Here is a 64692-nt window from a genome sequence, read left to right on the forward strand (position 1 = left end):
GACCTCACCACCAAGCCTCAAACGTTTGCGGAGCGTCAACACTCCCTAAGTAACAGTTAGTTAGTTAGTTAGTTAGTTAGTTAGTTAGTTAGTTAGTTAGTTAGTCAATCCTCACCAGAGGATATGTCATTGATTTTAAAGAGGAAGGGAGAAACATCGATGTGAGAAACATTAATGGGTTGCCTCCCTCCCGCCCGCGGCCTACTGGGTATGTACCCCAATCGGGAACAGAATCTGCAACCTTTTGGTAAAAAGAAAAGACATTCTAACCAAGTGAGCCACCTGACCAGGGAACAACCGTGCTTTTAAATCTCCAAACCTAATTAAGCCAGCGAAGTTTCATAAAAGGGACAAAAGATTTAAGAGAGATAGGGATGAACACGAGGAGGGCCTGGTAAGCCACAACGATTCTCCCACAGTGCGAACGAACTTTCAACCTCAGCGCCTCCACGGTTCTAGCTGCGGATGCCTGCCCGGGAGCTAGGTGAGGACGCAGCGGCGTGCGCGGCCCTGGGGGCGGGGCCCCGGGGTAACTGGGAAGCCACGCAGGACGTGCGTGCGTACGTGCTCGCTCACGGTGGCGGCGGCGGAGCGGAGAGGCAAGAGCCGAAGAACCAGCTGGGATCGGGCCCCGGGCGGGGGCGGTGCGAGCGGCGCCCAGCGGATCCTCGGGGCGGGGACGGAGCCGGGGCGGGCGGGACTGGAGCGGAGCCCGGGAACGAGGCGGGAGGTCCCAGGGTCTTGGGTTGGGGGTGGGTGAAGCCGCACTTCGTCGCCGCGGGGGTGCCGGGACTCCCGGCCGCAGTGCCGCCGCCATCACGGACTTCCTGTGGGACAAGCGCACGGGCCTCGCCGCCAGAACGGTGAGCGCGCGGGTCGGCGGGCCGCGCGTCCGCGCGGAAAGATGGCGACCGCTGGGCGGGGGGGTAGGCTTATATTGGGGGCAAGGGACCGGGGCTAGATTAGGAGAGGAAGAGGGTTGAGACCCGCGAAGCAGCAGAAGTGAGTAGAGAGGGTGGAAGATCAACTTGCCTTAGGTGATCTGGAAAGACCAATGGGAAACTTGGGAGGGACCAAAGTAGGGTGATGGAGTAGGGATAGCAGTGGTTCCAAAGATGAGAAAGAGCAGAATGTCAAAGTCGGACCAAGGCTGAAAAGAGGGAAGACACCACGGTGTCATTTAAAGGATACGGAAAGAGTTTGACTCCAGAAATTAGTTCTGGATATTCCGACTAAGAAAGTAAAATAAAGATTTAGCCCTGGCTGGTATGGCTCAGTGGGTTGAGTGCCAGCCTGCTAACCAAAGGGTGGCGGGTTAGAGTCCCAGTCAGGGGGCAACATGCCCGCGATGCGGGTCAGGTCTTCAGTGGGGGAGGGGGTTGTAAGAGGCAACCAGACATTGATGTTTCTCTCCCTGTCTTCCTCTCTTCTTCTCTCTAAAAATAAACAAAATCTTAAAAAATAATAAAGATTTAGAAGTTGAGAAAGGTTGTAGGCTGGAGATACTTTATAGGGGAAGTTCTCTGAGGAACTTTGGTGGCAGTGTCTGTGTGGTGAGTGAGATGACGACATTTAAATGGCTAAGCAATGTTGAATTACCTGGGAGAATCTGTGCTTGCATCTCTTTGGCTTCCTATAAGCCCTGTTAAGCCAGGACTGAATCAAATATCCCCCTTCTCAATTTGAGGACATTGGACAGAAGTAGCTCAGAGTGGGAGCCAAATTTTTGAGACATTGTCTTTTCCAGACCTAATCTTGCGCCCTACTGTGTCTTCTGTCCTTAGGCCTATTTCATTTCATTCTCCTATTCTTGTCTTCCTGGATTTTGACAGTGATTTCTCTCTGATCTTTTCCTTAAGGAAGAAAGATTTGTGCACCATGCCATTCCAATTACTGGAAGGAGGCTGGCTCTTATCCAAGTAGTGCTGATATTAATTAAAAACTAGTTGTTCTGTACTTCCTAAGCACAAAAGGGGAGGGGCCAGATGGAAAGCTGAGAACTTGGGACCCTCCCTCTGTTAAAATCTCTCAAGGGGTGTTTAACCAGAGATGTGAGAGATGATTAAGACAGTTGAAGGGGTCAGACCCAGACCCCTAGAATTTGTTTATATTTGGTATATACTGCTTATGTAGAAACCTGGTCGATGGGATTCATGCCCTCAGGACACAGTTGGTTTACTTGGGGAAATAAGACACTCTCAATAACTGTAAAACATTTCTCATAACAGTGTGTACTAATGCTTTATTTATTCTTTGAGTTGTGAGGAACTCAGCATGACACAGATCTTAGATCTCAGTGAAGGAAGAATTGCGGCATTCTCCATCAGTTACACCTTCTCACCTGTAATGAGCTGTGGTCCAGACCTGAAGGTCTTTATGAAGACATGTTTGAGGAAATCAGAGTAGAACAAAGTGCTGATGCTGAGTGGGGTGTAATTAAGGGATTAAGGGAGTTATGGGGAGACTTTCTAGTTTTCAGCCTGAATTACTAGGTGAATACTATATATACTCCGTTAAGGAGGAATTGTAAGCACAGAGGTGGTGAAAAGAAATAAAAGAAAGCAGCCTAGCACCTCTGGAGCAACCAGTCCTTGAAGGAGATGTCTAAAAACTCAGAGCTTTTCCCACCATTTCTGCTTTTTCTTCCCTTCTAGATGCCTCATCCCCGAAGGTACCACTCCTCAGAACGAGGCAGCCGGGGGAGTTATCTTGAACACTATCGAAGCCGAAAGCATAAGAGACGAAGAAGCCGCTCCTGGTCAAGTAGCAGTGACCGGACACGACGGCATCGACGGGAAGACAGCTACCATGTTCGTTCGCGGAGGTGAGGCCTCGTACCCAAGGTTACTTACTCATTTGTTCAACAAAGATTTGTTGGTTACATGCTAAGCACCTGGGTGAAGATGCTGTTTAAGATGGGTGACAAAACTGTGCTTTTGCGCTCTGGTGTGAAGAGTGTCATCATAGAGGAAGTAGGCAGTAAGGAGCTAAGGGCCTATCCAGTAGGTTTGGTTGGACTGGAATATGATGTGTGGTTTGAGGAAAATTTCCCAGGGAATCTGACATCTCAGCTTGTCTGAAATATAAGGGTGAAATATCCCAGGTGAAGGGAAAGCAAATGCAGAGGACTAGGGGCTGGCCCTGGCCAGGTAGCCCAGTTGGTTAGTGTCGTCCCGACACACCAAGGTCATGGGTTCAATCCTCAGTCAGGGCACATACACAGATTAACCACTGAATACATAAATAAAATGCAACAACAATTATTTTTCTTTCTCTAAAATCAGTCAATTAAAAAACTTTTAAGAAGACTAGAGGCTGGAGGTAGCTAATGAGCTAATAGACAAGACAGAGTTGGGTCTGCTGGGTTTTAATAACCTGGTGTATTCTGTGGGAAGGGTGGGTCAGGGATAGTTTAGAACAAAGCTGGATGTTAGGAAAGGCTAGAAAAAGAAATGGCTCTTTGTTCCATTAAATTACTGTCAAGGAGGAGATGTCCCCTGGAGGATGTCTTCCCAGAGGTCTTGGTGACATGCAGGTGGTGAGTCCTCTGTGCTTAGTTACTTCACTTCTCTGGTCCTTGGTCCTCTCAGAGACTTGATGGGTATCTGAGAGTCATTTTTCCAGCAGTACTCTTATCCTCACTGAAGGAGGACCTTGTCACATGATGTGGCAAGGAATGTGGCCTGAATAAATGCACCTAATGGGTGTTCATTGTCCAACAGCAGCTATGATGACCGTTCATCTGACCGGAGAGCATATGACCGGCGATACTGTGGCAGCTATAGACGCAATGACTATAGCCGGGATCGGGGAGATGCCTACTATGACACGGACTACCGGCATTCCTACGAATATCATCGGGAGAACACCAGTTACCGCAGCCAGCGCAGCAGCCGAAGGAAGCACAGACGGCGGAGGCGGCGCAGCCGGACTTTTAGCCGCTCATCTTCGGTGAGTGCCAACCCAGGCCCTTCCTCTTCCCTCTCCTCTTCAGCCTTCTGGGAGCCTGGTAAGTGAGAAGTATTCTTGTTCTCAGCTGAGCATTGGGGCATGAACACTGAGGTGGACACTGAGTCTGTCTCCTCTCTTGGAAGCTCTTCGACTTGTGGAGGGCCCCACAATCTGCTGTGGAGATGGATGGGCACAGAGCGTGAACCCAGTGCCCTCCCTGGCATGCTGCCCTTACTGTGTTGAGAGCAGCTCCTTCACCCCAGAGGCCTGCACTCTCTAATGGGCACTCTGTTTGTGAACTGCCTTTCTCCCCCAAGCCCTGGGCTCCATGGCCCCCTCAGCAGGTGGGCTTGGGTGGGGGAAAAGGGAGATGTGTGCCTGCCTAGAAGGGCATTGTGTAGAGCATGGGGTTGTGGGTGACACTGGCAACGACACCACTTCTCTGCCCATGCCTCTCCTTGTCCCTGTTTTGGGTTTGGGACTTGGGATTATGCGCCGCTCTCTCTTCTCACCCCGATCCTCCTTACTGCATCTGACGTGTTCCCTTCCACTGTCCCCCATCATCGTCTGTCCCCCCTGGCTGGGCGCCTGTGACCGGTGGCCCCTCCACCACCCACCCCGTCTCCCTCCGGCCCCCGCTCCGACACCTGGCTTGCTCCGACCCCCCCGCCCCCCGACAGCAGCACAGCAGCCGGAGAGCCAAGAGTGTAGAGGACGACGCTGAGGGCCACCTCATCTACCACGTCGGGGACTGGCTACAAGAGCGATGTACAAGCCAAATCGTAACAATCCTATAGCCTGTAATGGTCCTATAGCCATCCTAACGTCCCAAGCCAACCTAAGTCACAGCCTCTTTTGCCTTTTCTCAGTGGTGTTGTTTATCTGGGTGGTTTGAGTTGCTGTTGAGAATTGACCTCTGCTGTCCTCTCCCAGCTCTCATGGCCCCTGGGTTAAAGGTGGTGGGAATCACGCAGGGGTTTTCTTCCCCTGTGACCATCTGTATCTGTTCCCCCTTCCTTCATTTCACCCCAGGTTGCTGTACCCCTTTTACTTCCAACGCAGCTCATTCCCCATCTTCTCTCCCTCCCTCTCCCCGACCCTGGTCTTTTTCATTTCAGATGAAATTGTAAGCACCTTGGGAGAGGGGACCTTCGGCAGAGTTGTACAATGTGTGGACCATCGCAGGTAATTGTCAGCCACCATACCCCTGTACTTGCTAGGCATAAAGAGGTAGTGAGGGTTATCTGGGGTTTATTTGCTGATTAACCAAATGTAGAATTTCTTGATGCCTAGACAGCCCCATTCAATTTGAGAGTTCTCGAGAACCCAGCAAAAGCCTCTTCTGCCCACCTACAGGGGTGGGGCTCGAGTTGCCTTGAAGATTATTAAGAATGTGGAAAAGTATAAGGAAGCGGCTCGACTTGAAATCAATGTCCTAGAGAAAATCAATGAGAAGGACCCTGACAACAAGAAGTAAGCAAGCACCCGACTAGTGTGGCTCAGCTGGTTGGAACGTTGTCCTGTAACCAAATTGATTCCTGGTCAGGGCACTGACGTAGGTTTCGGGTTTGATCCCAGGACTGGGTGCACATGATCCCCAGTCTGGGAGCATACAGGGGACAAGCAGTGGGTATTTCTAACGTGGTCGTTTCTCTCTCTCCCTTCCTCTCTCCCTTTCTTTCTAAAAACAATTTTTTTAAATGTTTTCTGTTGAGGATTAAAAAGAGAAGTAAGCAAGCACAGGAGTATGTGAGGAGTCTTGAGAGCCTGCACCCCTACCCAGGAAAATCTTCTCAACCCGGCTTAGGCAGGCAGGAGAGTCTTCTCATTTATTCATTTTTTTATTCATTATCTTAGAGTAGTAGAACTTTAAAAGTAGGAAAGGAGGGTCTGTGGTGTCCTTTAATTCATTTTTCTTGTTTTTAAAGCAGTTAGATTGCTCTGTAGCTTGGCTCTAGCTCAGGGTGGCCTCTGGGGGATCTGCTGTGGAATAACCCTGAGACTGAGAATTACCACTTTTGTCAAAAAATTGAGCTTTTAATACCTAGAACTATGCTGACAAGGCCACAGACATTTATATGTAGTATTTTTCCATAAGCCAAATATATAACTGTTAAGCAAAGACATAAGATGACAATATAAACGTGGGCGCAGTGCTAGTCGATGTGAGTGAATTTCAGGAATGGGAGGTGGAGTAGGATTTAATAGTGATAGTTTGATGGTTCAGGGTCAACACTAGAGCCTGGGACTCAACAACTCTTCAGCAAATAGAAAGTTTAAGCATTTAAAAATTTGCAGGAAAATGCTTTGAATCTTTCCAGATAGTACCTCTCCTCAGGTCTGCCAGAAAGGCCATTTCCTAGCCGAACTGAATTTTATCAGTGATATTAGCAAGTATGTTTTTACACAGGTGTGCGGAATCAACAGCTATATAGTCCCCTCTTGTCCGAGGGGTGGGAGGCGGGAGGCAGACGGGAGTTCATCAGATAATCATTTCCCTTTCCCGTCTCTCTTCCCAGCCTCTGTGTCCAGATGTTTGACTGGTTTGACTACCATGGCCACATGTGTATCTCCTTTGAGCTTCTGGGCCTTAGCACCTTCGATTTCCTCAAAGACAACAACTACCTGCCCTACCCCATCCACCAAGTGCGCCACATGGCCTTCCAGCTGTGCCAGGCCGTCAAGTGTGAGTGGGGGCGCCGAGGTGGACTCTGGGGCAGTCCCTTTCTCCATTGGACCTCTCTGTCTCGGTTGGGCACTGGTGAAGCCCCTAAGCGGTCAACTTGAGTATCTGCACTTCCGTTATTCACTGTCATGTTGACATCTCTTCTGACATAACTCCTTGGCTGAAGTCCTCACCATCACTGATTGCTTGCACTTCACATCAAACCAAGGAGGAGCTGGAAGACAAAGCCTTTGAAATCAAAGCACTTTGACACCATTTTTTCCCTCATTCCCTTCCTTGGGAAATGTAAGTCAGGCAGCAAGCACAAAGAGACAAAAGGACGACTCAGGCTAGAGGTTGACGTGTCTAAGCTGAGATGCCCTTCATTCCCAGCAAAGCGGGTGGAAGCAGGGAGTAGCGCAGCCAAGGGGCCAGGTAGGGAATCCAGACTAGTAAATAGTTACTCTTGAGTGTCCATGACAATACAGTTTTGCAGTCGAATTCACACAATGTCAAATACACATGTATGTCAGGCAGTATAAAAGTCCAAGCCATAGCAAACTATCTATGCTTCAATTGAGAATTACATATATATCTTAAATGATTAAGGATAGAATGTCTTAGACCAGGCATTTCATTTGGATGTCAAGCAAAGAGCAGCGTAGTGATTCTGAACCTGCCTCCTCACCAGCCTAGAGCTAGGTGACCAAGTCTGGGGTCAGCTGGTGCCAGTTAGCTCTGGCTACCTGTACCAACCTTGACCTGGCCTTTTCCCCTGCAGTCCTCCATGATAACAAGCTTACACATACGGACCTCAAGCCTGAAAACATTCTGTTTGTGAATTCAGACTACGAGCTCACCTATAACCTAGAGAAGGTAAGATGGATGGGTTCTTCCCTTGGCCAGTGGGGGCGGCAGGTATGCTGCTTTGCCTGTCTCAGTCCTTTCTGGCCTCTTTTTACTTCTCTCTCCCACGTTTCTCCTGGTCTGGTTCTGACTGACTAAAACCAGAGTGCCAGAATAGATTGAAAGAGAGAGATTTAAGAAGACTTAAACTAGAAGGGAACGTGGAAAAAGGACCTCAGATAACTTTCTAATCTAGTGGAAATGCTTTTAAGCTTCTTGCTTTGGATTTCTCTTTTTATAAGGAAAGCTCAGCTTTCTGACTAGCAAAAAAGTTCATGGCGATCTCACCAAGGGAAGCTCTCCTTCCCTTTGCAACTTGTTACGTATATATTCTCACTCGGTCACTTGGGTGTAGTTTTCAGATGCACAGAAACTTACATGGTAGTCCATAATTATTTCTTAATCGTCTTCCTTTCGAACTCCTAAAGTGCTCTGCTGGCTATGCGGGAGGTGAGAGACTGGAGTATGTAGGGGCAGGTAGGCCAGTTAGAGTTGCTTTTTTAAGACTCAGGAGCAGATAGACAGACAGACAGATAGATAGATTAGATAGACTGACTCAGAAGCACTTCAGAGAATAGCGTCGGAACCTCCATCTGTGGTGCAGAGGGTCATTGTCTTCCTGCTTTGCTCCTAGAAGCGAGATGAGCGCAGCGTGAAGAGCACAGCTGTGCGGGTGGTAGACTTTGGCAGTGCCACCTTTGACCATGAACACCATAGTACCATTGTCTCCACTCGCCATTACCGAGCACCAGAGGTCATCCTGGGTAAGGGGGAAGGACAAGCCTGTCCAAATATGTAAGCGGGTATGGTGGTGAGGGTTGTACCCCCTAAACCTCATAACACTTTTTCCCTCCCGTCCTGCACAGAGTTGGGCTGGGCACAGCCTTGTGATGTGTGGAGCATAGGCTGCATCATCTTTGAGTACTATGTTGGCTTCACTCTCTTCCAAGTAAGTGGTTACATGACCACCTGACATTCTCATCCCAGATTTCTTTGTCTGCTGAGGACTTGCCTGCTTATTCCTCTGATTGTTTATCTTCCTGGCGGCGAGTCCTTGGCATCCCCTTCCTAGTCCTGTGCTTAGTTCTGGCTTTCTTTCCCAGACGCATGACAACAGAGAGCATCTAGCCATGATGGAAAGGATATTGGGTCCTATCCCTTCCCGGATGATCCGAAAAACCAGGTGAACTTCGAGTGGGAGGGACTTAACCCTTTTCCTTCTCTCTCTACAAATGGTCAATATCACATCATTTTCTTTTTTCTTTGACACCTCCCCTCCCCCAGCTACTCAGATGGGGGAATAAGGGAATTATCCCACAATAAGAGGAACCTCCTGATTCCTCAACCTCCCCTTCCCCTCTAGGAAGCAGAAATATTTTTATCGGGGTCGCCTGGATTGGGATGAGAATACATCAGCTGGGCGCTACGTTCGAGAAAACTGCAAACCACTGCGGGTGAGCCAGGCTGGGGATCGATAGTGCCCACCACCCAGAGGTCACTTCTTAAGGTGTCTTGCTTCTGGAATGTATTCCACAAGCACAGGGTTAGGAAAGAAGGGAAGCAATGCTGAAAGAAGACATTTTTGGTTAATAGAAAAAAGATAAGAGGGAGTGGTTTTGTGGAGGGAAGGAGATTAAGCAGCCATGTCCTTCTTGAGCCGATCAAAGATCAAAGCAGTGTTCTGGATTCATTAGGTCAGACAACAAAATAAACTACCTTTGAAGAGCTTAATGTCATGTGGAGCTAAAAAAAGATTCATGAAGTTGACAAAGATATACAAGTAGAAGGAACTTGCAGAGAATGAAGCAGTAATTGTGCTAGTGGGAAGGTAGGGTAAGGTGGAATATCAGAAATGGACACCGTGTAGCATTTGTAACTGTTGCAAGCAGAATCTTCGTCCTCCTAAATTAAAAGCTAGGGCCTTGAAGAAGGCGGTTTGTAAGGCATTGTGCCTCACCTTTTTCCTGCCCTCCACCACCAGCGGTATCTGACCTCAGAGGCAGAAGAACACCACCAGCTCTTCGATCTGATTGAAAGCATGCTAGAATATGAACCTGCTAAGCGTCTGACCTTGGGTGAAGCCCTTCAGCATCCTTTCTTCACCCGCCTTCGGGCTGAGCCACCCAATTCCAAGTTGTGGGACTCCAGTCGGGATATCAGTCGGTGACGATGAGACCCTGGACCCCCCTGCATCTCTAGCAGCAGTGGGTGTCCAATGCAGGACACTGGTGCTTTTTTATACAAGAGATCAGAGCCGGAGCCCGCTCCTCTTGGCTCCCTAGATTCCTGTGAATATGTGAAATAGTGTAAATATGAAAGAGCTTGTACCCTGCCTTGTACATAATGCTTTTCCATTCTACACTCTTCCCATCCTCAGTTGCCCCTTGTCAGTTGAGTTGGATAGGGGCAGGATGAGGTAACCAGGTGGCATCCATCCCATGTTTTATAAGGAATTTTGTATAGTCTTTGTGAAATAAAATGACGTGCTTCATCTGACCTCCATCCCCAGAGTTTGAGGTGTGGGAATGCTGGGGTGGAGGGATGAGGAGATTGGCAACCTTTCTGAGTTTGGGTATGAAGTGAGTCGCATCTTACCCTCTAAAATTAGTCAGTTTATCTAGTTTGTTTATCTAGGGGAGGGCAGTGGTGAGTGGGATAAGGTTTCTTGCAGGGTAGAATGGAAGGGTTATAAGGTGGCACTTTGATCAGGAATGATGAAGGTCGGGAAACAGGTCCGACTATTAGAGCCACCTGGACCTGGGCTGCACTCCAGGGTAGAACCAGGTATCCAGGTTTTAATTTTTTTTATTTTTTATCTTTTATTATTTTCGCGTAAATGGTGTAGTTTGAGGCAGTTGCTACAACCGGTGGGGAGATTCCCATCATGCATCTGGGGAGACTAGGATGGGCCACGGTGCTGACGCCAAGCCTTCTGGGAGGTGTAGTTCATTAGTGGAGGGGGTCACATGGGAAAGTGGGCGGTGTTTGCAAGGCGGACTGGGTTGGAGATGTCACGTGGGGTACTTCCCAGTTTGCCTTTACCCTGAACGCAGGCGCAACCCGGTACTGCTGCAGGAACTCTTGTGGCTCTTCCGGTTGGTGTAGCCAATCTGAGTGCAGAGAAGCGGGGCTGTCCGAGAGGAGTGGAGGGTTCACCTAGAGTCGCTGCCGCTGCTAGTGCTGCGGTAGGGGCACGTAGGGCAGGGGGCGGCCTAGGCCGCAGTTGCAACTATGGCTCAAAGCAGAAATGATGGAAACCCGTTCGCCGAGGGCGGTGAACTTGACAACCCTTTTCAGGTGACTTGCGCTGCTCTCCTTTGGGCAACTGGGTGGACTTCTCGGTTCTGGAGGATGGGGTTAACTCATATTCTTATTTGTGACATTTAATCCATGGAAGGGCCACCACGTGGGGGCGATGGTGACTCCAGACCAGTGAGCACCCTTGCGGGGGCGGGCTCTGTGCCTGCAAGGAACTGGTACTGGCAGTGTGGGGTGAAGGATTTGGAGCAAATGTTGGGACGAGAGTGTTAGAGCGTGACTCCCAAGGTGCAGTCCTTGGAGCCACAGGCAATTTAGAAGAGGCCCCTGTGAGTTCCTGTGAGGTGTCTGGTGCCTGCTGAGCCCCAGGTCTCTGCCCGCAGGACCCAGCTGTGATCCAGCACAGACCCAGCCAGCAGTATGCCACACTTGACGTCTACAACCCTTTTGAGGCCCAAGAGGTGAGATTCTGAAAAGCGCAAGAGAGCAGGGAAGGAGAGAGTATACCAATAAGCCCACTCTGTCTGGGTACAGCGTACTTTTCTACATGCAAAGGAAGGAAGAAAGAAACACCATGTTCTTAGCTTCCTGAGAGAGAGGCCAGTTGGCCATGGGATGCCTAATTCTTCTGGAGACACCAGGCCAACGACCCATCCAGTTGGAGCTCTAAATGCCTGGCCTGGTGGGACCTAGAACTCAACCAGGCCATAGCCAAGGTTCTCTGTCTGGGGAGGCTTGGAAGAAAATAGAGGATGCAGCTGGTAGGAGTGGAGGAGAAAACAGATTCTGCTTAGGTGTGCAATTAGAAGGCAGTTGATGAGAGGACTAGACACGTCTGTCTCAGTGGAGTAGGAAATTGAGTTTTAATAAGTTGGGGAAGTAATGTTTTGAGTCCTGGCTAAGGAATTTGATGTAAGAGGTGAACAGGGCTGCTGCAGGTTGTAAAGGAGTTGTCTGACATAAGAACTAGCTTTCTAACAACTGGGGTGGGGGATTCTGCATTAGGTAATGAATTCTAGGTCTGAAGGTATTCAGTCAGACTCTGGATTCCTGTGTTACAATGGGCTAGATGATCTGTAAGGTCTTTTTAAACCCAACAGCCACCACCAGCCTATGAGCCTCCTGCCCCTGCCCCTGCCCCGTTGCCTCCACCGTCAGCTCCCTCCCAGTCCTCCAGAAAGCTCAGCCCCACAGAACCCAAGAACTATGGCTCGTACAGCACCCAGGTAAACGGTGTGTGGGTGATGGTTGGGAAGTAAGGCCATCCCTGGGGCCCAGGACCCACATGTCTCTCCTCATACTGGGCAGGCTTCAGCTGCAGCAGCCAGAGCAGAGCTGCTAAAGAAACAGGAGGAGCTCAACAAGAAGGCAGAGGAGCTGGACCGAAGAGAGCGAGAGCTGCAGCATGCTGCCCTGGGGGGCACATCTAGTAAGTGGATCCATGACAGGGCAGAGAGGAAATCTCTGTTTCAAAGGAGTAGAAAAAAAACCTAAGAGCATGGGCACTGGAGCCAGATTGCTGAGTTGGAATTTGGGTGCTATCACTTACTAATAGTGAGCTCTTAGGTAAGTTACTTAATATTCAGTGCCTCAGTTTCCCCACTTTTAAATAAGGATAAGGTTTGTACCTGTTTGACAGGATTGCTGTGGAAGTTAAACAAGGTCACATATAGGAATTATTGTGTTTTGCTGTGTATAACATGCTCCCGTGTGTAATGCGCACCCATGTTTTTGGCCCAAACTTTCAGGAAAAAAATCTCATTTTACAAACTTCTTAATTCAACTTCTTACTTATTTATATTTAGAAACAAAACCTATTATTGTATCCCAGGGTATTCTTTTGTATATGGACATTGCTATTGCTTTCTGGAGTTATACTTTTTTTTTAACATAGAAGCATAAATAGAAGAATTAAAAACATTTATATTGCCCTGGCTGGTGCGGCTCAGTGAATTGAGTGCCAGCCTGCAAACCAAAGGGTCGCCAGCTCAATTACCAGTCAGGGCGTATTCCTGGGTTGCAGGCTAGGTCCCCAGTAGTGGGTGTGCAAGGGGCGACCACACACTGATGTCTCTCTCTCTTTCCTTTTCCCTTCCTCTCTCTCTAAAAATAAAGAAAATCTTTTTAAAAATATTTAGATAGATATGGAACTAGCACTACTTGTGTATAATGTGCATCCTTATTTTTCCCTAAAAATTTTGGGCGAAAAGGTGAGCATTATATATGACAAAATATGGTACTTGGCACAATGCTTAAAAGTTTTAAGTAATATCCCTGGCTGGTGTAGCTCAGTGGATTGAGCATGGGCCTGCGAACCAGACGATCGTGGTTCAATTCCCAGTCAGGGCACATTCGTGGGTTGCAGGCCAGTTCCCAGCAGGGGATGCACCAGAAGCAACCATACGTTGATATTTCTCTCCCACTGTCCTTCCCTTCCCCTCTAAAGATAAATAAATAAAATCTTTTTTAAAAGTTTTAAGTAAAAAAAACATTTTTTTCAAAGATTTTATTACCTGGTTGGTATAGCTCAGTAGGTTAGGCTCCGTCCCAGGGACCAAAAGGTCACTGGTTCCATTCTCAGTCAGAGCATATGCCTGGGTTGCAGTCCAGGTCCCCGTGTGCAGGCATGTGAGAGGTAACCAGTCGATGTTTTTCTCTCACATTGATGTTTGAGAGAAGGGAAGGGAGGGAGAAAGAGGGTAAGAAGTGTCAATGTGAGAGAAACATCAATCAGTTGCCTCTGCTATGAGCGCCATCAGGGGGCGGGGCCCATACCCCAGGCATGTGCTGTGACCCGGAATGGAACTGGCAACCTTTACTTTGTGGGACAATGCCCAACCAATTGAGCCACACCGGTCAGGGCTCAGTATTATTTCTATTCCTCTCCTTTATCTCCTTTGACCCAAAGTTGGAGACAGAAGAGAGGATCTAGGGTGGAAGGAGGGGGAAGTGATTCCTTCACTGTTCTCTGCCTCACTTCCTGCTCTTTTTTTGCCTTACAGCTCGACAGAACAATTGGCCCCCTCTGCCTTCTTTTTGCCCAGTTCAACCCTGCTTTTTCCAGGACATCTCCATGGAGATCCCACAAGAATTTCAGAAGACAGTGTCTACCATGTACTACCTCTGGATGTGTGAGTAGTGAAAGGCCTTTTTGGAGAAAGTACAGGTAGTAACTTGTACCCTTTCCTGCCCTGGAGCTCACACACCTAGAACTAAACACTTTACCTGTTTTTAATATTTGAGTTTAAGGTTAATCTTTTTAGGATTAATCTGTTTCTGGGTTACTCCTTTTATACAGTGTAGAACTTATTTTCTAGCCTTCTAGCATATGTGTGTTCTTGCTCTCTCCCCCTCCCTTGTCCTCATGCATAAACATTTTCTGAATCTTTTAAGTGCCTTTGCAAAGGGGGTTACACGTGATTGAGATTTGCTTGTTCTGTCTCCCTGGTGAATTGAGGAATCTATAAGGGCAGAAGGTATCTTCCTTTCCTTACACTACCACGTTTGGTGAGGGTTATCGGGTGGGCTTATATGGGAAAGAGCTTCCATTGCAGTCCAGAAGGAGCCATCATCTTGTCCCTCCATCTGTTAGGCAGCACTCTGGCTCTTCTCCTGAATTTCCTCGCCTGCCTTGCCAGCTTCTGTGTGGACTCCGGCAATGGCTCGGGCTTCGGGCTCTCTGTTCTCTGGGTCCTCCTTTTCACTCCCTGCTCCTTCGTCTGCTGGTACCGCCCCATGTATAAGGCCTTCCGGTAAGTTGGGGGGCCCAGGGTCATGGGGGGGTTTGAATGGACCCCCATAGTCCACTCCTCCATCCCTAATTCTCCCACTTGCCCCAACTTTTCTTTTTTGCAGGAGTGACAGTTCATTCAATTTCTTCGTTTTCTTCTTCATTTTCTTCGCTCAGGATGTGCTCTTTGTCCTCCAGGCCATTGGCATCCCAGGTTGGGGGTTCAGGTCCGTAAGGCTGCCGTCTCCTTTCATCCCTTCCTCCTGCTGCTCTAGACCAACTCATGGTCCCAGGGTGGGAGTTGTTCAGCAAAAGGAAATGTGTTTTTTATCCTTGGGAAGTGCTAGTTTCCTGAGAGAGGACATATTTCCAGGATAGAGCACCCAGACAGAACTCAAGACAGGCATAGATTGAGGGGAAGAAGGTCAGTCTGAGAAGGCTTACTGGAGGAGGTACATGTAATCATTGTTGAAGAGGAGAGGGGAATTTTCAACAAAAGGGTCTATATTTAGAGTGAAGGTATCTGGAAGAGAGCTTGGAAAGCTAGGAGCCAATGGTTCAAAAGCTGGGATTAAACTATGAAGAGAGTGGATGTAGTTTGGGATTCTGGTGCATGGAAAGCTGCCAGACTGCTAGAGGAGTGGCCCTCGATGGGAGGGGTGAGAACAGGGCGGGTGTGAGGCATAACCTGTGGAGAAGTTGGCAAGACGGAGACCCAGCTGTGAACAGTCCATCTTCACTGCCACGTGCTTGTCTCTTTCCAGTGGCTGGATCTCTGCTCTGGTGGTGCTGAAGGCCAACACGGTTGTAGCTGTGCTTATGCTGCTGGTCGCTCTGTTCTTCACTGGCATAGCAGTTCTGGGGATTGTGATGCTAAAGCGGGTGAGGGGCTGTGTTGAAGGTGGGGCTAGGAGAGTGAGATCCTGTGTCCCTGGGGCCCTGGGTAGAACATTTGGGAGGAACTGGGGAGGGCCAGGCTGATGGGTGGCTCTGAGCTAATGGCCCTCTGAGGTAGGAGGAGTGTTTGTGCGTGTGGGGGCGCGTGGGGGGGGGGGGGCTGGTGTTGGAGGGGAGTCCAGAAGGAAAACCTAGAGCAGCAGGCTGGAAAATGGTGGTGGTGGTGGTGGTGGGTTAGAGTGGATTGACAGTGGCTGGAACTCGCTGGGGTGATTTCTCTGCCCTCTACTTGCAGATCCACTCCTTGTACCGCCGCACAGGTGCCAGCTTTCAGAAAGCCCAGCAAGAATTTGCTGCGGGTGTTTTCTCTAACCCTGCGGTGCGAACCGCAGCTGCCAATGCAGCCGCTGGGGCTGCTGAAAATGCCTTCCGGGCCCCATGACCCCTGACTGGGATGCCCTTGCCCTGCCACTTGAGGGGACTGACCTAGCCCCCAACCCTGAGGTCTCTGGGACATGGTGAGACATTACTATTTGATGTCTCCTCTTTAGTGCTCCCCAACCCCACAGCTGTGACTGCTGAACCTGACTTAAAGGGGTGGGGAGCCCGCTGCTCCACCTACCCTCCTACTGCTCAGTCAGGCCACAATGCTGCCACCCGTCACACACCCCAACCAAGCTTTCTTCTGCTGTGCCAAGGCTGTTGCTTCGGTTATTTAAATAAAAAGAAAGTGGAACTGGAACTCATTCCTGTTTCTGGAATTTGTACTGGGAACTGGGCCTTATGAAAAAGAAAGTGTGACCGAGAATTGGAGTGGAAGCAGAGTGTGAATTCCAGAGGGAAGCTCAGGCCTGGCTTTAGGGTGAATTTTGAGCTGTCCAGGGTGGGGCAGCAGAGCCTGGTGAGACTGGGTGGCGGGCAAAGGAAGAAGAGGGGGCGGGAGTGCACCCTTGGGCATGGAGTCAGGGAGTACTGCTCCCCACTCCTTTAATGACCCGGTGAGAGCCGCTGCCTCTGCTGGGAACTCAATGGGACCAGGGTCCTCAGAGGCTGGGTGCAGCTCAAGTCAGAGCCCAAAGGGTGGTTGGCTCGGGCCTGGGTCCAGTTAAAGGTTGGGACTGGAAAAGGCCTTACCTTCTGGGCAGATCCGCCTGCCTGCCCTGTCGCCAGCTCCTGCCTCCCCCCTCCTTCAGGGTCTGTGGCCACGACTACAACTCCCAGAGTGCATCACGCAGCCACGCCCCTCACACCATCCCATTCCCATCCTCCCCCCTCCGAACGCGCTGCAGCGGGAGCTAGGGGAACTGAGGTGGTGGGGAGGGTGCGGGCGACTCAGGAGACAGCGCACTGTGGCCTCCCCACCAGCTGACCTCGGATCCCACTGGACATTCTGGGGGCACATCGATCGCCCCTCTAGAGTCACCCACGCCGATCCCTTACCTCTTCTCTAGACTTCTTTGCCATCCTCTCATTTTTACCCTCCCTACCCTTTCCTGGGTTCCCGACCTCCATCCTCTCCTCACTCCCGGACAGGCCCTTCTCGGTGCCCCTCTTCCCTAGGGAGATGCAATGAACCTGTGCCCCGGAGTCCTCATCGGCATCCTCATCGCCATCCCGGGCACGGTGCCCGTCCAGTGGCGGGCCCTCTGTGACATCCTTCCCTTGGCCCCCGCCCCAACTGGAGTCCCTGGGCCAGGGCCCAGGAGACCCAGCCAGGGGGTGGGCTCTAGAGCGAATTGGGTGGAGAGGAGGAAGGACGGGGCCTTGGGCACCTCTGACATGCTCCCAAGTGGCAGGGGGAGCAGAGTGCGGCGCAGGCAACCAGGAGGCAGGCATGATGCCCTCGCCTAGTGACTCCAGCCGCTCGCTTACCAGCCGGCCCAGTACCTGGGGCCTCACCCACCTCCGCCTCCACCGACCCTGGCTGCAGGCCCTGCTCACGCTGGGGCTGGCCCAGGTGCTCCTGGGCATCCTGGTGGTCACCTTCAGCATGATATCCTCCTCCGTCACCACCACCGAGAGCATCAAGAGGTCCTGCCCATCTTGGGCTGGATTCTCGGTGAGTTGGGTGCACAGTTGTTGGGTGGGGGAGGCTCCTTGGGCCCCACCTCTCCACGCCAGCTGCCAGTCCAAATCCTGGCCTTTCTTCCCTCTCCTGGTTCTCTCCCTCCTTATAGGGCTGGGTGTACCCTTTGGTGAGGGGCTCACTCAGGTGCCTCCCCTGCCAGGCTGAGCCTGTGCCCACTCTGTCCCCAGCTGGCGTTCTCCGGGGTGGTTGGCATTGTGTCCTGGAAGCGGCCATTTACTTTAGTGGTAGGTGCCAGGGTCTGGTGCCCACTGGGAGGCAGGTGCCCAGCACCTGAGGGATGCCCGTACACCCTCAAGAAGGGAACTGGCTCTCCAGTTCATGTCATCCAGCACGAACGTGCGTGAAGGAGGGTGGCTTCCTCCTTGGTGGTTTTCCACTCCTGAGGGTCCCAGCCCTGAATCTGCACCCTGTTTTTCCCAGATCTCCTTCTTCTCCCTGCTTTCGGTACTGTGTGTCATGCTCAGCATGGCTGGCTCTGTTCTCTCCTGTAAGAATGCTCAGCTGGCCCAAGACTTCCAAGACTGCTCTATGGTGAGATTTGAGGAGGGCGAGCCAGAGAGAACTGGTTGGGGGAGATGTGAGGGACATCTGGGTCTGTCCTGACTCGGTCTGCCTCACCCTCCCCACTCCCACTTAGGAAGGAAAGGTCTGTCTGTGCTGCCCCTCCGTCTCCCTCCTCCGGCCCTGTCCAGAGTTAGGGCAGGGACTAAAAGTTGCCCCTAACTCCACCTGTGATGAAGCCCGAGGGGTGCTTAAGGTGAGCATGCACCCCCACACATACCCGTTCTGGCTTCCTAGGGTCCTCAAAGGCCCAGAACATGTGGGATTTACCCCTTCCCAGTCCCCTCTTACACCCCTCTTTTTCTGTCTTTCCGATTCCAGAACCTGCTCTTCAGTGTCTGTGGGCTCACCATTTGTGCCTGCATAATCTGTAGCCTCTCAGCTATTATCTGCTGCATCCAAATCTTCTCCCTGGACCTTGTGCACTCGGTGAGAAGGGAGCTGGGGTCAAGGCCAAGCAGGTATAATGGGAGGGAGCAGGGGTGTGTGGGCTGGGACTGGGGCTCAGGGGGATGGTTGGTAAGTACAGCGCTGGCTTCTGAGCACCAGAGGTTGTGGATCACCTATGAGAAATGTCTGCTATTGTAGGGATGTGCCAAGAGGGTGAGGAGGGGAATGACTGGGAGTAAGAGAAGTATGTAATGCCAGTCTGGGCCCAGGAGAGGAGTCTTTAGAGAGTGGGACTAAAAGTTGGGTGGAGTCAAGAAGATCCTAGATGGGGGTGGGGATGAAGGGTTGATGTTCTGGTGAGGACAGAGAGCAGGTGGTGATTTTGGGTGCTGATGGGATCATAAAGAGGGGGAATTTTTAGACGGGCAGGGCCAGAGACGGTCCTGGGTGGGGGCAGGGTTAGAGAAGGAGCTGGTTTGGACTGAGGGAGGGACCAGAACCCAGCTGTTTTGAGGGGGCGGGGCCAAAAAAATGTACCTGAGCTGGGAGTGTGGGAGCCAGGGAACCGTCTTCCCAGAAACCAGGCTTGCTGACCTGCTTGCTCCCCAGCAGCTGGCCCCTGAGCACTCGGTCTCAGGTCCCCTGGGGCCTCTGGGCTGTACGTCCTCGCCCCCAGCCCCTCTCCTACACACCATGCTGGACTTGGAGGAATTTGTACCGCCTGTGCCCCCACCTCCCTACTATCCCCCAGAATACACCTGCAGCTCAGAAACAGACGCACAGAGGTGAGGCCTGGTGAAGTCCTGCTGGCAAAACTGAGGAAGGGGACGGGGGTTTCAGCTGCAGTTTGGGTTGGTGGGGGAGATCTTTGTGGAGGTTCCCCTCCAGGCTTTGACCATCTCCCTTTTCCCACCAGCATCACCTACAATGGCTCCATGGACAGCCCAGTCCCCTTGTACCCTACCGATTGCCCCCCTTCTTATGAGGCTGTCATGGGGCTACGAGGAGACAGTCAGGTGAGAGCAGGGCTTAGTTTGGGCCAGGGAACTGGGGCTAGAGCATGAAAAGCTGAGTGAGCTGCAGTCATTGGGTAAAGATAATATGTCTCATGATCATATAACATGATCACACCCACGGTCATGTTTGATCTTCCCTAGAGCATGGTGAGGCGGGTCGGGGAGGAAGCATTATGTCTATTTTACAGATCTGGAAACCAAGGCCCACATAAGTGACTTGTACAGAGGGACAAAGCTGGATAAGAATCTAGGTCTCCAGAGTTCTGTCCCGCACATGGGGGTGGCCATATCAGTGTGCAGGGCTGGACCCTTGACTCTGGTGTCTTCTGCAGGCCACTCTGTTTGACCCTCAGCTTCATGATGGCTCCTGCATCTGCGAGCGAGTGGCCTCCATTGTAGATGGTGAGCAGGAAGTGGGGAGGGTAGACAAAGGCTGGCCACCTGGGCCAGCAGAGAAGGGGGAGACAAAGCTGAGTTGATGGCTTGTAGGCCAGCAAGGGTGGTGGCTTCTTGGAATCCTGGACTTAACTGTCTCTTTTGAGATAAAACTGGAGACAGAGTGGCCCTCCAGAGGCTGGGCCTGAGAAAAGAGGAACTGCCTATGCCTTGTTGGGCTGGTGCTACCCAGCGCCCCCTGCTGCCCACAGTGTCCATGGACAGCGGGTCTTTGGTGCTGTCAGCCATTGGCGACCTCCCCGGGGGCTCCAGCCCGTCGGAGGACTCATGCCTGCTGGAGCTGCAGGGCTCCGTACGCTCCGTGGACTACGTGCTCTTCCGCTCCATTCAGCGTAGCCGCGCAGGCTACTGCCTCAGCCTGGACTGCGGCCTTCGCGGCCCCTTCGAGGACAGCCCTCTGCCCCAGCGACCCCCGAGGGCAGCCCGCTCCTACTCTTGCTCTGCCCCAGAGGCCCCACCCGCTCTGGGTGCCCCCACAGCGGCCCGCAGCTGTCACAGGCTGGAGGGCTGGCCGCCTTGGGTGGGACCCTGCTTCCCAGAGCTAAGGCGGAGGGTCCCCAAGGGAGGCAGCCGGCCAGCTGCAGCCCCTCCCACAAGAGCCCCGACCCGCCGCTTCAGCGATAGCTCAGGTTCCCTCACCCCACCGGGGCACCGGCCTCCTCATCAGGCTCCCCCACCACTGCTGCTGCTGCTGCCACGGTCCCACAGTGACCCAGGCATCACTGCCTCCAGCGACACTGGTGAGCACTCCCCTCACCCCACCACCACTACCAGCAAGGTTCAGGAAAGGGCAGGCACTGGGAGTTAGCAGGCCGGTGTTGGCCACCAGGATCTGGGACACTGTTGAGGTCCATGAAGAGGATGAAAGGTGAGTTCACTTCTGTGGTGGACAGTTCTTGAGTGCTGACCTCTTAGAAACAGCATCAATAACTCGGTGGCTAAAAGAGGATGATTTGTTTTGTGAAACCAATTCCACAGCTCACAGCTTGGGCCAGTTACCAAGCCTCAGTTTCTCACCTAAAAAATGGGTATAACAATAGTACTTCCACCATAGGTACTATAAAGTTACTGGGAAATGAGCTAATGCAAGTAAAATGCTCAGCACAAAAAGCACTCATCACCATTATGTGGCAAGTACTGGGGAGGATGCTGCTGTGAACGATACTGCCTTAGTCCTGTCTTGGGGAACTGTATCATCTCTGGGCTTGAATTCTCACGGGAAGTGGGTAGGACGGGTGGGTGTGTCCACTGGGCACTTCCATTCAGTCCCTGGCTCCCTCTCCTTCCCAGCTGACTTCAGGGATCTTTATACCAAAGTGCTTGAGGAAGAAGCTGCTTCTGTTTCCTCTGCAGATACAGGTCAGGCGTGTGGTTAGTGCCCAGGGGTCGGGAGCAGAGGGAGTGCTGCCTGGCCCTCTGCACCTCCCACCCACCCAGTCTGCCTCTGCCTCTCTCTCCAGGGCTCTGCTCTGAAGCCTGCCTCTTCCGTCTAGCTCGCTGCCCTTCCCCTAAGCTGCTACGTGCTCATTCTGCTGAGAAGCGACGACCTGTTCCCACCTACCAGAAAGTCCCCTTGCCCTCGGGCCCTGCACCTGCCCATTCACTGGGGGACCTAAAAAGCAGCTGGCCAGGCCGGGGCTTGGTCACTCGTTTCCTGCAGATGTCCAGGAAAGCCCCAGACTCTAGTGGAAATGGAGCCCATGGGCATAAGCAGGTAGGCGTTAGGGAAACCTAGGAAGATGCCCAGGAAAGCCTGGAACTTCAGGTTGGGCCACAATGATGTTCTCGCCTATGTCCCCCTTCAGGTGCCCCAGAGCCCTTGCGGACGACCAGGGCGAGAGAACCTCCATCTTCGAAGCTGTGGGGATCTGAGCTCCAGCTCCTCCCTGCGGCGCCTCCTGTCTGCCCGCAGGCTGGAGCGTGGTACCCGCCCCCACAGTCTCAGCCTCAATGGGGGCAGTCGGGAAACTGGGCTCTGATGTGGGCTTCTTGCTACATTGAACAGATCCAGATGAATGCTGGGCCACAGGGCACCAGCTGGTCTGGACCAGCAGCCTCCAGCATTCCCTTACACTGGCTGACACAAAAAGAAACCTGCTGTACACCCCAAAATCATCCCTTTCCCTCCTACCTCTGGGGGGCTCCTTCTGCTTGCCTCTGCTGCTCTGGCCTGGGAGAGCTTCTGTCATGTACTGCATGAGTAATCAGGCTGTTGGGGGAGATGCCCTGCTTACAGCATTGGAGAAAGAAAGTAATCAAGTCCTACCGCACAGCATGAGAGTAGCTCTCTGATTTGCCAGGGGCACTATAGCCAGAACAAGGCATGTCCCAGGTATTTAAACATAAGGGGCCGAATGCCTGTGCAATTGGGTGGTGAAGCATGAAGAGTCTTAAAAATCTGGGTGGCTTTTCAGCTCTGCCACCTGTAGCTGCATGACCTTGGGCGAGTTATTTAACCTTAATTTCCTGACCTGTAAAACATTGTGAGGACAAATGTTTGTAAAACTCTGAACACTACATAAGCCTTCAATAAATTTCAATTTTCCCCTTCACTTCTGGGAAATTTTGTTCTAGCATCCCGCATAGATGAAACTCTCTCAAGACTTACATTTCTTTCCAGCTGCCACACTGTATCTCCGCTCCTTTGCAGGGGAGAACATTCTCTTCTTCCTTGCACTTCCTCACCCACTATTCTTCCCAGGCACTGCTCTTGATAAAGTTTCCAGCAACCAAAAGGTGACCATTTTTCAACCTCAAAGAAGCACTTACCCAGAAAATCAGTATCTTTCCTCTTGACCTTTCCCTCTCTTGTCTTTGAGAATGTCCTGTTCTCCTATTTTTCCCCTACTCTCTTGGTATCCTTTGCAGCTTCTATACCCCCTAGTGTACTACTTAACATCAGAGGCCCCCAGGGCTCTCTCCTTGGCTCTTTTGTTTTCACTCTGTCTATAGATGATTCTATGAAGATCCATGGCTTAAATACTACCTATGTGTTCATGGATGACTCCCTCCTTGACCTCTCTATGGGCTCAAATCTCCAACTTGACATCTCTGCTTGGATGTCTAATGGGCCTCTCAGCCTTGACTTGGCCACAGCTGGACTCGATTCCCACCCCCAGCACCTGGTCCTCTTCCACTGTTCCTTCTCAAGAAGTGGCCTCACCACTCAGCCAGCTGCATATTCCAAAAGCTTGGGACTCAGCCTGATTCCTTCTTTTCTTTCATTCAACATACCTAATTCTACCCTGAAATCATCCCTGTCTCACCAGCTACGTAGTTCAAGCCACCAGTTTCCGTCAGCACCTGAATCGATCTATTTCCTCATTTCCTAACGATCCATTCTCCACTCAGCAAAATAAGAAATCATGTCACCCTGGCTGGTGTAGCCCAGTGGATTAAGTGCCAGCTTACAGACCAAAAGGTTGCTGGTTCGATTCCCAGTCAGGGCACATGCCTGAATTTCGGGCCAGGTCCCCAGTAGGGGGCTTGAAAGAGGCAAGGGATCACTATTTCTCGCCCACATCATGTTTCTCTCCCTCTCTTTCTCCCTCCTTTCCCCTTTCTCTAAAAAATCAGTAAATAAAATCTTTAAAAAAAGAAAGAAATGACACATCAAGGTTCCACTAAAATCTAATGTCTTCCCATTAATATTTAGAATAATCTACAAACTCCTTCTGAGACCACGGTCGGATACTCCTGGATCTGCCTTGCACAGGGGCCTTTGTACCTGCTCTTTCCCAAGCATTAAACATTCTGGTCTATGGCTATTGCCTTCACCTAAGCCAAATTTGGATCTTCATTCCATTCCCACCTTCTTATTGAGCAATGTCCAGTCATTTTATCACACTGCCATTTTGTTTTGAACACTTACCACTATCTGAAATTATCTTGTTTTTGTCTGTGTCGTCCTGTAGAATATAAGAGACCCAATTTGCTCATTGCACTGGGCCTTACACTTAGTAGGTCCTTAACAAACTCAAGTTGCTGATATGGCAGAGCGGGACCCTGTGGTTTGGGGGATGGCTGCGGTACCCTACTCCGAAGGAAGGGGCACTGCTCACAGATGGCGTCAGCCTGCAAGGCATCTTGAATAACTCACCATCATAACAACCCCGCCTCAGAGAAGGTTGGGGTGTGGCCGGGACGGCAAAATAAGGTAGCAGGATGTGAAGCCTGGGGTTCCCAACGGGGCAATTTCTGGACACTGAACATTCCCTACTCGGAGTGTCCCAGAGAAGGAAGCTCAAGAACTCTGCTTAGTTTCCAGGGGCTGGACTCCTTGAGGGAATTTTCTCCCTCGCACCACCCAGCCTCCCTTCCTTTACACTGTATGCTGCCCAGTGTATGTCAAGGCGCATGCGTGTTCCACGACCCTTGCTCCCTCCCAGTACATCCCAAAAGTGCTTGCGCGCCGTCTGGGTTACAGCTAGTCGGAGAGAGCCGTTTGTTCCTAGAAAAACCAATAATAACGTGCTGAAGGGGCCTGCGACCCGCCTCCAGACCACTAAAGGTCTACCTTCCTAAGCGAGGCCCCGCCCAACTGGCCCTGAGCTTCTGGCGCAGTGGGTAGCTTCCCGGCTCTCACACGCGGACTCTGAAAAGCCTCATTCTCTAGCCCCGCCCACCCTGCTTCGTAGACAGCGTTGGGATTTCCCTGCGCCTCCGGTTGGGGTTGCTGTTTTACTTCGCTCACGGTAGGCGTAATGGATGTGACACCATCTGGATCTTAACTCTCCCCTCCCGGCGTTTGCACTTTATCTTTTTATCATCATTACTTGTAGGGATGGTCGTAATTTACTAATAAAGAAGAGGGGATAAAAATTTTCGAATTCTCCTCTATCCACTTGCTTATTGAGGGGTGGAGCAGAAATAAGGTCTGTGTAATTTATCTAGTCTCCAACCATTGGAAAAGTGCTCACTGGTACCAGACTAGTGCCAGTCTCTATGCTACGCATCGGGGATACGGCCATTGGGGATGGGAAGGGAGTGAGGACAGAGCTGGCTGTACCCTACCGGGCTTACGCACTGACCCATCAGCAAGCAAACGAATTAGCAGGGCACTGAATGCTATAACTGACATTAAACCACTTATGCAATTAATTGTGATAACAGCTACAAACGAGATGTAAGGATATGAGCTTGTGTTACAGGAGTGTTATGTGTGGAGGGAGAGAATTTTTGGAGAAAATGATGTCTGAGATGCATTCTGAAAGATGATAGGCATTAACCAGGCTCAGTGGAGGTGAAGAGTGATGTGTATACTGAAGGAAATGCCTTTACGAGCACTCTGAGGTATGGATTTAAAACAAGGGGCAAGTCCATGGCAGATTGTAATTTGCACCTCCCCACCTACCGTCTTATTTCTACACAGCAGCCAAAATGATCTTAAAAATATAAATCTGACCTTGTCACTTCTCTGCATCAAACTCATCAGTGATTTTCCATCTTAGGACAAAATTCAGGCTCCTTACTATGTCCACCAAGGCCTACAGAATCTGGCCCCCAACTATCTTTTCTAAATTCATTTCTTACAATTATCCCTATCACTGGTTCTAAGACTCCCAACCCCTTTATTTTGCTTCACAGTCCTCATGACCGTGTGAAATTATGTGGATTTTGTTGTTGTTGTTGTTTTGTCTATCAGCCACTAGGACATAAACTCCATAAAGCCAGCAACTTTATTATCTTACTGCTCTGTCCACACCATCTAGAACAATGCCTGGCACATAGTAGATGCCTGGTTATTATTTGTTGGATGTGTGACTTGGTCTGGCTGCTGTAGCTCAGTGGATTGAACACTGGCCTGTGAACCAAAGGGTTGCAAGTTTGATTCCCAGTCAGGGCACATGCCTGGGTTATGGGCCCGGGCCTGGTGGAGGGGTGCATGAGGGACACCTGCATATTGATGTTTCTCTCCCTCTCTTCTTCTAAATATAAATAAAATATTTTAAAAATTTAAAAAAAAAAAAAAAGGAATGTGTGATTTGGGAAGCACATAGCAAGGGTGCCTAACCCAGTCAGGAAAATGGTATTGATGGCACTGATACTAAGGCCGAGGCTGTAATGATGAAAAAGGAGAGTTATTCATTTTCTTCCAACGGAAGAGAAGACAGTACTCATGACACGGAGGAGAGCAGAGGCAAGATGCAATGTAGCCTGTTAGAGGAATGGGACTGGAGATGCAAGTGCAGATGTGAGAAATGAGAGTGGAACAAACATCCTGTAATTTGAGGAGGGAGAGTGGTCGGTTCAGAATTTATATTTTAGTTCGACTCCCCAGCTCTTCTCAGAGAATGGATTGGAGGACAAAAGTAGAGCTTACAAGACTGAGAGAGCTGTTTCTGTAGTCTAGGAGAGAAATAATGGGGAGAAGGGTATAGGGAGAGGACAGAGTGGAGAATGAGCCCCATGGGAATATAAGGCTAAAATAAAACAAACAAAAGTTTCTCAAGTTAAAAAAGAAGCCCCAGATTCTGGGAGGAAGGGGTTCCATTTAAGAAGAAAGAGAACACAGGAGGAAGAACAGGTTTGTCTGGGGGAGATGATGATCTCATGACGGTCCTGCTGATGTGTCTGTGAGACGCCCAGAGGAAAGTTCTGGCGGTCAGAGTCAAGACTGTCACACAAGTCAATCCCAGGAGGAAGACTGGCATTGGAGTTGGATATTTGGGCACCAAAAGCAACTGGAAGAGAATCAAAGCCATGGACTTGTCTCTCTGGAGAGAGCATGATGTATGAAAAGAGAAGACGTAGGATAAAACCCTAAGGAACACACTCAGATAGAAACAGATGAAGACTACACAGGAAAAGGAACAGACAGAAAAGTGGGAGAACAGATCTAGCTGGTGTGGCTCAGTTGGTTGGAGCATTGTTCGATAAGCAAAAGGCTGCAGGTTTGACCCCCTGGTCCAGGCAAGGGTGCGTGAGACCCCCCCCCCCTCCAGTTTGGACACGTACAATCCCTGGCCTGGGCGCAACCAATCGATGCTTCTCTCATATCGATGTTTCTCTCCCTTCCTCTCTCTCTCTCAAAAAGCAAATGGATGCCCCGGCTGGTGTGACTCAGTGGACTGAGTGCTGGCCTGCAAACCAATAGTTGCTGGTTTGATTCCCAATTAGGGGACATGCCTAAGTAGCAGGCCAGGCCAGGTCCCCAGTTGGGGGCATGAGAGAGGCAACCAATCAATGTGTCTCTCGCACATCGATGTTCCTCTCCCTCCCCTCTCTCTAAAAATAAGTAAATAAAATCTTTAATTTAGAAAAAGGCAAATGGGGAAAAAAATGTCCTCAGGTGAGGGTGTAAAAAGAAAAATGGGAGGACATCCAGCCAGGAGAGTGCAGTCATAGAAACAAAGGAGAATACTTCAAGAAGGGAGGGATCAAGGCAAGAGTTTTGGAAATGAGGAAACTGAAGCTCAAGAGAGGTCAAGTAACTTCCCTATACCTTGGATCTAGTGAGTAATGAAGCAAAGATATCAATCCTGTGAAACCACTGGTCTTCTTGCTAAAACACCAGTTGTTCCTATTGCCTCTCCTTAAGGAGAGAAATGGCTGCAGCCAGAGGAAGCAAGGGAGGAGGTAGAGGTCTTGGACAGACGACTCTCCACTGCCTGCAGGGAAGAAATAAACACCGAATCACTAACAATAACACTTCCAGCCACCAACATGGAACTTTACAGTTCTCAAGGTGTACCTTCAGGGACATTATTCTTGTCTGTGATCCTCATTACAGTCCTACATGGGAGTGTCAGAACAGTTAGGGTTGTGCCAGGAGGTTCACAGATGCTCTGTATGTATGTATGTGTGACTAATTAATTGATTGATTGATTGATTGATTAAAACCCATATTTCTGTAGCCTCAACCATGTCCCCTTCATTTGGTTTTATTTTAACTATAATAATCATCTTCAGAGGTAGCCTCATTCTTTCTCAAGTTCACCACTCCTTGCCTCAAACCACACCAGGGACAGTCTCTGAAACATTGGTGTGGGTGGTAGCTTAACCTATTCATTCATTCAGCAAACATTGAACCCCCATTCTGCGCTTGCCTCTGAGTGAAGAGTTCTGAGGTTTCAAAGACTTAGCAATCATGAAACTTGCTCTGCAGTTTTATAAATATAAAAAAGACTAAAAATACACTACTGAAATATTTGGGAGGCTGTATGACATGGTGACTAAGAGTTGCTTGGGCTTCAGAGTAGTACAGATTGGAAACCAGGCTTGGCTCTGCCACTTATTTAACTTCTCTAAGTCTCAGTCTTCTCATGTGTAACTTGGAGTTGTCAGGCTAATGCATGTGATAAGTGCTCATGAGAGACTGGCTGATATCTTGAGAAAAAAATATAGGACAGCACATGAGGTATAGGTACTTTCCTTGTGCACTGAGCTTTACAATGAATGCTACGGTTATTGTTGAAGAGTTGTTTAGCCCTGGCTGGTGTGGCTCAGTTGTTTGAGAGTTGCCTGTGAACCAGAGGGCTGCTGGTTCAATTCCCATTTAGGGCATATGCCTGGGTTGCAGGCCAGGTCCCGGTAGGAGACATGTGAGAGGCAACCACACATTGATGTTTCTCTCCCTCTTTCCCCCTCCCTTCCCCTCTCTAAAAATAAATAAATAAAATCTAAAAAAAAAAAAGAGTTGTTTAATCAAACTAACTTTATAGTGGTCATCATTGTGTAGTATATACATAGATCACATCATCACAACACATACCTTAAACTTACAGTGTTATATGTCAATTATATCTCAATAAAGTTGAAAAAGAGTTGCTTAATCAGATGAATTCAAGGGTGAAGCCACGCCCTAAGGGACAGAAAAGGTCTAGGCACACTGGAGAAAGATGTCCTTTTTTGGTGTCAGTAATCAGGAGGAGGGGTGTGTCTTCAGATCAGAAACCAGAACAGAAAGGACAGGTTCTAGGTTGATTGGTAAGGTTAATTCATTCATTGATTTAGTAAGTATTTTTGAGCACCAACTCTCTGTTGTGCATGGGATAAGAAAGTATCTCTTTGACTTGACCATGAAGGTACCAGTGGGACTGAGAGGGTCATCCTCCTTGGAGAGTTGGTCTGAGGCCTAAAGAGCAAGGAGCCTGTCTCCAGGGCAAGAATTTGCTGTCTGAGCCAGGCCTACAGCACGGCAAAGGGCCGGCAGAAGTGGGATCAGAATTCTGCCAACTATTTCTCGACTCCTGCTTTTGCTACTATTTATTGCCCAGTTGTCCTCCCTTGGTGTTTAGCTAAGTCTTAAAACCGTGCAACAGGACTTCTGGCCAAGATGGAGGCGTAGGTGGAAATACTGTACCTCCTCACACAACCAAGTTTAAGGACAACAAAGGTTTAGAAACAAAAACACAACCAAAACACACAGAAAATTGAACTGTACCGGAGTCCACCAACAACAAACCATTCATCCAGACCAGTAAGAGGGGTGGAGTCAGCGGCTGGTGGAGAGGGGTCGCACAGGAAAAAGCCGCTGGATGGATCCAGGCACACAGGCAGCGGTTGTGTGGGTGGTACCCCACACCCAGGTGTGGGGTGGCAATGGGCAGACCCAGAGAGGGCGCAAGGCGGCTGGCTGGCCGCGGTCACACATTCATGCTCAGATAAACCAGGCAAAAAAACGAGCAGTGAGACAGACTGTGCAAACCAGAGCCCCAGCAATAGAAATTAAAGCCTAAAAACACTGATTGGAAAAACTTTTGGGGGTTGAGGTGCCCGGGAGAGGCTCCCAGCCTCACGGGAAAAGTCTCTGGGGAGACCCACAGGGTCCTAGAGCATACACAAGCCCACACACCCAGAAACAAGCACCAGAAGGGCCCGATTTTCTTGTGGGAAGTGGCAGAGGGGACCAAAATCCAAGAGAGAGTCGAAAAAACGCCACGGCTTCCTTTCCGACCCCGCCCCCACATACAGCCTCACAACCCAGCAACCTGGGTTGCCCCGCCCTGGTGAACACCTAAGGCTCCGCCCCTCATATGTAACAGGTGCGAACAGAGCAAAACATTATGGCTCAATAAGAACAGCTCAAAGCCCCAGAGCCAATAATTCTAAGCGTCCAAGAAATAGCCAAACTTTCAGATACACAGTTCAAAAACACTGGTGATCAGGATGCTCACAGAACTGGTTGATTTTAGTCACAAATTAGAGGAACATATGAAGGCTAAACTAATTGAAAGGAAGCAAAATGCACAGGGAACCAATAGTGATGGGAAGGAAACTGGGACTCAAATCAAGGGAGTGGACCAGAAGGAAGAAAAAAATGACCAGACAGAAAAGGATGAAGAAACAAGAATTCAAAAAAAAAATGAGGAGAGCCTTAGGAACCTCCAGGACATCTTTAAACGCTCCAACATCCAAATTATAGGGGTACCAGAAGGGGAAGAGGAACAGCCATGAGTGGAAAGCTTATCTGAACAAATAATAAAGGAGAACTTCCCCAATCTGGCACAGGAAATAGACTTCCAGGAAGTCCAGGAAGCTCAGAGAGTCCCAAAGAAGTTGGACCCAAGAAGGAACACAGCAAGCCACTTCATAATTACATTAGCCAAGATTAAAATGAAGGAGAGAGTCCTAGAAGCAGCATGAGAGAAGGGGACAGTCACCTACAAAGGAGTTCCCATCAGACTGTCAGCTGATTTCTCAAAAGAGACCTTACAGGCAAGAAGGGGCTGGAAAGAAGTATTCCAAGTCATGAGATCCAAAAACCTACATCCAAGATTGCTCTATCCAGCAAAACTTTCATTTAGAATGGAAGGGCAGATAAAGTGCTTCTCAGACAAGGTCAAGTTCAAGGAGTTCATCATCACCAAGCCCTTATTATATGAAATGTTAAAGGGACTTATCTAAGAAAAGGAAGATAAAAATACGAACAGTGAAAAGACAGCAAACTCACACTTATTATTAACAACCACACCTAAAACAAAAGCAAACTAAAAGGACAGCTAGATCAGGAGCAGAACCATAGAAATGAAGATCTCATGGAGGGTTAGCAACAGGGGAGTGGGAGGAGGAGAAGGTACAGAAAATAAGTAGCATAGACAGTAGGTAGAAAATAGATAGGGGGAGGGCAAGAATAGTAGGGGAAATATAGAATCTAAAGAATGTAAGACACGTGGTCATAAACTAAAGGAGGGGAATGGTGGGGTAGGGGGTGTGCAGGGTGGAGGGAAATGAAGGGGGGAATAGAACTGTAATGGCATCATCAATAAAATAAAAATTAAAAAAACAAAAACAAACAAACAAAATATGAAAAGTAAAAGGACAGCAAACTCACAGTTATTTACAACCACACCTAAAACAAAAGCAAACTAAGAGGACAGCTAGATCAGTAGCAGAACCATAGAAATGGAGATCACAAAGAGGTTTAGCAACAGGGGAGTGGGAGGAAGAGCAGGGGGGAGAAAGTACAGAGAATAAGTGCATAGATGGTAGGTAGAAAATAGGGGGGAGGGCAAGAATAGTATGGGAAATGTAGAAGCTAAAGAACTTATGACACATGGACATGAGCTAAAGTGGGAATGGTGGGGGAGGGATGTGCAGGGTGCGGTGAATGAAGAGGGGGAAATGGGACAACTGTAATGGCATAATTAATAAAATATATATTTTTAAAAGAATTAAAAAAAAAGAATTGTGCAACAGGCCCTGGCTGGTGTGGCTCTGTGTGTTCAGTACTGGCCTGTGACCCAAAGGGCTGCTGGTTTGATTCCCAGTCAGAGCACATGCCTGGGTTGGGGGCCAGGTCCCTAGTACAGAGCACGTGAGAGGCAACCACAGGTTGATGATTCTCTCTTTCTCTTTCTCCCTCTTTTTCCCTCTCTAAAAAATAAATAAAATTTTAAAAAAGGTTTTATTTATTTATTATTAGAGAGAGGGGAAGAGAGGGAGAAAGAGAGAAACATCAATGTGTGGTTGCCACTTGACTGCCCCTCACTGGGGACCTGACCCACAACCCAGGCATGCGCCCTAATTGGGAATAGAACCAGCAACCCTTTGGTTTGCAGGCTGGCACTCAATCCACTGAGCCACACCAGCCAGGGTTGTTTTTTAGTTTTTTTTATGGCATCCTTTGAAGCACGAACACTTTTTTTGGGATGAAGTCCAATTTATCTTTTTTTCTTCTGTCACTTGTGTTTTAGAATCGTTTGTAAGAAACCATTGCCTGTGAGATTCTGTACTTTTCACTGTAATAGAATGAGATTGTTAGGGTACCTTGGCAGGTGGTAGGATTGTTTACATGTGGGAGGGACATGACTTATTGAGAGGGTGGACTGTGGTAGATTGCCTTCTCCTGGCCCCAAATGATCCCTACCACCTACTGTTCACACCTTTGTTTAGTCCCCCCACCACATTTACGGGAAAGACCTGCATAACCAATAGGATAGTATGGAAATGATGATGTGTGACTCCTGAGGCTAGGACATGGTGGCTTTTGCCTTGTTCTCCCTTTAAAAAAAATATTTTATTTATTTATTTTCAGAGAGGAGAAGGGAAGGAGAGAGGGAGAGAAATATCTATGTATGGTTGCCTCTCATGTGTCCCCCACTGGGAACTGGCCTGCAACCCAGGCATGTGCCCTGACTGGGAATCAAACTGCAATCCTTTGGTTTACAGGCCCTCGCTGAATTCACTGAGCTATACCAGCCAGGCCTGCCTTGTTATCTCTTGAATCACTCACTGTGAAGGAAGCCGTTTGCCATGTTGTGAGGACACTCAAGCAGCCCTATAAGGGGTCCACATGTGAGGAACTGAGACCTCCTGCCAATGGCCAGTCCCAGTTGACCACCTGTGTTAGTGGTGCATTTTGGAAGCAGAACCTCAGCCCAGTTAGGCCTGGTGATGCCTGTAGCCCTGGCCAATGTCTTGGACACAGTTTCATGAGAAACCTCCAATCTGCGCTGTCCAGCTAAATCTGGACACCCCTGAATTCGTGACCCACAGAAACTAGGTGAGATAATAAATGTTTGTTATTGCTTTAAAAAAATGAAAAAACAAAAACAAAAAACAAGTGCTTAATCTAAGGCCATAAAGATGTATTCCTATGCTTTTTTCCAGGAGTTTTCTAGTTTGAGCTCCTACATTTAGGTCTATGATCTAATTTGCTTTAATTTTTAAAAACAGACTTTACATATTTTTTAAAGAGAAGGGAAGGGAGGGAAACATTGATCAGTTGGCTCTTATACACCCCTAACCAAGGACCTGGCCTGCAACTCAGGCATGTGCCCTGACTGGGAATCGAACTGGCAACCCTTTGGTTCACAGGCCAGTACTCAATCTACTGAGCCACACCAGCGAGGGCTAATTTGCTTTATTTTTAATTATGGAGTGAGGTAAAGGTCTAAGTTTATCTTTTTTCATTTACATGTCCAGTTGTCTCAGCACCATCTGTTAAAAATACAACAGCCCTGAATCGTATTCCTTGTTTGCCGATTCATTTCAAGATAGTAAGGAGTATGTTAGGAAATACCTGTAATGGAGAGGGGGTGTGATGCTGTGGGGCTGAGATCTCCAGGATGGGGAGAGTGGAGCTAGAGACAGAAGCTGAGTCGCCCCTCCCTATCGGAAATCAAGTGTTGGTTTTTCTTTTTTCCCCAGAGAAAAGTGCGAACACAGTCCCCCACTGCCACAACTTATGCAGTCGAGTTTCCCACATTTGGGAAAATCACAGGAGTCGGCACATCTGGAGTGCAATGGATCAGCCCCGCTCCAGGAAAACCACCTTTGTGATCATGGCATCTCCCCTGCCAGTGTGAAATCAAGCATTATTAGCCAACTTGAGAGTTCTGGATTTTGTTTCATTATTGAAGTGATGTCCCTTGACTGATGCCTTTGGAGGACACAGATCCAGAAATGTTGCCAGGTAGCCAACACTTCAAAATCCAACTTGGCCTTCACCTTGGACAGGTAGAACCATCTGTAAAAATAAGGAACAATTTTAAAACAATAAAAAACAAGCACTGTAAATCAACACTGCAGCTTTTGAAAATAACCAGCACTTCACAGAGTTTTTGGCACACCAGAGGCACTCTTTACATATATGATGTGTGTCACAGGACTCTGGGTATGAATCCAGTTTCCACCACTGAGCAGCCAAGGGACACTGGGCAATTTAGTTACCTTTCAAAGTCCTTAGGTTTCTCATCTCTAAAATGGGGGAAATAATACTCTCTGCCTTGTGAGAATGAAATGAGAGTGAGGTAAGGGTTTAATGCACACAAGTAGCATAGAATATGTATTCAGTAAACATTAGCCCTGCCCTGGCAGGTAGCTCAGTTGGTTAGAGCATCATCCTTATACACCAAGTTTGTGGGTTTGATCCCTGGTCAGGGCACATACCAGAATTAACCAATGGAGGCCTGGCTGGTGCAGCTTAGTGGATTGAGCATGGGTGTGTGAACCAAAGGGTCACTGGTTTGATTCCTAGTCAGGGCACATGCCTGGGTTTTGGGCCAGGTCCCCAGTAGGGGGGTGCCAGAAGCAACCACACATTGATGTTTCATTCCCTCTTTCTCCTTCCCTTCCCCTCTCTCTAAAAAATAAATAGAGGACTTCTGCCAAGATGGAGGCATAGGTGGAGATATCGTGCTTTCTCACACAACCAAGTTTAGAGACAACAAAATATTAGCAACAGACAACACAGCCAGAACACAGAAAATTGACCTTTTTGGAAGTCTGATAACAACGAATTCTTCAGCCTGACCGGTAAGAGGGGTGAAACCAGCAGCTGGCAGAGCAGGGTTGCACAGGAAAACTCGGTCAGACGGACTCAGGTGCGCCGATGCCAGGCGTGGGGTTGCAAAGGGGCAACCCAGTGAGCAACCGGCAGATCCGGCGAGGGTGAAGGGCAGCAGGTTGACTGTGCTGGCACGTTCCTATGAAGATAGACCGGCGAGGGAATGGGCAGTGAGATGGGACTGAGCGGGTCCCAGGGACGGGAGGCAGCAGAGAGGGCCGCCATTTCCCAGCTCTGACACAGCCCCCACATACAGCATCACAACCCAGCAACCTGAGCGACCTTACCCTGGTGAACACCTCAGGCTTCGCTCCTCACCCAGTGTCAGGAAGCAGGAGAGGGGGACACCATTTCCCCACTCTGACCCTGCCACCTCATACAGCATCACAACCCAGCGACCCCGCCCTGAAGGCTCCGCCCCGCCCCTAAGGCTCCGTTCCTCATACTTGATGGGCGAGAACAGACCAAAAATGGCTCAAGAAGATCTCAAAGCCCCAGAGCCCATAAATCTAAGTGACCAAGAAACAGCCAAACTTTCAGATGCACAGTTCAAAACACTGGTGATCAGGATGCTCACAGAACTGGTTGATTTTAGTCACAAATTAGAGGAACATATGAAGACTAAACTAATTGAAATAAATGGCAATGCACAGGAAACCAATAGTAATGGAAAGGAAACTGGGACTCAAATCAAAGGAGTGGACCAGAAGGAGGATAAAAATGACCAGACAGAAAAGAATGAAGAAACAAGAATTCAAAAAACTGAGGAGAGGCTTAGGAACCTCCAGGACATCTTTAAACACTCCAACATCCAAATTATAGGGGTACCAGAAGGTGAAAAGGAAGAGCCACCAGTGGAAAACTTATTTGAACAAATAGTAAAGGAGAATTTCCCCAATGTGGCACAGGAAATAGACTTCCAGGAAATCCAGGAAGCTCAGAGAGTCCCCAAGAAGTTGGACCCAAGAAGAAACACACCAAGGCACATCATCATTACATTAGCCAAGATTAAAATGAAAGAGAGAATCCTAGAAGCAGCAAGAGCTAAGGGGACAGTCACCTACAAAGGAGTTCCCATCAGACTGTCAGCTGATTTCTCAAAAGAGACCTTACAGGCAAGAAAGGGCTGGAAAGAAGTATTCCAAGTCATGAAATCCAAAGACCTACAACCAAGATTGCTCTATCCAGCAAAACTTTCATTTAGAATGGAAGGACAGATAAAGTGCTTCTCAGATAAGATCAAATTCAAGGAGTTCATCATCACCAAGTCCTTATTATATGAAATGTTAAAGAGACTTCTCTAAGAAAAAGAAGATAAAAAAATACAAACAGTGAAAGGACAGCAAAAGCACAGTTATTAACAACCACATTTAAAACAAAAGCAAGCTAAAAGGACAGCTGGATCAGGAGCAGAACCATAGAAATGAAGATCACATGGAGGGTTAGCAACAGGGGAGTGGGAGGAGGAGAAGGGGGGAGAAGGTACAGAAAATAAGTAGCATAGACGGTAGGCAGAAAATAGATAGGAGGAGGGCAAGAATAGTATGGGAAATATAGAATCTAAAGAACTTGAGACACATGGTCATAAAGTAAAGGGGGGAATGGTAGGGGTGGGGGATGCAGGGTGGAGGGGAATGAAGGGTGGGAGTAGAACAACTGTAATGGCATAATCAATAAAATAAAATAATTAAAATTAAAAATAAATAAATAAAATCTGTAAAAAATTTAACCAACGAATGCATAAATAAGTGGAACAACAAATTCTCTTTCTCCCTCTCTGTCTTTCCCCTCCCCTTCTCTCTATAATGAATAAGTAAAATTAAAAAAAATAAGCATTAGCCCTTATTATAACCAACTTTATTTCAAAAGTGAAATATAAAAGTTCAAGGGCAAATAATGTGGTGAGAGAAATCTGTAGGATGTGGTGGTATCAACTGGAAGATTTTTAAACTGAAAAATGGAAAGGAAAAATAAGAGACTCACAAACACTTTTCTTACAGAGTGAAAAGGGGAGGGGAGGGGGCCCTAAACCCAACAGAGCAGGCAGGGGCAAATGTATTATATGCTTAATGAATATTTGAATGAATAAACTAGAAGGAAGTATGGTATAGGTATCACCTGTCCTCCTCCCAAGAATGAGCCTGCACGATACTTCCTGGGAAAACAGGAAGTCTGAATGGCACGGGTACTGACATAGTGATGAGGGTTCAGTTTGGTTCAACAATTTGCCACCTGTTCACTCCTTGTCAGGACATCTACACAGAATGAGTAAGACATTCCTTTACTGAACTTCATAAAGACTTAACTTATTACAGAATCTGATGCCCAGTAGCATACTAGCCACACATACTATGGTACTTAAACCTCACAACACCCTGGCCGGTGTGGCTCAATGGATTGCGTGCTGGCCTGTGAACGAAAGGGTTGCCGGTGTGATTCCCAATCAGGGCACATGCCTACGTTGCGGGCCAGGTCCCCAGTGGGGCCACTCGAGAGGCAACCACACATTGATGTTTCTCTCTCTCTCTTTCTCCCTCTCTTCCCCTCTCTCTAAAAATAAATAAATAAAATCTTTAAAAAAACACCTCACAACAACTCTATGAGGTAGGAGCTATCATTTCCCTTTTATAGATGAGAAAGAGAGGCTAGAGTGATTAAGTCATTTATTGAAGGTCAAATAGCCATAGGAATCTAGAACAAGAAAAGATCAATTTTGCCTGGAGTGTGTCTAGAAAGACTTGACTGAGATCATTTTAAAAAGACACAACAAGCAGTTACCACACCTCCTGTGTGCCAGGCATGCATATATCTCACTGATTCCAGTAATGACCCTGAGAAGTGATGGTGTGGCCTCCATTTTACCAGTTAGAAAATGGGCTTGGAGGGCTGGAGTTGGTGCAGCCGTAACTGTGTCTCTCCCACTAAATCATTTGTTATGTGGTTGCAACATCACAGACAACCCCCTTACTTGCTTCTCACATCCTCTGAGCGCACAGCTTATACAGCACTTTCCAGTTTCTGAACTACTTTACATAACCTCCCTGCCCTGTGAGAAAGGAAAAGCAGTTAATACAACCTGGACCTACCTGATGATGAAACAAGGGAGGCCTGGCAAAATGCAGCGCTGAGGACTTCCTCTCCCCAATCTTGCCATTCCTCTCTCTGCCCAGGGCCCATCCTCCCTGCACTTCCCTGGTTAATGATCCCTGACCCTTCTCCTCCGTGAAGCCTTCCAGGATAGCTCCTTACCATGGAGGGCCCCTCCTTGCACACTCATTACTGGTTTGTCTTTACCTGTAACTGTCTAAGTATCTGACTTCCCTGCTTCATGAGCCTCTATAGGCAAAGATTGTTTTAAACATCTCCCAGTATTTGGGCTACACTATTTTGCATAGTGAACCTCTTTTATTTTATTTTTTTAGATTTTATTTATTTACTTTCAGAGAGAGGCAAAGGGAGGGAGAAAAAGAAGGAAACATCAATGTGTGGTTGCCTCTCATACACCCCCAACTGAGGACCTGGCCTGCAACCCAGGCATGTGCCCTGACTGGGAATCTCAGCTGCGACCCTTTGGTTCACAGGCTGGCATTCAATCCACCAAGCTACACCAGCCAGGGCAGTGAACCTCTTTTATTAGTCCCAATTTTATTAGTATTACTGTCTCAAATTAGTATCAGTATTAGTATCCTTTCTCAAAAAAGCAATGTGCCTACTGTGGTTCCCATCCTCCGGAATTCGGTAGCCTCTACCCAGTCCTCCACTCAGATCTTTAATCTAGATTCTTCCTAAAGTTGTCATCCACACATGCCTTCCAGAGTTTTTCACAGGGTGTATAATTACCAACAGCGGAGGAAGCCAGTAGCCCTTTACAAACATGGTTGCAGTTGCTTCACTTCCTGTATCATGTGACTCTCCCATAGTCATCACATGACCCATTCACTATATTATGCCGGAATTAACCATCACGACTAATCCCGTCTGCAGCTACCCAGGTACTTGAATCCCTGTTTTCATTTAGTGGACTCCCTGTCTCCTTTGAAGCTTGGGAACCTTGTAGTCTTCGCATCCAGTGATGGATCTTTCAAGTCTTTCCAGAGAGGTGAGTGGGCCAGAGCTCCATACTGATCTCTGCTTCTGGAATCCTAGCCATCCAGGTTCTGGAATTCAATGAATGACAAATTCTCCTCGAACTCAGGCCATCATGGAATTTTATGGAGGGACAGGTCAAGGGAGAAACGGGTGGGAAGAGGGGAGGAGGAGGGTCCTGGTGGGGTGGACAGAGACTATCACTAACAGAGCACTTAGAGGGAAGGCTGTTACTAGCAGAGGGCCTGTTCTATCCCTATGAAAGGTGGGAGCTCTGGCTGGTGTAGCTCAGTGGATTGAGCTACAGTGGCCTGTGAACCAGAGGAGCGCCAGTTCGATTCCCAGTCAGGGTACATGCCTGTGTTTCTGGCTGGGTCCTCGGGAGGGGGTGTGCAAGAGGCAACCAAACATTGATATTTCTCTCCCTCTCTCTCCCCCTCCCATTTCCATCTTATTTATTAAAAATAAATAAATAAAGGTGGGAGACTAGGTTGCCCAGAATAGTTGAGGGATGGAGAGGGGCTTGCCTTCCATCCCCTCCTCATCCTGTTCTCAGGAATGTCCTAAGGTCCTGGGCAGGACAGGCTTCCTGGCTGGCGGACTCACAGGACTGCTTCTACTTCAGGCAGTTTCTTGGGCATCAGGTGAGTGAGTCAAGGAGGAGAGAGCACCAAGGCTCCCTTCTGCCTCGTGGTACTTTAGTGTCCTTCTGGCAGACTGGTGGCGGACTTCAGTAGTTGCTCAACAAATGCTTTTGAGTGACTGAAACGAACTGGAGGTGGCGGTCCAAGGAGAGGATTTTGAAACCCATGTTCAGTCTCTCCTGACCAGTGTGTCATCCCCCAGCTTCATCATTCAAGCCTTGCCTTGCCTCTCCCTCCCTCCCAGGCGCCCACCCCTGCAGCCCTAAAAGCTTTGGCTACAGCTCCGTGGTCTGTGTCTGCAATTCGACGTACTGTGATTCCCTTGATCCCCTGACCCTGCCTGCCCCTGGCACCTTCACACGCTATGAGAGCACACGTAGTGGGCGCCGAATGGAGCTGAGTTTAGGGACCATCCGGGCCAACCAAACAGTCACAGGTACCCACTACACCCTCCACCCCTACCCAGGCTGGGGTCCTTTCTTTCGGAGCTGACTCAAGCCAGTGGTCACAGGGTTTCTCCCTTGTGCACCGACACCCTTGATTCCCTGCCTGTGTTCTCAGGGCTGTTACTGACGCTGCAGCCGGATCAGAAGTTTCAGAAAGTGAAGGGATTTGGAGGGGCCATGACAGATGCTGCTGCTCTCAATATCCTTGCCCTGTCGCCACCTGCCCAGAATTTGCTACTCAAATCATACTTCTCTGAAGAAGGTGAGGAGGAAGGGGACAAAATGACGTGGTGCAATGACTTTGATATGTCCTTTGGTCCTGACTTCCACCCATCCCTGAGATTTGGGTCTTCTCTTAATGCTCAAATAAGTAAGATTGTCCTACCCATCTGCCACTGAGTGGTCAGGGACTCACAGGCTCAGGCCTGTGTTTCACCCAGGTGCCTGGCACCTCAGGCTCCAACGCAGGAGCACAGACATAGTTTAGGACTGACAAGTGGTCGGCCAGGTCCCACGTTCTTCTGTTGACTCAGACTTCCAGACCTTGGAATTTTGTGCAGGAATTGAATACAACATCATTCGAGTACCCATGGCCAGCTGTGACTTCTCCATTCGCATCTACACCTATGCCGACACCCCTGACGACTTCCAGTTGCACAACTTCAGCCTTTCAGAGGAGGACGTCAAGCTCAAGGTGAGCACTCTGGCTTCCTCAGGCTGTGGTGGCATTGATGCCCAGTGTTTGAAAAGCCTCAGGCCAGAGAAGTCTGCAGAGAGACAGAACTTGGCCCCTGTTCTTTCTGTTTTGTCCTGGGGGTGGGAGGGCGGGAGACTAGGCTTGATGCACTGGTCAGGCCAGTCAGTCTATGTTCCAACTCTGGGTGTCTCTCTCTTCACCACCTTTGTTTCTAGATACCCCTGATTCATCAAGCCCTAGGGATGTCCCAGCGCCCTGTCTCACTCTTGGCCAGTCCCTGGACATCACCCACTTGGCTCAAGACCAATGGGGCAGTGAATGGGAGAGGGTCGCTCAAGGGTCAGCCGGGGAACCTCTACCACCAGACCTGGGCCAGATACTTTGTCAAGTAAGGGAGCAGCAAGGCTGTGGGATCCAGACCCGCAGGGTCCGTGTCTCAGCCTGACCCTGCTCATCTCCTTCTGTGCCTCTCAGACTTGGACCCCTAGCTTTTCCCTCCTCGTCGGGCCTCCTATTCCTCAGGGTCTTGGTCCCTTTTCTTGGTCATGGTCAGATATACCCTTCCCCTGCCAGGTTCCTGGATGCCTATGCTGAGCACAAGTTACAGTTCTGGGCAGTAACGGCTGAGAATGAGCCTTCTGCAGGGCTACTTAGTGGGTACCCCTTCCAGTGCCTGGGCTTTACCCCTGAACACCAGCGAGACTTCATTGCCCGTGACCTGGGTCCCGCCCTGGCCAACAGTACACACCGCAATGTCCGTCTGCTCATTCTGGATGACACACGCTTGCTGCTGCCCCGCTGGGCCCAGGTGGTAAGTCCAGGACCTCCATGGGTACCCCAGTGACCCTCAAATTCAGAATCCAAATGACTGGCTTCAGAGTGCCCTCCCTGCCTCAACTCTCAGTTGGGTTTTTAGAGTGCTGGGGGGTGGCGACCCCTCTGGATCTCCAGGGTCCCACGGATCCCCCAGATTATTACTTCAACCTCCTCTAGTTGCATTCATCCCACTGCCCATATCCCTGGTCCCCTAGTGACCCTTCCAGGTTCGGTGGCTCCCTTTTCCCAATAGTCCTTCCCCTTCCCTGTACAGGTGCTGGCAGACCCAGAGGCAGCTAAGTATGTTCATGGCATCGCTGTACATTGGTACCTGGACTTTCTGGCTCCAGCAAAAGCCACCCTGGGGGAGACACACCGCCTGTTCCCCGACACCATGCTCTTTGCCTCAGAGGCCTGTGTGGGCTCCAAGTTCTGGGAACAGAGTGTGCGGCTGGGCTCCTGGGATCGAGGGATGCAGTACAGCCACAGCATCATCGTGGTGAGCCACCTGTGTCTCTGCACAAAGCAGGGCACCTGACCCTTCCCAGTTTCAGCAAAGGCTGATGATAGGCCCTCCTCTCCAACTTTTTCCCAGCTGGCTTGCTCTTGGGGACATTTGGGGATATCATGATTCCCTACCTTGCCTTCCCTTCACAGATCTGTGTGTCCCATCACCCTTTTTCTAAATGCTTGGGTCTCAAGCAGTTAGAGCTAAGATTTCTCAGCTTCTCCTGTGACATCCCCTTCCTCATAACCCGTCTCCTTAGAGGTGGGGATACAGAGCACCCCTCACGGGGCTGAGGCGCTGCAGCCCACCTGTCTCATTAACTACATTATCTGGGGACCCAGCGTGAAACCTCTGTCTCTGCCCTGTCCCTGCTCTAGAATCTCCTCTCCCACGTGGTTGGCTGGACTGACTGGAACCTCGCCCTGAATCCTGAAGGGGGACCCAACTGGGTACGCAACTTTGTCGACAGTCCCATTATCGTGGACATTGCCAAGGACACGTTTTACAAACAGCCCATGTTCTACCACCTTGGCCACTTCAGGTGAGTGAGTGGTGGGCAGGCACCCCCACTCCACACCAGGCCTAGTGTCTCGAACCCTGGCCTTATGTCACCACGTATGAGGAATAGAAAGGTGATTAGGGCGGGGACCTTGGGAGAGGCACACCTATCCCTCTTGCACCATCGGGGCAGGAAGTGACCTGATGGCATCAGAGACAACCCTGAGTGGCAGTGCTGGGGGTGGGAGGCAGGTGGGCAGGGCATGCCAGCAGCTTCACTCGAGACCTCGGGAATTAGGGCAAAGCGTCGGCAAGGTTTAGGAGGGTGGCTCCTGGGTTGATGGGAGCCACCCTCAGGGCCAGGGGGCTGGGCTGGGGCCTGATGATGCCTGTCTCCGCTTCAGCAAGTTCATTCCTGAGGGCTCCCAGAGAGTGGGGCTGGTCGCTAGCGAGAAAAGCGACTTGGACACAGTGGCACTGGTGCGTCCGGATGGCTCTGCAGTCGTGGTAGTGCTAAATCGGTAAGGGGGGCAGCAGGGCCTGGGGACTGGGCTAAGGACAGGACGGTGGGTTTGGCAGGGTCACACTCAGCTTCTCCTTCCCCCTCTCCAGCTCCTCCAAGGATGTGCCTCTCACCATCAAGGATCCTGCTGTAGGTTTCCTGGAGAGCATCTCACCTGCCTACTCCATTCACACCTATTTGTGGCGTCGCCAGTGATGGAGCAGATGCCCAAGCAGACACCTGGGCTCAACCTGGGCATTAAAGGGACAGAGTCAGTTCACATGCTGTTTGTGATTAAAGAGGGTACAGAGGGCTGGGGTGAGCTTAATTGACATAAGCCCAGCAGCAGTGGTTTGGGTGACTCACTCTCCCCTCTAGCTGGTGCCAGGGCCTGGAGGTCCCTTGGGAAAGGACTGGGAAGCCTCAGTGCCACCCCCCCCCACCAAACCCCTAAGCTTATGTGTGTGCTCTCTGCTGGTTGCCTGTGGAAACTGGGCCCAAGCCCAGGGTGAGCTCACTGTCTGTATTAACACAAGATGGGGGCGGGGGGAGGGTAAGGAAAGGAAGAGACTAGGAAAGCTGGACCCAGAACTGAGGACTGTTTGTCTTCCTGGAGATGCAGAACTAGGCTCTTGCAGGAGCAATGTCAGCATCAGGGCACAGGCAGCTAATTAGTCAAGGCACCCAGAGAGCCCCTAGCCCCCAGCTAGGAAAATGGTGGCCCCTTAAAGAAGAGACTGTCTGATCCCAGCCAATGTGAGCAGGTTTATTCTGAGGAGGTGGGTCACCCATTTCTGGCTGTACTGACAACAGGGAGACACAGGGACCTCTGGAATGCATGAGAGTAGAAAAATCACTCCTGGGAGCACAAGGGCAAATCACTCCTCTTCATCTTCCTCAGCCATGCCCAAGGCCCGTGTGCCTGGGGTCCGGGCAGGCACTGCCCGCTGGATAGAGACAATGCCACTGAGCAAGGCATAGCCCACCATGGCTGCCAGCCCTGCCAACACAGATAGGATCTGGTACCGGCGCCGGTATGGCTCCTCCTCAGTCTCTGGACCTACTGATGTCTGGCGTGGAGGTGGCATCTCAGCTGAGGGACAAGGAAGAGAGGTGGGCAAGAAGGCCGTTCCTGTGTCCCTGCCCACTCTCCCCAGGGCCTGTGCCCACCCCCTCGATCTGCCCCTTACCTCCATCCCAGGGAAAATAGAGGCTGAGGATGTGGGTACAGTATGCACAGAGGTTGTGCAGCCCCCGCAGATGGGCCTGGAGCTTCCCACTGGGCAGCTTTATCTGCAGCAGCAGGGCCAGGTAGCTAAAGACAAAGGCATCCAGGGAGGCGGGGCTGAAGCACAAAGAGAGGGATGCGATGGAGGAGGATGACCTTGGCAGAGAGGGTAGAGATGGAGTCGGAAGAAGATTTGGCCCTGGGAGGTAGGCTCTGGGCAGCAGGGACCACCAGGGTGGGAGAGGACACTGTTCTGAGCCTTGTGTGGGGAGGGCCCTTAGGTGGCGCCAGCCTGGCCCTGAATGGGACTCTATCCCAGGGCTGCATAAAGGGCACATTGAGTACCCCACAGCCCTGCAGGCCCCTCCTGTGCCTGGCAGCCCTCCCACCCTCCTGTACCACTGAGGCGGCTCTAGCCCCACACACAGCCCCACTGTCACCGGACCCAGTGTCTATCCTGAGGACCTCTTGTCTAAAGCCCACCCAGTCCCTGCAGCTACATCTGAACCTTTATCTTCTTCCAAGCCACCTCTAATTCCCCTGGAGTCAGACTCACGCATCTCCAAAGAAGAATTTCTGAGAGCCCAGGCGCTGAGACAGGAGGGTCAGGCATTCTCGAGCCTCTTGGTACAGCTATAGGGAGGACACAGGTAGGCTTGTGGTTTGGGGCACCATGCCACCTCCCCTTCCAGGCACTCCCAGGCACTCCCGTCCTGGCCATTAGCCCCAAGGCTCGTCTCATACAGTAGCTCCCTATCCCAGAGGTACCTCCTTCTCCAGTTCTTCCTCATTCTCCGGCCTGTGCTCCCCACACAGCAGCTGCAGCCGCTCCATGTGCTGCCGCTGCATGCGGCCAGGCAGGAAGAAGTTGAGGGGAAAGGGCATGGCCTCTGCATACCACTTCCGGGTCACTTCCACATAGTTCTTGGCATCTATCCAAAGAGTATGTACCTGGGATCGGGAAGGAATAGGCAGGTCTGAACTGGTATACCTACCTGACTCAGGGTGGGCTCCTGATCCCCATCTGCTCCAAGGCAGCACTGGGGGCCAGGGGTTGGGTGTGTGTCTCCCTGGCCCCCTACCCCACTGGCCATGAACACTGAGAGGTCTGAGCACACTTACCAGCACTGGGAGCAGCTTCTCCTCCAGCAGAGACATGAAGGCCAAGGTGTCTGCCCCTTGTCGGGCAGACAGATCATAATCGGCATTGTACTTCTGTGGAAGAAATGTCCGTAATGAGGTGGAAGCTGAGGGACTCCAGGGCACTTTCCCAGGGGCATCCTGTCTGGTACCACCCTTGCTGGCCTCTGAGTGCCACAGAGGTAGAGTAAGGAGTTTTTTCCCACTGAGGCCCCTCGGCCTGGGCACAGCTAGTAGCCTGTCGCTGTTGGCAGATAGCCTGGGCCTTGGAGCCTCCTGGCTGTCAAGGTCCTACGCCCATTGCGGGGAGGAAAGAAGGCCTAGCTGCAAACCCGGAGCAGCTCCCACAGTTTCCACGGAAAGGTGGCGACATGCCTGTAACTTTCCCAATGCAGGCACAGCAAAACCCAAAGTGGAGCTCAGAGGCAGGCTGGGCCTCCATCCATGCCTCAGGAACTAGGGGCACCATCCTCATGCTCCTGGGACCCAGTGAAGCCAGGCCCAGGGCCCTCTGGCCTGTTCTCTCAATGCCCATCTTGGCTATTTCCCCTATTTCATTCTCTGACCCAGGCCCCACCAGCACCACACACACATTCCAACTGTACCCCTGGCTCTCAGGCTGCCTCATCTTTCTGGGCTCCAGTGTCTGTTGCTTAGCAACTCCCTCCACATCCTGAGTAAGCTTTGTCCCCAAATGACCTCCTGAGCATGATCCTTAAATCTCTCTGAGCCTCATTTTCTCCCCTGTGGAATGGGGTACTAATCTCTTTCTCTCAGTGTGGCTCTGTTAGGGGAAAAACTCTGAAAACTGGAAACGTTGTGCTCATACATAAGTAAACAGCAGTGTCCCAGTCCCTGCCAGGAACCTTAGCTTTACCTGGATCCCCTCTCTCCACGCTTCTCAAGCCTCCACTGATTCCCCAGCTCCTTAATTTGGGGGAAAGTAGAAATGAAGAAGAGGGTCCCACTTCTCACAATGTGTTTCCTTTTGGAATCAGACCCTGAAAGCTAGAAGAACCCTTGGAATGCATCCTAGCTAATACCCCTAGTTTTACAGATAAGGAGCTTAGGGCTCTGAGATGTTAAGTGACTTGCCAAAGATCACAAAAGTCAAAGAGAGAGTGAAGGGCATAGCCTAGGCCTCCCCATTCTTGTAATGCTCTTCCAACTTCCCCACCATGGCTCTAAGCCTTGTCCATCCTGAGCCCCATATCCTACATGACCTGGTCCCTGAAAAAAGACAATGGTCTCACTTTCAAGGGTCTCATTTGAGCCAACTGCTCTCTTCTATATTCCTTTTCCTTCCTTGTGTCATCATCCTGTTTATCTCTCCCTCTCCACCCAACAAGCAGAAGGCACTGTGCCTTCAGATGCCCCCAAAGTGCCCTAGCTTAATCTCTGGCCTACTACTTATAGCATCATACCAACAACATGTGTGCCCCTCCCCCCCACTGCACTGTGTGTTCCTTGAAGCGCTGGGTTACCTGCATCTAACTTGGCATATACTTGGTACTCAAGAAACATGTTGTACTGAATTGACTGAACTCTTCTCCCCAGCAGCCCCCTTAGCCATGTTACCTACCTCTTTTCGAAGGTGGGTGATGATCTTGTGTGGTACCGAGATGACCGCTCCATGACTGGTTCGAAGGGCAGGCAAAGTCCCTGACATTGAGAAAGAAGTGTGCCCACCAAACCCTTAGCTATCTATCCACACATATTTGGACCATATTCCTGTCTCCTGCTTCTCCCCTTGTACATTCCCTTCCTCACCGCCCCCCACCCCCGGGCACTGGGTACCTGAAGGGCTTCGCCAGGGGTTGGTGATCTTGTGCACTTTGAGTGGGGCACCAGTAAATCTGGCATAGGTCTGCAGGGAAGGAAGCGGAAGGCAGAGAGAGGCCAGGGACATGGCCCCACAGGGGAATCAAGAAAAGAAAGAAATAATTGAGCCCTGGCTGCTGTGTCTCAGTAGATTGTGTGCTGGCCTGTGAACCAAAGGGTTGCTGGTTCAATTCCCAGTCCGGGCACATGCCTAGGTTGCAGGTTGGGTCCCTGGTAGGGGGTGTGTGAGAGGCAACCACACGGTGACATTTCTCTCCCTCCCTCTCTCCCTTCCCCTCCTTCTAAAAATAAATAAGTAAAAATCTTTTTTTAAAAAGAACAGAAATAACATCAAATACCTTTTGTGCTATGATCTACACTTAGTACTTGATACACAAATACACACAGAGGTGAATCTTACTGTGCCCACTTCACAACGAGCAACACAGGGCTCAGAGATTATGGACTGTCCATGGTCACAAGTCAGGTAGGAAAATCCATCTCCTCTCCTATCATCTACCTGGTGAAACCTATCCTCAGAAGTTTTTCTAATGAGTTTTTCCTTTTTTTAGCAGTTTCTGTGGACTGTTTGTACTTACACCTTAGCACCCGGATGTTTTATTACATTTATTTGCTGACCTTCTGCCTTTCTGTAAACAATGCCAGAGGGACCGAGTCTTACTTATTTTTGCATGGCAATGTTTGATATTTGGAAGAGGGCTAATACATGCTTGTTAAATGGAGTGAATGAGTGAAGTGAACTAGTCTGACTCCAAAGCTCTTTCTACGGAACCCTGCTGTGGGCCTTTTGGTTCAATAAACAACAAGCTCAATAAATGCTGTTTAGTGAGGAGGAGGAAGGAGAAGAGGTAGAAAGAGAGGCTGAGGAGAAGACAGGAATGCCAAGCCTGAGAACCCTGAGATTGTTCCGCTTTAGTAACGATCTGTATGAAGAAACAATGCCCAGAGAGGAGAAGGAATCGTCCCAAGGTCACACAGCCAGTAAATGGAAAAGCAAGGACTAAAACCCATATCCTGAACCCCCGACCAGCCCTCTTTTTATAGCTACACAAAACCTAGGTTTCTAAGGCATAGGGCACTGAGCCTATACTGGCCTTGGACACTCTTTGATTGCCTCGGTTTCTCCCACTTTGCCCGTTTAGAGGCGCCCTGACAAAATTCAGATGACCAGCTAGTTCGGGCCCCTTCCCTAGTCCTCCAGGGCGCAGCAGAGGGCGCCGGCACCACCCCTCACCAGTACCGCCAGGCTGTCCGGGTCCACTGACGGCAAACCCCAACCCCCCGACCAGCAGAACAGCTCCATGGGCGCCGCCATCTTGCCCGCCCTCTGTCCCGGAAGCACCTCCCTCTGCACTTTTGTCAGCTCCCGCGTGGACCTGCCCCCCTACCGCAGCTAGAGTAGGGCTGAGGGTAGCTTAGGGAGAGGTGTGTCTTCTTTTGGCCCGGGGAAGGCCTGGTGGCGGGGGCGGAGCTGAGAGCCTCTGAGGAGGGTGGCCACCGCCTTATCCAGAGACAGCTCTCAAAGGGGGGAGGGGCTCTCAACCTGAGGCCCCAAGGAGGGTCGAGACCTCTCGGCCGGTAGAGAAACCTGGGCCGAGAGGGGGTCCCTAAACCCCGAAAGAGTGGCAGGCCTCGGAGAAGGGGGTCTCGTGCACCTGGGCTGGCCCTGGGGGTGTCTCGCAAATCTGCCCGTGTGTCCTGGACTGCTCTAGGGCCCTTCAGGCCTTGGCCCTGAGCCGGGGATGCGGGTGCGGGGGGGGGGGGGGGGGGGGGGGGCTCCCCCGAGGCACATGTTTTCCACAGCGCGTTATGCTTGGAGCGGGCCCCGCGCCGCCTGTCGCCATGGAAACAAAACAGGGGCGGTGGCGGCCGCCAGAGCGAGGCTAGGCTAGGGCGTGAGTGGGGGGAGGGGAGGTGGGGCTCGTGTTGCCTTAGTAATGGAACTGAGGCGACCCTCCGCTTCATCGGGGTCATGGACTGTCAGCTGGTGTGCCCCGGTGTTCCCAGTTTAGCCCCCTTTTCCTGACCACTCCTGTCTCTGGTGTCCCTTTCTTACCTGATTTCTTCACTCCGATCTCACTCACCATTGTTTTAACCTTTCCCTCCAGGTCCCATTGGACCCTTCCAGGTTTTCCTAGGAATGAGGGAAAAATGGAGGCACATGTCAGGGGATCCTCACCCTAATAAAGAGCACTTGCATGTTAGAGCAGCACACTTCACGCCCTGTGGGCATCCTCTGGGCACTAGAGCAATCTAGTTTCCACCACTCCCATGGCTTCTTATCATGCCCACTGTTGGGCACTTTCCTGCCAGAGGTGTCTGCTTCCCCCAACTGTGACTTCCAGGAAACAGCATTTGGCGGTGGCCCCCAACAACGAGGTGTCAGCAGAGAGGGAGGCAGCAGGATAAGAGGACCACTGGGGAGAGGCAGAAGGCAAGGAGGCCTCCACGCTTTCCCCAGTGCCCTTGGTTCCTGGAGCTGGGGATGCCTCCGGGGTGATTGGCAGTTCTTTGTTTCAGCCCCCCCTCACCGTCCTGCTGCCTCCCCCTTCAACTCCCCCTTCCAGTCCCTCCGCCCCCACCCCCTGCTCTCTCCGCCTAGCCTTTTCCCCTCCCAGCCGCCTGCCTGCCAGGGTTAGTGAGCCGGCTGAGCGTTATGGAGACACAGGAACTTCGGGGAGCCCTGGCTCTTCTCCTCCTCTGCACTTTCTCATCTGCCAGTCAGGACCTGCAGGGTAAGCCTGTCTCCAGCCTTTTCGACCCCCTCTGCCTCCTCCCCATTTCCCCCCAGCCTAGTAACAGAGAACATGTGGGCAAGGGGAAGGGAAGAGTCCTGAAATTGAGCCAGAGTGAAGAAATGGTGCCTTATGGCCCTGTGGGAAGAAGCGACACCCAGAGGGTGATAGGTGAGTGGGAACTGGCCACAGCTAGCATGAGATCAGGGCAGAGGACTCGAGAGCTGGATGCTGGGGCTGCCTGGCTGGGTCCAGTGCCTGAGCATCCCCAAGCACTCCGGAGTCTGGGAGAGCGGTGTGAAGGTGGGTGCACTGTGTGGTCCCCTCAGCTTCTTCATCCCCTGGGCTGCTGGCTGCCCAAGGACAGGGTGGAGGTTGGGACCCAGAGGTCTGGGCTCCCTGGGAGGTCTGGTGGTGGGATGGGCCTATGGGTGTGGGAGAGGTAGCTGGAGCAGATGACACAGGCACAGATTATTTACTGGCTGAAAGGGAAACCACAGATTGGCCAGGACACAGGAGGCAGAGGAGCTGGGTCCTACATTTTCGAGGGAGAGATCCAGACAGTGGGAGGGTCAGAGCCCTCAGTGGGCAGCTGTTCTCATCCAGAGTGAGTGTGCTGAGCCCCCAGGATGGGAGGAGGGGCTTTAGGATGTAGAATGAGTCAAAGCCAGCAGTGTAAAGAGAAACTGCCTTCCAATTTCTGTGCTGTGGGCACCAGGTGCTACTGCTGCCTGGAATCAGCAGTGACTCCCCTGCGCCACCTGGTGGGAATATCTCAAGTGTGTGGGGCACTGTTTCTGCGTTTCCAGATGAGCCTCAGGCCTGGGGATTGCCAAGAGCAGGCAATGTTGAGGGAAAGGAAGGCGTAATACCTTGTCCTCCAATAGCAGCAGGCGTTGAATTTTGAGGTGACTAACACTGTCTGGTAGTGGGAGTGGAGGGAGTGATGAAGGATACCCCCCCTCCCGAGGGCTCAGGAAGTGGACAGGCTTTAGCATCTAATCCCTTTCTCTAACCTTGATAACCCCTGCCTGGCCAGTGATTGACCTGCTGACTGTGGGTGAGTCCCGGCAGATGGTAGCTGTGGCAGAGAAGATCCGGACAGCCCTGCTCACTGCTGGGGACATCTACCTCTTGTCTACCTTCCGCCTGCCTCCTAAGCAGGGTGGTGTCCTCTTTGGCCTTTACTCTCGCCAAGACAACACACGATGGCTGGAGGCCTCTGTTGTGGGCAAGATCAACAAAGGTGACTGGTGGGCATCGCCTTTCCTGCAGGGGTTATCCTCCTGAGCACTCTCCCTTGTCCCCACTCCCACATCCCTCTTAACTTTCCTTGGGTGCCACTGGGGACCATGGACCTATCAGGCCGTGCCCCAGCACCAGGGGCCACCTGGTATGGGGTGCTTAGGAGGTGCCTCAGAAGGACAGGCAACAAAACAATAGGGCGAAGCCTGGTATTTGTAGGGATGGGATGTCCTTGGGGAGGCCCTGGGGGAGGGGGAAGGCATGACATTGTGCCCCAGTGGTGGTATAGAGAAGTCCCTCACATTCATGGGACGGTTTAGTAGGTGCAGGACCAGCTGCCACCTTGCAGGTGATTGAGTGATCTGATGCCACTGAAGACTAAGGAAGTCCTAGTCTTTGAACCAGTTTAAAAGAACATACATTGTGTACCTGTTGTGGACAAGGCGTTTGAGAGGTACACAGCTGAGTACAGGATCATAGCCCTAGAGATGTGGCATCCAGAAGAGTTGACCCGAGGCTCAGCTGGGATACAGGGGATGGGGGATGGTGCCCATACTGACCTCCCCTCCTGGGCAGTGCTGGTGCGGTACCAGCGGGAGGATGGCAAAGTCCATGCAGTGAACCTACAGCAAGCAGGCCTGGCTGATGGGCGCACACACACAGCACTCCTGCGACTCCGAGGCCCATCCCACCCCAGCCCTGGCCTGCAGCTCTTTGTGGACTGCAAACTGGGTGATCAACATGCCGGTCTCCCGGCACTGGCCCCGATCCCTCCAGCGGAGGTTGATGGACTGGAGATTAGGACTGGACAGAAGGCTTATTTGAGGATGCAGGTGAGTTTCCATGGAAACAGAGTTTGCACCAGTGGGAGGAGTTGGTAGGTCCTTCCACCCTATTCTGCTCCTATGCCCCCAGGGCTTCGTGGAATCTATGAAAATGATTCTAGGCGGGTCCATGGCCCGTGTTGGAGCCCTGAGTGAGTGTCCATTCCAGGGGGATGAGTCCATTCACAGTGCAGGTAACTCTGAGACTTCTGTTAGTAAAACTCCAGAGCCCAGACCATATCCTGTGGTCTTTGGTGATTCACATCTTCTCAATCTACCCCCTAACACTCATTACTTTGCTTCACCTATTCCTGGGGCTCTGACCCTGTTCACCCCAAATCTCCTTCCCCTCTGATTCTGATCTCCAAACAATAAAGCCATCCCAAAAGGTGTGGGTCAAAAAATCTCCCTGTTCAGGCCATCCTGCCTACCAGGGTAGCGGGTAACACAAAACCACACAAGACGCGGCTGGAACTCCGAAGAACTCTGAGGGCGGTGAGGATGTTAAGTGCTTGGCCTTGGTTTTGCCTGAGATCAGGGTCTTGGGTCTCTTTTTTTAGCTCCGTTGGTGGTGGTCACCTAATAGCAGTTTTTCTGAGCATCGCCCATCCACTTGGTCTTTCTGATACAGATGTTCAGAGGCTCTTACCTAAATAAAACAACCGCTTCTCCCAGATATTTCAAAGAAAGTGCTGTTGAGGTAGAAGCTTGGGAGGGAGGAAATGGAATATATTGCGGCCCTGGCCCTGCTTTGGGTCACCTTCCTGGGATCCCTTCTCCCACTACGATGCTTGGGAATTGGAGGGATTTGGGTTTTGACCATCTGAGGCAGCTCCCTTAGAGGGTCCCTCACCCTGTGGAAAGAGCTAGGGATGCTTGCCTGTCACCTTTGACATACCATCTAACACCCCATCTTTATTCCAGTCCTTTTTTCCTGTCCCTTTCCTTCTTCCTCTTCACCTCTCCACTCTCTGATTGTGTTTTCTTCTCTCTAGTGACCAGTGCACTCCACTCCATCCTAGGTGAGTGGGCTACAGTGAAGAGAAAGGGGCATGAGGGTGGGGAGGAGGCCCCAGGCTTTGGCAGCTGCCTGAGACTAAGTCCTTTTCAGCCAAGAATAAGATGGAGTTTAAGGGTGGTGGGGGGTGTGCAGTAGTGGTGGGAGCTAGCTTATTATCCGAGGAGGGACCAGGGCTGGTGTCCCAGTTCTGAGTTTCTCTGCATCATGGGCCCTGACAGGGGAGCAAACCAAGGCGCTGGTCACCCAACTCACCCTCTTCAACCAGATCCTGGTGGAGCTGCGGGATGACATTCGAGACCAGGTTGGAGTGGGCCTTCAAAGGGTAGCAGACTCGGGGGCAAGGTGGCAGATGCTAAGAGCTGGCTCCTCCCCATCCTTATGTCTACCAGGTGAAGGAAATGTCTCTGATCCGAAACACCATCATGGAGTGTCAGGTGTGCGGTGAGTGGGAGAGTAGGGGAGGGCTCCAGGTGGTATCACTGTGTTTCTTACCCCACAGTTTGGGCTTCTAATTCCAGTGATTTGAATGGTGACCTCTTGGTGGCTCTGCTGTGCCCTCTCCCCAGGCTTCCACGAGCAGCGTTCCCATTGCAGTCCCAACCCCTGCTTCCGAGGTGTGGACTGCATGGAAGTGTACGAGTACCCTGGCTACCGCTGTGGGCCCTGCCCCCCCGGCCTGCAGGGCAATGGCACCCACTGCACTGACGTCAATGAGGTGGGGTGGGCGCAATCTGAAAGGACACAGCAAGTTGCAGGGGGGGAGTTAGCAGAGGCCCAAGAAGGTGGGGGGAATGTTGGTCTGAAGCAGAGGAGCCTGGGGTGTAGGAGAGGCTGGAGACCAGAAAAGTGGGAGAAGGGAGGGAGGCAGAAGATCTGAGGCAGAGACAGAAGGGCCACACAGGGAAGGTGTTGGCGGAGTGGCAGGGCAATTTGAGAGGGCTGGTTAGGGGGGACCCAGAGGGAGGCTGGGGGCAGGGCTCAGAGTACAGTGATGCTGGGTGGGAAGGACTACAAATGGGACACCAAAAGCCATGGTCCTGGGATCACAGGCTGGGGCCCGACATCTTCCTTCTTGTCTGGTCTCCAGTGTGCGCATGCTGACCCTTGTTTCCCGGGCTCAAGCTGCATCAACACCATGCCTGGCTTTCACTGTGAGGCCTGTCCTCAAGGCTACAAGGGCACACGGGTGTCTGGTGTGGGCATCGACTACGCCCGAGCCAGCAAACAGGTCAGGTTCGGTGGAGTGTGTAGATAAGAGAACGTGGCCTTGCAGGGGTTTCTGGGTGGGCCATGGGGCCCTTGGGATAAATGAGATGAGGCTCATCTGCTAGCTTTGCATTGGTTTTGGGGCTGGGCTTCATGTCAACATTCACAGATAAGGGCACACCAGTGCCCTCTCCTGTGTACAAGGAGACCCACCACAGGTCGGGTTCTACCTGAGGTCTGCCCCTTCAGGTTTGCAACGACGTTGATGAATGCAATGACGGGAACAATGGTGGCTGTGACCCAAACTCTATCTGCACCAATACAGTGGTGAGCAGAATACCTGGAGTGCACCTGGGGTGGTGGGAGTATGCGACACTCTCTTCAAACTTCCCGCGTCCCCTCCTCCCCCAGGGCACTACACGTAGATGGTCCACATGGACCTTGTTTGGAATTCTGGTTTTGCCCCTCACTAGCTGTGACCTTTAGCAAGTTACCCTGAAGGAGATAACTGACAAACCCGACATGTAGCTGAGTGCCCACCCTCTAACCCTCAGGTGCCACTCCAGGGTGCCTGGTAGGCTGACCCTCCTTCCTGAGACAGTACTTCCTTACTCTTAGGGCTCTTTCAAGTGTGGTCCCTGTCGCCTGGGCTTCCTGGGCAACCAAAGCCAGGGCTGCCTTCCAGCCCGGACCTGCCATAGCCCAGCCCACAGTCCCTGCCATGTCCATGCACATTGTCTCTTTGAACGCAATGGCGCGGTGTCCTGCTCGGTGAGCTGGGCCTGGGGCTTGGAAGGAAAAGGGAGAATCTGGGAAAGGGGGTAGGGCTAGTGAATGTGTTTCGGGTTTGGGACGAGGGCCTTCATGGGAAAGGGCGCAGGAACTGGGTGGTGAGAACAGAGCTTGGAGCAGGGAAAGGAGTGGTGGGGAGCCAGCCCAGACTGCTGACTCTCACCCTGTGTGCTGCCCCAGTGTAACGTGGGCTGGGCTGGGAATGGGAATGTGTGCGGACCTGACACGGACATCGACGGCTACCCGGACCAGGCGCTGCCCTGCATGGACAACAACAAGCACTGCAAGCAGGTATGGGCTGCAGGCGGGCATAAGCAGGGCTGCCCCAAGCTGGCACGGGCCAGAACTCACCCATCCATCCCCTCCCTGGACCTTTAGGACAACTGCCTGTTGACACCCAACTCTGGGCAGGAAGATGCTGACAACGATGGCATGGGGGACCAATGTGATGATGATGCTGATGGAGATGGGATCAAGAATGTCGAGGTGGTCCCCAGACACCCTGATCCTCCCTGCACCTGTGCTTTCCTCCCCGTCTCTGTTGCCTGGCCCTATAACCCTGCTCCCCCAGCCCCTGGCAACTCTGCAGAAATGCTCCAGTACTACAAACTAGGGAGGCATAAGCCTGGTGCCCAGGGCAAGGTGGACTATCTGGAGGTTGGGTGGGTGGGACTGTGCCAAGCAGGTGGACCACCACAGGACTGGTGATCGTAGACATGGGTACAAAGACAAGGTGGATGCTGGGTGGCCAGTGGTGTTGGGGAGGCCTGACTCTTTCCCTCCCACCCTAGGACAATTGCCGGCTGTTCCCCAACAAAGACCAGCAAAACTCAGACACAGATTCATTTGGTGATGCCTGTGACAACTGTCCCAACGTTCCCAACAATGACCAGAAGGACACAGATGGCAATGGGGAAGGGGATGCCTGTGACAACGACGTGGATGGGGATGGTGTAGACCTGGGCTGTGGGGGTGGGAGACCCATCAGAATTTGGACACAGTGGGAATGAAGCAAGGAGGCTAGGAGGTCTGAGGTGCGGGGAGGGTGTTCCTATGGAAGTCAGCCTGGATGAGAGACGGCCCGCGGCAGGTGGCAGTGGGAATGCGCGGCGGTGCGTAGGGTTAGGCAGGGAGAGGGCAGGCGAGAGGGTGAGATCTGGTACAGGACGATTTCCTGAACAGCTGTCCTCTGGATGGGAGACAAAGCTCAGGGCTTTCACCAGCCTAGAGGAGTGTGACAACCTTTTGCTGTCCCCATGTCTTCTAGGCATCCCCAATGGACTGGACAACTGCCTGAAAGTCCCCAACCCCCTACAGACAGATAGAGATGAGGACGGGGTGGGAGATGCCTGTGACAGCTGCCCTGAAATGAGTAATCCTACACAGGTACAGGGGAATGGAGAGGACAGGGAAGGGGTGGGGGGACTGATGGGTAACGGGAAGTGGTCAGGTCACCCACCCTCTTCAGTTATCAAAGAGGAGATGGTGAGAACAGGCCCCTCTCTCTCAGACAGATGCAGACAGTGACCTGGTGGGGGATGTCTGTGACACCAATGAAGACAGGTAGGGTCTTGGCCAACAGATAGGTCTTACAAGGGATGTTTTACCTTCCTCTAGTATATTCTCAATTCTCTTTGTGGTTTAGCCTTAATTCTTCACCACTGTTGAGCAGGAAGTTATTCCTGTAGTCTACCCTCCATTTCTACTGCTGGACCTTCAACTCATCTGGCTGACGGCAAAGGGTCTGGTTGAATGGAGGGTACCTCAGAGACTCCTAACCAGGAGACAAGGGAAGGATGTGTGGTACCTTTAGAGCCTTTATTCAGTGTCTGTTTTCATGGGCAGTGATGGGGATGGACATCAGGACACCAAGGACAACTGCCCACAGATACCCAATAGTTCCCAACTGGACTCGGACAATGATGGACTTGGAGATGAGTGTGATGGGGACGATGACAATGATGGTGTCCCAGATTACGTGCCTCCTGGTCCTGATAACTGTCGCCTGGTATCCAATCCCAATCAGAAGGACTCAGATGGTAAGTTAAGACTGGGGTCCCACAGTAAGTTAAGACTGGGGTCTGGTGTGGGCTTCACTCACTGAGAGGAGGCAGTCGTTGCCGGGGAGTTAGAAAGGGCACGGTGGGGAGAGAGGTCAGGAATGCAAGGCCCAAGACGTGGTGATGTTGGCTAGTGGCAGTGGTTAGGGCCTTTCTGAGCACCCAGCCTCACTGTTCCCAGGCAATGGCATTGGTGATGTGTGTGAGGATGACTTTGACAATGATGCAGTGGTCGACCCCCTGGATGTGTGTCCCGAAAGTGCAGAGGTAACCCTCACGGATTTTCGGGCCTATCAGACCGTCGTCCTGGACCCCGAAGGGGATGCTCAGATTGACCCAAACTGGGTCGTGCTCAACCAGGTACTAGGGCAGTGGGCTGGGTGGGTACTGTCAGACCAGACTCCGAGGCAGGGCCGAAGTAGGTAGTGCACCTGGATCAGGTCTTTCTTCTTTATTGCCCATCACCAGGGCATGGAAATCGTTCAGACCATGAACAGTGACCCAGGCCTGGCAGTTGGTATGTAGGGGATACCCTGTTCAATAATTTCCAAACAGGAACCAGATAGGGGCAGAGTTTGGGGGGCAAGCTGGCCACACATACTGCAGGCATCCCTTCCGACCCCCGCCGCACAATGGGCCACAAGTAGCTTTGCTGCCCCTGACCTTGATCCCATACATCCATCTTCCTCTAGGATATACAGCCTTCAATGGTGTGGACTTTGAAGGCACCTTCCATGTGAACACAGTGACCGATGATGACTATGCAGGCTTCCTCTTCAGCTACCAGGACAGTGGCCGCTTCTACGTGGTTATGTGGAAGCAGACGGAGCAGACCTACTGGCAGGCCACACCTTTCCGGGCTGTTGCCCAGCCTGGGCTGCAGCTCAAGGTCCGGCAGCTGCCCAAATTCCCCAGTCCAGACCCTTTCCCAAAACCTCTCCCCGTACCTGAGTAGGAGCCCTCTTACTCAGACACTGGGCCTAGAGGTTGGCTTCCTGGGGCTCCAGAACATTCTCCTGACCACCTTGACTTCCTTTCCCACTTGCACTTACCAACCTGTGGCTGACGCGCTGTCTTTGCCAATGCCCCCCAGGCAGTGACATCAGTGTCTGGCCCAGGTGAGCACCTCCGGAATGCCCTATGGCATACTGGCCATACCCCTGATCAGGTACAACTGCTGTGGACTGACCCACGGAATGTGGGCTGGCGTGACAAGACCTCCTACCGCTGGCAGCTGCTGCACCGGCCTCAAGTTGGCTATATTCGGTGAGGGGAGGGGCGGAGCCCTCCTCAGGGATTCTGTTCTCAGCCCAGCCTTTCCTTCCCCTGTGGCTGGGACTCACCAGAGACCCCTCTCCTCGGTGCTTTGGTGCCGTGGGCCTGGACTGGGACCACTTCTCTCCATCCCCTCTCACTGCAGACAGGGAGGCCTGGACTCTGGTGCCAAGGAGAGATAGGCACTGTTAGGCAGGCACTTCCTATTCTGTGTTCCATTTTTCCCCTCTGTAAAATAAGGGCACCCCTGGGAGTCTCCAGAGCTCAGGCCCTTCACTGCTACAGCCCAGAACCTGCCTCCTCAAGGCGTCTGACCTGGAAGGGGCCGTTATTTACTGCCTAGACCTCACAGCTCTCTGCAGCTGAGCTGAGGCCTCGGTTCAGCACTTTGTCTACAACTTTGCATTCCCTAGCTGGTGGGGATGACAGGGAAGGGAAGGGAAATGGCCAAGAGCCCAGAGTCCAGGCACTTGGGCTGCTGGTTCCTCTTTAAGGTGCCTGGGCTGTGGGGCGCCAGGGCAGAATATAAGGGGTGGTGGACTAAAGCCTGGGAAGTGGGTGACTTCACCCCCAGTCCATTGTGCTCATCGTCATGGCAACCCAATCCTCGCCTGGAATGCGGCTGGTGCTTTGAGATGCAAAGGGGGCTGGACAAAGAGCCTGGGGCCCCAGGCCTGAGAAAAGCACCCACTTCCATCCCCTTTCCTTCTTTCCTTCTCTCAGGCCTGGTGAGCTGAGGGGGGTTGGGGATGACCAGGGCCCCCGGCATAGTGGCACAATGCCCATCGATAGATACCTTAGCACCAATGGAAACCCTGTCCTGGACAGAGTGAAGCTCTATGAGGGTCCTCAGCTAGTGGCGGATTCTGGGGTGATCATTGACACATCCATGCGTGGGGGGCGTCTCGGCGTATTCTGCTTCTCCCAAGAAAACATCATTTGGTCCAATCTCCAGTACCGATGCAACGGTGAGGCTCTCAACCCACCCACACCAGCCTGACCTCTCGCACTCTCAGGGAAGAGCCCCACCTTTGACTTTAGTCATTTCTCCCTCCTCAGACACAGTTCCCGAGGACTTCGAGCCATTCCGGAGGCAGCTGCTCCAGGGAAGAGTGTGAAGAAATGGCTACCAGATTCAAACTGCTGACTTTAGACCCTCTGACCTTGGGGTCTGTCCTGGAAACCCCCACCCTGGTCTAATCTACAGCCCCTCAGCCAAACACATACCCTCTCCTGGTGCCAATCAGGAGTTCAGCCCCAGAGGGTGGTGACTGTTGAGGAGATGGGAAGTTTTCAAGGGGTATTTCTCAGGCGCCAACCCAGGAAAGATAACAGCACCTTGCCATAAAGTTCCAGTTGTTTTCTAAGCTAGTGTAGTTGTTTATTTTAGGGACTTTCTGGGGGCAGTGTGGGAGCAGGAAGGGACCTGAGAGGGCTAAGGGAGAGAGGGCTGGTAGGTTGGAAGTTAGAGATCTAGAGGAAGTTTGGCTCAGTTTGGGGCACAGGAAGGTGCTGGATGAGGGTTAGGTGAAGGATGGGGGGTTGGTTAGGTGAAGGATGAGGGGGCTGGTGGGAGGGTGGTTAAAGTCCTCCCAGTCCCACTTACTCACGATGCTAGCAGCGACACTCCAGTCTATCTTAAATCTGCCGGGATCGAAAGTCGGGACAGCCGGGGCTGCCCCGCTCGTGGTGAGTGGGGGCGCCGGGGGGCCGGGGGGGCCGGAGGCCGGGACGAGTGCAATATTGGCGGGGAAAAGAACAACACTGCACCGCGTCCCGTCCCTCCCGCCCGCCCGGGGCCGGGATCCCGTTCCCCGCCGCTTGAAGCAAGATTAGCCCAAAGACTGGGGTGCGCTGGGGAGTTGAGTTCACCTGGGAGGCTAGAGTGACTTGGCGCGTGGAGGGTCAAGGGAATGGTATGGAAGAGGGGGAAGCAAAAGCAGCAACATCCCTACCCCGGAAGGCCACTTTCTGACGCCCGGGCTGCGCGTTTGCTCTTTAAATACTCCCACTGCTTGGCGCGGAGCCGTCACCATGGTAATGCATATCCTAGCAACTGAAAGAAATGGTTGTTGCCTGGCAAGGGCGGGGGTTGAAGTTTTGAAACCGCCCCTCTTGTTGCTCCCGAGTCCCCACTGGCGGGGCCGGGGCTTCCCCGCCTCCTCTGCCCGCGAGCTGACGTCACGCCCGCCGCCGGGCGCCGCACGGAGCCGCACCGGCAGGGTGGAGCCGGCGCCGCGGAGCTGCGGTCCCAGGCTTTCCGCCGCACAGAAGTGTTTTTTAAAGTTCAGTTTTCAGTCTGTATTTGTCAGAGTTAGGAATTGTTTTTTTAAAGCAGTTAAGAAAATTGTTTTCTTAACTGCTTCTGTCGGCCGAGACCGCAACCCGGGACCTCTGGATGGGGCCCGATACCCTAAGCTGCATGTGCTGCTGTGACCCAAAATACTTCTCTGGTCCCAAATATTTCTGCCCCTCAAAGTATCTCTCGGTTCTCCAACATTTCAGGCCCATGTCCCGGCTGGCATGGCTCAGTTGGTTGGACCTTCACTTATCGGTTGTCCGGTAACCGAAGGGTCGCCAGTTTGATTCCCGGTGAGGGCACACGCCCAGGTTGATAGCTTTACTATCCCCAGTTGGGGCGCGAGGTAGTGGCCGGTTGGTCTTTCTCACATACGTGTTTCCCTTCCCGTTTCTCTCACTTGAAAATGCAATAAACCTTTTTTTTAAATTACGCACCCTCGCTAGTTTTGCCCCCACTCCTACCGTGCTTACCTGCCCCAAATACCACTATGCTCTCCGACAGTTCAGTGCCCCCCAGTACCATTCTGTCGCCCTACCAACTCTCTCACTCCTAATACATAACCTGTCCTACCACCTCCCACATTCCGATGTGCTCTGCTACGTACTTCGTCGACATTTCCACATACCTCAGGACCCCACCCACATAGCGCCATTTCCTCCAGATACCATCCCACGCACCCCAGAGTCCTCTCCATAAGTTCCCAGCCTCTCCATCGATGGCACAGTGTGTTCCTCCCCTTCTCTGTCCAAGCTACTGACCCGTCTCAATGGGGTTGCTGCCCTCCCTAGCCTCTCAGTCGCTACTGAGGCAGTGCCTTCCAATCTCCTCTCCCCACGCTCCGCGGCAGCCTGCCAACTAGCCCGGGCCCTGAGGCTCCCGGTGGCCACTAGAGGGCAGGAGAGCCTGGCCGGCCCGGCGGGCTGCCTGTCACTGCCAGGTAGACAGGGAAGGAAAGACCCTAGGGTTCGGCAACCCAGGTCTCATCCTTTAAGTGAAATTTTTTTCTCGCGCTCCCTTCTCAGAAGAAAATCAAGGAAGTAACTTAGGCTCCTGGAAAGTCCGGCAGGGCGGGGGAGACTATGGGTTTCAGGGTAGAACTAGGTGCAGAACAGGACAGGGAGAGGTTAGCAAGGTGGGGCTATTCTGGGAAGTGGTAGGGGATGGGGGTCCAAAAGTAGCACCTAGTCTACTCCCAATCAAGCCTTCTCATTTATTATTTTTTTAAATATTTATTTATTTTTTAGAGAGAGGAAGAGGAAGAAAGAGGGAGAGAAACATCAATGGGTTGATTCTCACACGCCCCTACCTGGGAACCTGGTGCGTGCCCTGATCAGGAATCCAAGCCCAGACCTTTCCCTTTGTGGGACAGTGCCCATCCCACTGAACCATGCCAGTCAGAGCAAGCCTTCTCATTTCTTCTCAGCCCCCAGAGTGGGGCTTCAAGGGGCCCAGAAAGAAGTGTAGTGGGGGACTGATATAAATTTCCCAGCCCTAACTTACCCACTTTCTCTATTCCTTTTCTCACCTTGGCCATAGCCCTGAGGCTAAAACTAAAGCCTTGAGGACCTAGGTCCCAGACTCCCTCACTTTTCCCCGAACACACCACCTTCTGGAGCCAAGGGCTGGTTGGTGAAAGGGGGAGGCCAACTGAAGAACAAACAGCTTGTCAGAGGGTTGAGTGATTCAAGCCCATGCGCCCTACCCGAGGGCACAGGAATAGTTGGGGAGGAGGAGGAAAAGATAGGAGGTAGGGAGTGGGGGAAGGGGCGGGGTTTTGTCACCTGTCACCTGCTCTGGCTGAGCCCAGGGCGGGCGAAGGACCAGTATAAAGCAGCAGGTGCCTGCGCCGTCCCACCTCACACGCAGTGCCTGCCCGGGTCTGTCCTGCCCCCTCCCCACCTGGCCCAGCACCACCATGACTCCGGGTATCCAGGCCCCTTTCTTCCTGGTGCTACTGCTATTCCCAGTGCTTGAAGGTGAGGGGCGCAAGCTGGGGCGGGGGCTGCTCTGCGCAGCCTTTCTGTGGGTTTTGTTTCCTGGCAGATGGCACCCCATGAAGCAGCAGTTGCAGACGGGTGGCCTAGTCTGTGCCAGAATAAAGGAGAAAGGCTAAGAAGAGAGGACCCCCTGCCTCGGGAGCATGGGTGCTGGGGCACACACGTTTCCTGAAGAGAAGTCTGGGGTGAGGGTGGGGGTGGGGGGACAGAAGAGGTCAATCTTCGGAGTAGACGATGGCCGATCAAGAGCAGAGGGCTGTGGGGAGAGGGAGGCTGCCAGCTAGGAAGGAGGAGAAGGGCCGACTCAGAGGTTTGTCTCCAAATCCTCCTGGCATTACTTCTCCAAATGCTACAGGATGTATTTTCTCCTTTTCTGATTTATGTCCACACTCAACCCTCAACTTCTTATAGTCCACAGTTCCAATTCCACCCCTTCGCCGGCCACAGGCCCTGCCTCAAGCTCGGCCAGCGCTCCAGGCCCCGGTGCCACCCCTTCGCCGGCCACCGGCCCTGCCTCAAGCTCGGCCAGCGCTCCAGGCCCCGGTGCCACCCCTTCGCCGGCCACCGGCCCTGCCTCAAGCTCGGCCAGCGCTCCAGGCCCTGGTGCCACCTCTTCGCCGGCCACCAGCCCTGCCTCAAGCCTGGCCACCTCTTCACTCCACAGTGCCTCCTCGTCCCTGGCCACCGGTTCAGTCCACAGTGCCACCCCTTCCCCAGCCACCAGCCCTGCCTCAAGCTCAGCCAGCGCTCCAGGCCCCGGTGCCACCCCTTCCCCGGCCACCAGCCCTGCCTCAAGCCTGGCCACCTCTTCACTCCACAGTGCCTCCTCGTCCCTGGCCACCAGTTCAGTCCACAGTGCCACCTCTTCCCCAGCCACCGGCCGTGCCTCAAGCTCGGCCAGCGCTCCAGGCCCCGGTGCCACCCCTTCCCCGGCCACCGGCCCTGCCTCAAGCCTGGCCACCTCTCCACTCCACAGTGCCACCTCATCCCTAGCCACTGGCCCTATGTCAAACTCAGCTGCCACTCCATCACACAAGGGCACCTCTGATACTCATACCACCCCTGCCAGCCACAGAACCGGGACCACTGTCAGCAGCACTAATGGTAGCACAGTGCCCCTCACCTCCCCCAGTCACAGGATTTCCTTCTTCCTCCTGTCCTTCCGTATTTTGAACCGCCCATTTAACTCTTCCCTGGAGGACCCCAGAACTAACTACTACCAGAAGCTGCAGAGAAACATTACTGAATTGGTGAGTAAGCTGCCCTTCTGCCATGCACTCCCCTGCAGCGGCCTCCAGAACCGCTCACACCTGTGCCAATTCTCAGTGCTTTCCCTCTCACCCCAGTTTTTGCAGATTTATGCACCTGGCAATTTTTTGGGCTCCTCTAATGTGAATTTCAGGTACAGTCCTGGGTGTGGACTCTGTCTGAGTGAGTAGATGTGGTCGAGGCTGTGGGGAGGGACTGGCACACTTGTGGTTGGGGGCAAGTGTCCAGAAGTGGGGACCTGCAGCTGCATTGCCCATCTCTCTGGGAGCAGGCCGGGATCCGTGGTGGTGGAGTCAATTCTGGCCTTCCGAGACAGCACCACCAGTGGCAACGACATAAAGGCACAGTTTGTTCGTCAACTATACAAAGCGACCAAGTACGACTTGAGCATCTCAGGAGTTAGTGGTGAGGCTTCTCTCCCTCGCTTTGGCACCACACTTCTAGGGCCCCTCTCTCTGCAGTGTCTGGATTCCTGCCTTTCCCTGGGTCCTGGGGGGGCACCTCCTTTGGGAGACCGCCCTGATCACTGCTTTTCCTTTTAGCTGATGACGTGTCATATCCTCCCTCTGCCCAGCTTGGGCCCGGGGTTCCTGGCTGGGGCACAGCCCTGCTGGTGCTTGTGTGTGTACTGGTCGTGCTGGCCATCGTCTGTCTCGTTGCCTTGGTAAGTACTCAGTCCTCAGCCCGAACCAGAGCCCCCCTGCTAGGAGGAACTCCGTGGCCCCCCATAACCTCCTATCTCCCCAGGCTGTGTGTCAGTGCCGCCGAAAGAACTGTGGGCAGCTGGACATCTTTTCAAACCGAGATGCCTACCATCCTATGAGCGACTACCCTACCTACCACACCCATGGGCGCTATGTGGCCCCTGGCAGTACCAAGCGTAGTCCATATGAGGAGGTGAGGATGGGT

At 51.7% G+C, this 64692-nt stretch overlaps 7 protein-coding genes, 1 long non-coding RNA gene and 1 other non-coding gene across 23 annotated transcripts in view; 6 read left to right on the forward strand and 3 right to left on the reverse strand.

Moving 5' to 3' along the window:
- The first annotated feature begins 608 nt into the window (after positions 1-608).
- Positions 609-10018, forward strand: CLK2 (CDC like kinase 2). 4 transcript variants are annotated; one of them, XM_037132625.2, is made up of 13 exons: positions 609-863; positions 2655-2824; positions 3726-3951; positions 4635-4719; positions 5070-5136; positions 5308-5424; positions 6471-6637; positions 7398-7492; positions 8157-8286; positions 8389-8471; positions 8626-8705; positions 8886-8976; positions 9504-10018. In XM_037132625.2, exons 2-13 carry the CDS (start codon positions 2655-2657, stop codon positions 9687-9689), a joined length of 1497 nt encoding a protein of 498 aa, XP_036988520.1. In that variant the 5' UTR covers positions 609-863; the 3' UTR covers positions 9690-10018. The 4 variants fall into 4 exon arrangements, with proteins under 4 accessions (XP_036988520.1, XP_036988519.1, XP_036988517.1 ...); XM_037132624.2 differs by having other exon boundaries at positions 610-863; positions 4632-4719; XM_037132622.2 differs by having other exon boundaries at positions 611-863; positions 3723-3951; positions 4632-4719.
- A 563-nt stretch (positions 10019-10581) lies between these two features.
- SCAMP3 (secretory carrier membrane protein 3) lies at positions 10582-16149 on the forward strand. Of its 2 annotated transcripts, XM_037132627.2 has the most exons (9): positions 10585-10819; positions 11164-11241; positions 11881-12006; positions 12089-12209; positions 13783-13911; positions 14373-14532; positions 14636-14737; positions 15275-15392; positions 15703-16149. In XM_037132627.2, exons 1-9 carry the CDS (start codon positions 10754-10756, stop codon positions 15847-15849), a joined length of 1047 nt encoding a protein of 348 aa, XP_036988522.2. In that variant the 5' UTR covers positions 10585-10753; the 3' UTR covers positions 15850-16149. The 2 variants fall into 2 exon arrangements, with proteins under 2 accessions (XP_053522261.1, XP_036988522.2); XM_053666286.1 differs by lacking the exon at positions 11164-11241 and having other exon boundaries at positions 10582-10819.
- A 554-nt stretch (positions 16150-16703) lies between these two features.
- Positions 16704-22459, forward strand: ENTREP3 (endosomal transmembrane epsin interactor 3). 5 transcript variants are annotated; one of them, XM_037132521.2, is made up of 12 exons: positions 16704-17466; positions 17664-17720; positions 17917-18027; positions 18134-18253; positions 18379-18486; positions 19057-19232; positions 19364-19463; positions 19796-19865; positions 20111-20659; positions 21210-21278; positions 21380-21633; positions 21725-22459. In XM_037132521.2, exons 1-12 carry the CDS (start codon positions 17242-17244, stop codon positions 21896-21898), a joined length of 2013 nt encoding a protein of 670 aa, XP_036988416.2. In that variant the 5' UTR covers positions 16704-17241; the 3' UTR covers positions 21899-22459. The 5 variants fall into 5 exon arrangements, with proteins under 5 accessions (XP_036988416.2, XP_036988417.2, XP_036988418.2 ...); XM_037132522.2 differs by having other exon boundaries at positions 19060-19232; XM_037132523.2 differs by lacking the exon at positions 17664-17720.
- A 10772-nt stretch (positions 22460-33231) lies between these two features.
- Positions 33232-38509, reverse strand: LOC128627567 (uncharacterized). 2 transcript variants are annotated; one of them, XR_008391818.1, is made up of 3 exons: positions 38364-38509; positions 34578-34789; positions 33232-33831 (listed from the first exon to the last, which is right to left on the reverse strand). It is a non-coding gene; the product is annotated as an uncharacterized LOC128627567 (long non-coding RNA). The 2 variants fall into 2 exon arrangements; XR_008391817.1 differs by having other exon boundaries at positions 37737-38509.
- On the reverse strand, positions 33510-33668 carry LOC119039815 (U1 spliceosomal RNA). Its single transcript, XR_005080691.2, has one exon. It is a non-coding gene; the product is annotated as a U1 spliceosomal RNA (small nuclear RNA).
- An 81-nt stretch (positions 38510-38590) lies between the features above and the next one.
- Positions 38591-43127, forward strand: GBA1 (glucosylceramidase beta 1). 2 transcript variants are annotated; one of them, XM_037132677.2, is made up of 11 exons: positions 38591-38749; positions 39293-39380; positions 39625-39816; positions 39942-40088; positions 40387-40520; positions 40739-40911; positions 41097-41334; positions 41614-41838; positions 42225-42388; positions 42750-42866; positions 42958-43127. In XM_037132677.2, the coding sequence occupies exons 1-11, from the start codon at positions 38723-38725 to the stop codon at positions 43061-43063; spliced, it is 1611 nt and encodes a 536-aa protein (XP_036988572.2). In that variant the 5' UTR covers positions 38591-38722; the 3' UTR covers positions 43064-43127. The 2 variants fall into 2 exon arrangements, with proteins under 2 accessions (XP_036988572.2, XP_036988573.2); XM_037132678.2 differs by lacking the exon at positions 39625-39816.
- Positions 43128-43592: 465 nt separating this feature from the next.
- On the reverse strand, positions 43593-48401 carry MTX1 (metaxin 1). Of its 2 annotated transcripts, none has more exons than XM_037132631.2 (8): positions 48292-48401; positions 47013-47082; positions 46798-46877; positions 45198-45290; positions 44844-45026; positions 44632-44708; positions 44038-44162; positions 43593-43940 (listed from the first exon to the last, which is right to left on the reverse strand). In XM_037132631.2, exons 1-8 carry the CDS (start codon positions 48370-48372, stop codon positions 43726-43728), a joined length of 924 nt encoding a protein of 307 aa, XP_036988526.1. In that variant the 5' UTR covers positions 48373-48401; the 3' UTR covers positions 43593-43725. The 2 variants fall into 2 exon arrangements, with proteins under 2 accessions (XP_036988526.1, XP_036988525.1); XM_037132630.2 differs by having other exon boundaries at positions 44038-44192.
- A 582-nt stretch (positions 48402-48983) lies between these two features.
- On the forward strand, positions 48984-59858 carry THBS3 (thrombospondin 3). 4 transcript variants are annotated; one of them, XM_037132629.2, is made up of 23 exons: positions 48984-49792; positions 50832-51038; positions 51614-51870; positions 51953-52055; positions 52857-52883; positions 53101-53183; positions 53272-53323; positions 53449-53597; positions 53970-54110; positions 54338-54415; positions 54707-54859; positions 55061-55171; positions 55259-55366; positions 55672-55831; positions 56148-56266; positions 56391-56443; positions 56726-56919; positions 57122-57300; positions 57409-57457; positions 57633-57829; positions 58034-58206; positions 59044-59183; positions 59275-59858. In XM_037132629.2, the coding sequence occupies exons 1-23, from the start codon at positions 49714-49716 to the stop codon at positions 59331-59333; spliced, it is 2871 nt and encodes a 956-aa protein (XP_036988524.2). In that variant the 5' UTR covers positions 48984-49713; the 3' UTR covers positions 59334-59858. The 4 variants fall into 4 exon arrangements, with proteins under 4 accessions (XP_036988524.2, XP_053522281.1, XP_053522280.1 ...); XM_053666304.1 differs by lacking the exon at positions 48984-49792 and adding an exon at positions 50635-50700; XM_053666306.1 differs by lacking the exon at positions 53101-53183 and having other exon boundaries at positions 53272-53316.
- Positions 59859-62338: 2480 nt separating this feature from the next.
- The window catches only part of MUC1 (mucin 1, cell surface associated), a 3543-nt gene continuing 1189 nt past the window's right edge, over positions 62339-64692 (forward strand). The window contains exons 1-6 of the mRNA XM_053666202.1: positions 62339-62493; positions 62926-63764; positions 63861-63916; positions 64055-64188; positions 64326-64447; positions 64531-64680. Of these exons, the coding sequence (XP_053522177.1) occupies positions 62433-62493; positions 62926-63764; positions 63861-63916; positions 64055-64188; positions 64326-64447; positions 64531-64680 (1362 nt within the window). The 5' untranslated portion in view covers positions 62339-62432. The remainder of the gene's footprint in view (positions 62494-62925; positions 63765-63860; positions 63917-64054; positions 64189-64325; positions 64448-64530; positions 64681-64692) is intronic.

Source organism: Artibeus jamaicensis, unplaced genomic scaffold, assembly GCF_021234435.1.
Source record: "Artibeus jamaicensis isolate MK-2021 breed Jamaican fruit bat unplaced genomic scaffold, CSHL_Jam_final contig_447, whole genome shotgun sequence".
NCBI lineage: Eukaryota > Metazoa > Chordata > Mammalia > Chiroptera > Phyllostomidae > Artibeus > Artibeus jamaicensis.

What these genes read in the sequence shown, in the direction of transcription:
- ENTREP3 (XM_037132521.2), top strand. Translation starts at nt 17,242, where the DNA reads ATGATGCCCTCGCCTAGTGACTCCAGCCGCTCGCTTACCAGCCGGCCC. An exon ending in AGCGGCCATTTACTTTAGTG is followed by an intron (nt 17,721 to 17,916) that starts GTAGGTGCCAGG and finishes TGTTTTTCCCAG; the next exon opens with ATCTCCTTCTTCTCCCTGCT. An exon ending in TCAGAAACAGACGCACAGAG is followed by an intron (nt 19,233 to 19,363) that starts GTGAGGCCTGGT and finishes TTTTCCCACCAG; the next exon opens with CATCACCTACAATGGCTCCA.
- THBS3 (XM_037132629.2), top strand. Translation starts at nt 49,714, where the DNA reads ATGGAGACACAGGAACTTCGGGGAGCCCTGGCTCTTCTCCTCCTCTGC. An exon ending in TGCCAGTCAGGACCTGCAGG is followed by an intron (nt 49,793 to 50,831) that starts GTAAGCCTGTCT and finishes CTGCCTGGCCAG; the next exon opens with TGATTGACCTGCTGACTGTG. An exon ending in CAATCAGAAGGACTCAGATG is followed by an intron (nt 56,920 to 57,121) that starts GTAAGTTAAGAC and finishes CACTGTTCCCAG; the next exon opens with GCAATGGCATTGGTGATGTG.
- MTX1 (XM_037132630.2), bottom strand. Translation starts at nt 48,372, where the DNA reads ATGGCGGCGCCCATGGAGCTGTTCTGCTGGTCGGGGGGTTGGGGTTTG. An exon ending in CGGACAGCCTGGCGGTACTG is followed by an intron (nt 47,083 to 48,291) that starts GTGAGGGGTGGT and finishes CCTTCCCTGCAG; the next exon opens with ACCTATGCCAGATTTACTGG. An exon ending in CCCCTGGCGAAGCCCTTCAG is followed by an intron (nt 46,878 to 47,012) that starts GTACCCAGTGCC and finishes TCTCAATGTCAG; the next exon opens with GGACTTTGCCTGCCCTTCGA.
- SCAMP3 (XM_037132627.2), top strand. Translation starts at nt 10,754, where the DNA reads ATGGCTCAAAGCAGAAATGATGGAAACCCGTTCGCCGAGGGCGGTGAA. An exon ending in ATGGCTCGTACAGCACCCAG is followed by an intron (nt 12,007 to 12,088) that starts GTAAACGGTGTG and finishes CATACTGGGCAG; the next exon opens with GCTTCAGCTGCAGCAGCCAG. An exon ending in GGATTGTGATGCTAAAGCGG is followed by an intron (nt 15,393 to 15,702) that starts GTGAGGGGCTGT and finishes CTCTACTTGCAG; the next exon opens with ATCCACTCCTTGTACCGCCG.
- CLK2 (XM_037132622.2), top strand. Translation starts at nt 2,655, where the DNA reads ATGCCTCATCCCCGAAGGTACCACTCCTCAGAACGAGGCAGCCGGGGG. An exon ending in GCTGTGCCAGGCCGTCAAGT is followed by an intron (nt 6,638 to 7,397) that starts GTGAGTGGGGGC and finishes TTTCCCCTGCAG; the next exon opens with TCCTCCATGATAACAAGCTT. An exon ending in TTGGCTTCACTCTCTTCCAA is followed by an intron (nt 8,472 to 8,625) that starts GTAAGTGGTTAC and finishes TTTCTTTCCCAG; the next exon opens with ACGCATGACAACAGAGAGCA.
- GBA1 (XM_037132677.2), top strand. Translation starts at nt 38,723, where the DNA reads ATGGATCTTTCAAGTCTTTCCAGAGAG. An exon ending in ACAGCCACAGCATCATCGTG is followed by an intron (nt 41,839 to 42,224) that starts GTGAGCCACCTG and finishes TCCCTGCTCTAG; the next exon opens with AATCTCCTCTCCCACGTGGT. An exon ending in TACCACCTTGGCCACTTCAG is followed by an intron (nt 42,389 to 42,749) that starts GTGAGTGAGTGG and finishes TCTCCGCTTCAG; the next exon opens with CAAGTTCATTCCTGAGGGCT.